This window comes from Pholcus phalangioides, unplaced genomic scaffold, assembly GCF_987345545.1.
Source record: "Pholcus phalangioides strain wild (caught in Gottingen) unplaced genomic scaffold, Ppha-v1.0 ptg000029l_1, whole genome shotgun sequence".
Lineage (NCBI taxonomy): Eukaryota > Metazoa > Arthropoda > Arachnida > Araneae > Pholcidae > Pholcus > Pholcus phalangioides.
In genome coordinates, this window is record NW_028301619.1 from 110,881 (window position 1) to 171,828 (window position 60,948).

The window sequence follows — 60,948 nt, forward strand, 5'->3', positions numbered from 1 at the left end:
CTCCGCAGAGGAATATGGACGAGGTGCATGTATGGTTTAGTAGTAGTAGTAGTGGTTTATAGATGATGCTGTGTTTGACAGAGCTAAAAGTTTCAAATGGATTAGTTAGCTCTGGAAACTCCTTCAAAATTGTATGGTAGCAAGACAAGTCATCAATCACTCGAACTGTTGACTGATAACAAGCTTCAGATATGCTGAGATTGGTGATAGTTGACCAGACTTTTCTTTTTAAGATCAACCAAAAGCCTTAAATGTTGAAGAAAATCTGCACCAATTATGGGAACAGCTGCTAGTGCTATGATGAAGTTCCACTTGAAACATCTCCTGAGCCCCTGGTCTAAGTTAATGAATTCGGTACCATAAGTCTTGATTCTGGATTGATTTGCGGCATACACTTCGAGTGAATCGGGATTGTGATTTGCAACCTACTGGAACACGATACATCACTGCCAGTATTGATCAGATATCAATGTCGTCACTGCCAGTATTTATCGAATATCAACGATTTATGGTTCTGCCTTAAATATCCTATCTAGCCTGTGACTTATAAAGGTAAGCTATCGACCACTGGCTACTGAGTGGCAGCTGCTACTCATTTCCGGACTTTGAAAAAGTGCAAGGATCTCTGCATTTGCCAGCTGAATGTTCTAAATGGGAATGATAATAACAATGTCATTTGGCTCCAGTACAAAGTTTTTATATGGCTGTTGCGATGTGTTGTAGCCTCTAGAAAATGAGTGCTGGTCGCGAGAGGTGGATCATGAGAGATCAAAAATAAAAAATATTTTTGTAGAGGAATAAAATCTTTAAAAAAAAAGAGGAATAAATAAAAAATTTGTATTGGAATAAAATCATTTCTTTTATACTATCTGTGAAGAATTAGATCCTTGTGCCCCTCCAAAAGCCGATTCTGCTTACACACCCATGATTTCTTGGATGCGAAACAATGACTACCGCATAGCAGCTAGATGACAAAACTGGATATTCAAAGTCGAGTTTTTACAGATTTGGTTTTTTCCACGATATCGGGAAGGTTTTAAAATTTGAATGGGCGTTCCAATCCTTTACAATTTTTTAAAAAAACGTGCATTCACAATATTGTAGGAACAAGACGAATTTACGCCGTATAAACGCGGTCTTTGAATGCTGGCCAATAGCCGCAAATGTACCGTAATTTCCTGTATATAGCCGGAAGGGAGAAAATCTGCAGGGTAATAAAAATCCGAAATTTGAAACTTCTGTACACAGCCCCTCATTCAGGGAAGCAACCAAATATCCTTCATCTTATTCTTCAACAACCGGCGTGTATATCAATACAATAGCGTACAAAGTAGTAAAACCAGTTTTTCAAGGTTGCGCAATCATGATACACGGTAAAAAGAAGAAAAAAAAGGGGGGGAAATTAGAGATTTTTCTCTACTTTTTTCTTAGAACTAGGGAAGAATGCGTCCCGGAGGACATGTGAACAAAATTTTTATGCATCCTTTTCCGAAATTCCGGGTATTTCACACGTTATAACGCGTCAATGGCATCTCTGGTCAAGATCAGGGGGTCTATTACGCTCATGTCGTTATGCTCGCGTTTCAAACGTATTTGGGGTTTGCGGTGCATTGTGGGATAGATTTACGTCACCATCATAAAAGGTTGATTTTTCTCACTGCGTTACTAGCGATTTTCGTTATCAACATCGCTACGGCAACCGTTCGCTAACGAGAACCGGAGACCACTCGTTATGTTCGTGTTACGGAAATAAACATGGCCGCTCACGCTTACATTTTTGATGGTCAGAGCAACGGAGACAAATTAGTTAGAATTGGAAATTATTCATTCATTATTAATTTATCAAGTTCATTATAATGAATAATAATTCTCTGAATTACGTTCCTTAATTTAGTAACATGATTCAGAGACAGCATTATCGTTTAAAATGTTATTTGTACCCATACTGATTGGAAAAAATTATTCATAGTGGTAAATCGTTATAAGTTATTATACTCGGTACAAAAATAAATCACTCTACCAAACGCGTTTTTTTTTTTTTTTTTAAATCTTGCATGAAAATGCCTTTATTCTAATCTTAAACTCATCTCAATATAAGAATATTATTTAACTGGTAAATCTCTCTATCGCGATGTTTTCAAGACATTTTGAAATTCGCTCAATATTTTTTTTACATCTCGTTCAAAATCGACGTCAATGTATATTTAAACGTCTCCAGATTTTCCCCTTCTTAATTCGGTTAATAACATTGATATTTTGTAATATCAATGAAGTATTGCTACTTTCTGTGCAGTACCCAGAAGCGTAATGCAGTAAACACCATTACACACACTATACTCTGCGTACCAAGTACACTATAAAAAATCAAAGTAAATTTTATTAATCAACAAATAAATTTTTTCTAATCGAGTGCATTTTCTGATCGGAGTATAAAAAGATGTCAACAACAGTGTAAATTTGGTGGTACTTTATTTTCATGTGTGAAACAAGGAAACCAATTTTCTAATTAATGATGTAAATAAAAGGTTACTTGTTCTTGATTTTGACTTAATATCAAGACGGTAGATAAATGTGTTAAAAACATGGTAATATATGATGATGATATTTTTGTTTTGGTAGTCGTTTTGGAAATTCATATCATTGAACTTCAATAGAAAATCATTTTTTAAATGTAATAATTTAGAAAATTTCCCCGCGCCAGTATCATGTGCGTGCATAGCCTACCTTTTTCTCAAATATTTGATGAAAATAAAAATAATCCGGATGAATTTAAAAAAAAAATGTAGCTTAGAAGATTAGGGACAACCAATGTGCACAAATAAATAAAATAATAATAACGCACGTGCTGCAGCACTCGTTGATAGTGATGATGATTATCAGCAGCGGAGAAAATTATCTGATTGGTCCATCCCTTTCGGAGCTAACGCAACTCTCGGACCAGGGAGTTTTTCGTAAAATAGATAACGACATACCGCGGGTTGCTGAGGAAAATCAAGTTTTTGACGATGGTCGCTGAGATTTGCGTTATGAGGCTTGTTGAGAATTTGCGTTAAGGGCGTGACGTCACTAACGACCTCGTTGTATAACAACGTGAGCATAATAGACCCCCAGGACCGTAACTGGATGATTGGTCAACCAAGGTATGCACACTTTTTTGTGCCCCACCCCCCATAATGTTAGAAAGTGAAATTTGCGTCATCCTGATCTGGCACTCGAGGCACCAAACTCGTCTGCTCCCTAATTGTGGCCCTGGTCCAGAACAAATACAGTAGTTTCGAAAATCAGAGCCCTGAAAGTTCAAGTTTCCAGATAATCAGATGCACTGAAAATTTTAAAATTTCCTTCACAAGAGCCTCTTTTTCCTTTTCATCCAAGAACCCAACTTCATTTTTTTCCAATAATACTACATAATACATATATATTGTACAGTAATTTCAGTTTGAAAGGGACTAGGCAAGCCCCCCCCCCTCTTTCCCAGCTCTATAATAGGTAACTGTTGTAATAAAATATCATTCTCTTAAATAGACGTAGACCATTTCAAGTTTCGGTGTTCACTGAGAAAGAGCAGTAAGTTTGACCACTTTTTTAGTATGCTAGTACAGTACTGTTTTTTTTCAAAGCAACATATGTGTGTGTATATAAAGCATTTTTTTTTTTTTTGATAATTCAAGTTTTTCTATAATTTGAGGAGACTGTCGGATTATGAAGACTCTACTGTAATAAGTTGCTGCTTTTTTCAAAAATACATGGTCCCCATGATGGTAACTAGTGTCTGGTGTATGTTCAGAGTCAACCTACCTTATCTGAGCTGCAACATGCCAACACTGTGAAATCTCAACTATTGACTTCAATATATTGTATGCAAGTGTAAATGTTTTCTCCACATTATAATTGCAATAGGATCTATGCTTTGCAAATCTGGACTCAATGGCAGTATTGTACATATTATACAGTCGAATCCCATTATAACGAACACCAAGAGACCGGAGGAATCACTTCGTTATGAAGGAATTCCAGGTTACCTAGCATTGTTCCTATGTAAACTTATTTGAGAGATTAGAAAAGTGTTTGTTAAAACGAGATTTTCGCTATAACAGTATTTGACTCTATATATCCATTTTTTTCATTGCTTGCTTTTCCATGTTTACCGTAGTAGGTATATTTTTCCATTGTGTGAATTTAATTTTACTAAAGGTTTTTGGATTAATGCAATTAATAAATACCGACTCATCCGATAGAAATTTTATATTAGATATACACATTTTTTTCAACAATTTCTGTTTACTTTTGTATGAAATTGATGTTTAAATTACCTAAATTTTAAGCTGCTTCCTATTGTTCAATGATTATGATCTTTAAAAATAATTGAAAAATTATAATGTATTTAGAACAATCAATGGTGTTGTCAACCTTTGTAACGGTCTATAGCCTATATGCAAATAAATATTAGTTTTAGTATAGGCCTACTTTGCCGAGTATTATTTATATCCACATTAGAATATAATTACAGTTGATGCCGCTTGTTAGAATCATTTAATGTTATAATTTGGATATTGTTATCACTTTTGCAAAAAATGGAACAGACTAATATCATAACATGGGGGGAAATTGTTTATAGTTATCAAGATTTTGGATAATGTTATCAATGTTTTTTTCGCATTCTGAAGCTAAGGTTTAACCAATTTTTTTTTTCCTGTTAGTTAGTCTTTCAGCTTGATAAGAAGAGGAATGGAACTGGGAAATCTCCACAGAATGATGCTTCACATCTACATGATTCATAATTCGTGTTATATTACTTGATGTTGAAGCAATGTGCAAATTTGCCTAAGCTCTTCCCTCTTGGGGCACTAACGGTTGATGATGCATACTTAATATATGATGTTGTAACGGATCAGGATGACGTCCTTCTCCGTTACTGTTGTTAATTTGTTATGTGGGAAATAGTCATGTTTAGGCCCCAGGGACCGCTCAGCTACCGGAAACCATCCAGAAGTTCCGCTGGCATACCGTCACGAGCCAGAAAGTCCGCTTAGTCCTACGGCCGTAGGGGGGGGGGGGTCTTGCAGTCATTTGACAAGGACGGAACCAAGGTCGGGCGGCTGATGTCCCATCAAAATTTATTTCTCATGTAACATATGTCTAATTATTTAGTTTGGGGATTCTCCCGGGGGAGATATCACATCCTCTCGTTATATTGTTATTGTATTTTTACTTACCTGTTTGTTGGCTGTTTACTTACCTGTTACCAGCGGTTGGCTGCAGACTTCCACCGGAATAATTATTTTGTTTTTATGTTTTTCAGTGTTTGATGTAAGAGGCGTGATCGGAGAGCCTGGCCAGCTCGCCCGATTACGTTTAGCGTTGCCACTGAGAAATTTTGAAATATTTTTTGACTTTGTTTTGTATGCAAATTGTTTTTGTGAAATGTTGAATTTTTATCGAGTCACGGAGTGTTGCCGGTGGACGAATGGTCCTAAAGTTAAAGCGGTTTACGATGTATAAAAGCGCGTCTCTTGATCTCACTAATTGCATTCATTCATTCAAGTATTCATCTCTTGCTTTGGCTACTTGAGTAGCTTGTTATTGGCTTCGGTCGTGAAATTTGAAAATAATGTTATGATCTAAATAACTACCATTCTTGTTCCCGGCGGTTCCGGTGAAGATGTTTTTATAAAAGCTAAATAACCAATTAACGAGTATTGCAGTTCAACCCGTGATTAGTTGCCCTCTGGCAGATGAAACCTTGAAAGGTCTGGTTCGTGACAAAACTTCTGGCCTTTCCAGTACCCATATCTTCGACGTTCAACTGGCTGGGCTCCAATGGACTGTCATCAATGATTGCTGGGAGGTCTACCTGGAAACTGGTTGCTGATGACTTGTTCTGAAACTTGGGACACTGTTCTTCGGTTGGTTCCAATGACGTGAATGGATCTACATCGCTATCGGATCTAGTGCACTTGCGTCTCTTGGTCTGCGAGAAGAAAGGTGATGTTCTGCGACATGGACTTCTGCGGTGAGATCCACGCTTTTTAATAATTAAAATTGATGTTTGAATAATTGACTTTAACGCAAAAAAAATTGTTTTAATGAACGAAGTCTAACTTAATGTAAAATAACCGTTAATGTAATAAAGCCTTTTGAAGTGATACAAAATAACTTGTTTGTTTCCTGCTTGTTGTCTGCCTTCAACTGGATAATTCGAACTGGGCACGTAACCCCATTAAGGGATGTTACAATGTACAAGCATGCACATTTTGTTCTGAATTTATTGATTTAAGAGGCTAAAAGGTGTTCTCTTTCTCCCTCCCTTTCTGATAAATATTTCCGTACTTACTGTTGTAATCAGTCTGTAGTACAGTCAAACCTCGTTAATGAGTCACTCTTAAGAGAGCAAAAATGTGACTTAGTAAGCGGAGTGACTCGTTAAACGGAGTAAGCCATATCTGTGCCAATTCCTGCCTGAGGACAATTGGGACTTCCAAAAAGTGACCCGGTAAGCGGAGTGACGTGTTAACCGGATGACGCACTAATGAGGTTTGACTGTATTTGCTGTGATTTTTTTTGTCTTCCGCATGTTCGATATTCAGGAATATTTATACTTTGTAAGATTTCTTCTGTAACGTCCAGCTGAAATTTTGAAAATGAATATTTCCTTCCATATGGCGTTTGTTGTACTTTGCGAAATAAAACAAATACGTTAAAAAATGTCACATCCATCAGATAAAAAATTATTTTTCTGTAGCTTTTATCAAATTTTTTCATCATAGGAAAGGAAGATAAGTAGTTATCCCGTAAATAGACACCACCCATGCCGTTGCTGTAGTCCAAAATGACATTAGGCTTTGTAAAAGTTCAGTTTTGATCTTTATTTCTCCATCTTTTTTTCCTGTCTCAATCATATCCACTTTTGCGTGTTTTGTAGAAAGTAAATATATTTTTGGGCTTTCCATTTTACAGTTAAAATGCCTAGATTTTGAACAAGTTTCAAATCTTTTCAATTTTGTACAAATTTTCTATAATGCTCTTTCAGGCATGTTCTTTCTATTACATTGCACTGTCCCAACCGTATTTATTTTTTTAGCATGTAATTTTAAGAAGAGTTTTGATGAAGAATACCAGTTATCTAAGTAAAGGGTATGTCCATAACAAGCAAATGGTGTGCATAAATTCAGTACGACATTTTCAGATGCATTATTATCTGAATTTATTAGTACATCTTGTCCTGTATATATTTTAAATTTGACACAATATCCGGATTTTAACTCTCTCAACTTATAATATTTTACACAAAAACATGCTCTTTTTTATGGATTGTATTGTTTGTACGATAAGCTACCTTTATATTTCATTAGAGACTCATCCAGTGATAAATCTTGTTCAGGTGTGTACATAAGCTCAAATTTATCATTCAAATAATTGATTATATTCCTTAGCCTATGTAAGCGATCACTTGTATCCGCCACTTCATTATTTGAAAAATGTAAAAATCGAGTCAGTTGCATAAATCTTCACAAAGGCATTGTTTTTTATATATTGGAGTCCCAATTATTGCTCTTTTTGACCAACAGGACTGTACAGATTTTTTGAGTTATGTCATCAAAATGCATAAAGCAAAATATGCTTTCATTTCATCTCATCAATTTTTTTTTCTTTACGTGTTTTATCACCCATTACCTGATTTGCATAACGGTTGGTTTCCGTTATTAAAATTTTCCAGAAGTCTTCCTTCAATATAGCATTCACCATTTGTAAAGGTGTAACATTGTCCTAATACTTCTAATATTGATTTATCTATGCCGGAAATCCTCGAGTATTGCCATACTTTATTGTTTTCTTCATCTTTCCATATCCATTCACAAATAAGTTCGCCTTCCACATATGAAATTACATCTATCTTCAGTATCATCTTCATGTGTTATTCTAGATTCTTTCCGAAATGGCAAAACAATGTTGCTACACCCGCTATCAGTTTCCTCATCCTTGCTATGTATCATTGGCCACTTTCTTTTTGAAAGTGGATGAATAATATCACTACCTTCACTGTCACTTTCCATTTTAGGATCTGAATAAATATATAAAAATAATGCTTAATAAAAAAATAATAAATGTGTACTATTAATGACTTTGTTTCATTGTGGTACAATAAATAACAACCAATAAAAATTTTACAAACGCAGTTCTGTACAATAGCGCTACTGATTGCATGCTAGAATATTGCGTTGCTGTAATACCTACTTATTATAAACAGTAAATTCAGTAGACGTGCATATCACGTCATTGCCACTTTAGAAGCAGATAACAAGCGACATGCATAGCATGTCTTTGCAGCCCAAGGGGTTAAAATATTTTCATGTTATTTTATGAAAAAACAAGATGTATTGGGACAGAATAATATATACAATATATGAAAATATATACAATATAGAAAAAGTAAAATAAAATTCAAACAAATTACGTATAAATTTATCAATCAATAATTTGTACAGCCACCTCTGTTGCTGAACAAAGCAAAAATGCAATTTGACATAAATTCAACCAAATCAATGAGTCACAAGACATCATTCCAAGCCTGTGATATGGTAGCTTTTAAAAGGGTTAATGGAAGAAAATTACCTCCTACCTGCTTATACTGATCTGCAAAGGATGCCCCTCAAGTTTTCCATGCGGTTGAGGTCAAGGTAGTGAGCCGGTCATGAAAGGACATTGATGTTTTCTTGCTTAACCACTGCTTTGTGACCTGGCACATGAATTTGGCACATTATTTTGTTGGAATATGTAATATTCGCCCCAAAGAACTTTATATATACCAAGTTGCTCATGCAAAGGTTCTATGTAGCTTTTTGAATTCATCTGTGAGGGTAGAAAAACTACATCAGTCTTTTCTTGGGCAGAAAATGCTCCCCAAACCATCACTGAACCACCATCCATTTGACAGCTCATTAATTGTAGTATTGCAGACCTCAAAACATTCCAATATGAATGGAAACTATTTAGACCATCAAGATTGATTTTTTTTCCATCGGAGAGAGAACAGAGCAGAATACCATTGGTATACCAAGGCATGGTACGTTTTGCAAAAGTCAAATGATCCTGTTTGTGTTTCAAAGTTAATGGAGGTTTTTTCATGAATTTGATGTTACTTGTAGAAATTGTTTGCTGTGAGCACTGAAGCTGTTAGGCAGATTTTATATTTCTCTGGATGACATTTTGCTCCATAATGCTAGAGCACAAACATTGCGCTTTGTTGGGGCAGACAAGCATGGGGTGTGCACAGATAGTTTTTTTTTTAAATCACATATTCCACTGTTTAAAAAATTTGTGATAGCACATTGACAACATCCAATTTTACTTGCTATATACGTTTTAGAAACACCTGTGCCACGCAATAGCAAAATTTCACAAATTTCTTTTTTTTTTTGCAGCACTGTACCCATGGCATTTTTTTCTGATGGAGGTACTTGTAAAGAGAGAATATTTTTAATTAGTTTGTTATCCAGTGACATAAATGATTTGCATAAAGCAATGCAGTGCTGCTGTAAAATGGTGGAAATGAAAATTTCTTATATTTCTGTCCCACTAATTTTTTACTGCAATTCACAAAAATAGTAAAGGACGTGCAATTCACAAGGACGTTCTTGTAATTTCACTCACAATTGCACACAACATGAATGATATATATATAATTGAGTTCTTTGTTCTTTCCGGGTTTTTTTCGTGAATATTTGTAGTGTCTTATAATTATGTCTCGCACTGTATATCTTAATTTATTATATACATTAGACAGCTTCATTCTAATGCCTCACAATGACTGAATACCAAAAGTGCAATTCGAAGGTAAAGAAAGTCCTGTTTTAAGGGGAGAAAAGGGAACAATTGAACACCTAATTATGCGAGAAAGGGAAAAAATTCCAGTTTTACCAATACTTGTTTACCATGTATCCCATGGAACCAAACAGGATGTATGCTCACCATACTTGTAAAAACAGGACTTTTCTTGGATATAGTTATCATTTGGCTATTGTTATCAGAAACCCATTGTCCAGATGTGATCACATTAAGCTGCGTGGACTGTATTTCCATTTATAATAGTTCGCTCAATTATAAGAATGCATGATGTGTGATGAATTTCCGTTTAATTTCAATAACAAAGTCATTCATTATCTTTTTCAGATTCTTCAAATGATGTTCCTGTGATGCATATGCTTCAGACATTGCAGGCTATGATACAGGAGAGCAACATGTTTATACTCTCAGTAAAAAAAAAAGATGAAGATCCATTGCTCCTTGCTTTTCTTTCCAGTATCTGTTTTTATTTTGCTCTCAACTGTTCATCTCTAGCTTCCTATGATACAAGAAAGCAACATGTTTATACTGTCTGTAAAAAAGAAGATCCATTACTCCTTGCTTTTCTTTCCAGTATCTGTTTTTATTTTGCTCTCAATTGTTCATCTTTAGCTTCCGATACTAGGTACTTCAGTTTTCTTCTACTGGTGGAAATAAATAATTGTTACCTGTCCATTCCTTCTTTCTCCTCTTCATCGTTTTTGTTATTTCTGTTTATGTATCTCTTCTTTAGCTTCTACTTTTCTTATTTCCTTGTTCTCCAAAATTTATTATAGCTATGATTACCCTTTTGTTAATTAATGCCTTCTTTACTTTTTGTATTTTTTTCTTTAACCATTTCCATAAATAACTTTTAATTTTTATTTAATAACTTATTTTTCTTTTCTTTATTCTTGTTTTTCTCTTTTTCATCCTCATTTTTATTTTCTTTATCCTTGTTTTTCTCTTCATCCTTGTTTTTCTCTTTTTCATTGTCATTTTTTCTTCTTTAGATCTTCTTTTATCAGTTTTATTTTTTCTTGTTTTCATTGGATTTTCTTGTCTTTATTAATCAAATTATTCAGCAACAAAAAATTAATGCAAAAGATAAAGAAAGATAAAGATGAAAAAATGAATTCTTTTTCTTCATCATTTTCGTACTTTTCATCATCATTATTCATTTTCATTTTTCTTTAACCTTTAAGTTAATTTTTTTCTTGTAAAATAATTCACTGTTTAAAAATTCCAATGTACAAACACCATATTTCGCATCTTTGTTATTCAATATCTTCATTCTTCTCCTGCTTCTACAAGAAAAAAATTGATTGCAAAAAGTTGTTTTAACAACTTTTATCTCTTTCTTCCATTCCCTTTTACTGACAAACTTCTATCTTTCATAGCCTTCCTTTCGATTTTTGCTTCTTTTTATTTGTAGTTTCTCTGGTTTATTTCTTTTATTTCTTTTTTCTTTTTATTATATATTTTTTTTTAGATTAAATTCGTATGTATTATATGTTGCTCTCCTCATCAGTTTTAATAAATTTTGTCGCAACATGATCTTTTTATGCACAAATACTTTTATGTTCAGTGGTCAAGGACTATATGTCAATACAAGGACACAATATTTTGGACAGACTGGCAAAGATTTGTATCTCAAAAGAAATCCAAATTCCTAACTGTGGGCTTTTATTGTGCTGCCAATCCGTATCATCATGTGTTTATATAATTTTTTTTCTTGTTCTGTTAAACTCTTCAGATGATTTCAAAGTTATTGGTCTAATTTTCAAAAGGAAAGTATCATTTAAGACGGGGGGTCTTTAATACATAGTCTGCTGGTCCCTGTTTTGATCTGCTAACCTAGTGGAGAAAATTTATTGAATCAGATATTTGCATAATTACTGCAGTTGTCAAGTACTATATGATAATTTTATAAAATTATTTTATGATAATTGCTTGAAACCTTGGAGGATAAGAGATATTGTAGTAAAGAAACTTTTCACTATGTTGTCCAAAACAATTGTTTTCAATTGGCTCTGCATGTAATATAATGACTTGTGCCTTATAGCATTCTAAAGCGATAATGATTTGGATAAAGAAATCAATGTTTTTTGTGGTTTTTTATTGTGACTTGCACGAGGCAGAAACTAACAAATTATGAATCTGTTATTGGAAATTGTATCTCATTTTATTTGCAAGAATTTACAATTCAAATGCATCTTGTTTGCATCTTTTATTTGCTAGTATGTTTTGTTTTCCAAAGTTGAGAGAGATGTATAATATGAAATGTTATTTGTGTATATATTTAATGCATTTTGTTAGAGTAAAAATGTTCAAAATAAAGTTATATATTTTTTATGTGATTGTAAGTCATTGTGTGAAAATATATATTCTAATCCAAAGAAATGAAATTAGAATTAGAAGGTTTTAACTATATAATATAACACACCTGTGGAAGATTGCATTAATTTAAACTCTAATCTTGACAAGCTATTCAATGCTGAGTATCTCGTTCAATTGCTTGTCATATTTCTTGTTCCCTTTTTTTTTTAAATTTTATAACTCATTTTTATTACTTATTTAAAGTTATTTTGCCATGTTGCTCCCAAGCAACTTCCCATATTTTTTTAAATATTGGTTTTTTTATTTTTGTCATGTAATAGCATTCATGGTACCTCATTTTCTTAATAAACTGAAGATCCAAAAAAAGTGGTACAGGCATGCGTATGCAAATAAAGAGATATGGAACTAATCAGAGTACGGCGCTGCGGTCGGCAACGCCTATATAACACAAGTGTCTGGCATAGTTGTTAGATCGGTTACTGCAGCTACAATGGCAGGTTATCGAGATTTAAGTGAGTTTGAACGTGGTGTTATAGTCGGCGCACGAGAGATGGGACATAGCATCCCCGAGGTAGCGATGAAATTTGGATTTTCACGTACGACCATTTCACGAGTGTACCGTGAATATCGGGAATCCGGTAAAAAATTAAATCTACGACATCGCTGCAGCCGGGAAAAGATCATGCAAGAACGGGACCGACGAGAATCATTAAACGTGACAGACGTGCAACCCTTCCTCAAATTGCTGCAGATTTCAATGCTGGGCCATCAACAAGTGTCAGCGTGCGAACCATTCAACGAAACATTGATATGAGCTTTCGGAGCTGAAGGCCCACTCGTGTACCCTCGATGACTGCACGGCACAAAGCTTTACGCCTCGCCTGGGCCCGACAACACTGACATTGGACTGTTGAGGACTGGAAACACGTTGCGTGGTCTGACGAGTCTCGGTTCCAATTTCTTCGAGCTGATGGACTTGTACGGGTATGGAGACAACCTCATGAATCCATGGACCCTACATGTCAACAGGGGACTGTTCAAGCTGGTGGAGGCTCTGTGATGGTATGGGGCGTGTGCAGTTAGCGTGATATGGGACCCCTGATACGTCTAGATACGACTCTGACAGGTACGTAAGCATCCTGTCTGATCACCTGCACCCGTTCATGTCCATTGTGCATTCCGACGGACTTGGACAATTTCAGCAGGACAATGCGATACCCCACACGTCCAGAATTGCTACAGAGTGGCTCCAGGAACACTCTTCTGACTTTAGACACTTCCGCTAGCCACCTAAATCCCCAGACATGAACATTATTGAACATATCTGGGATGCCTTGCAACGTGCTGTTCAGAAGAGATCTCCAACCCCTTACTCCTACGGATTTATGGACAGCCCTGTAGGATTCATGGTGTCAATTACCTCCAGCACTACTTCAGACATTAGTTGAGTCCATGCCGCGTCGTGTTGCAGCACTTCTGCGTACTCGCGGGGGCCCTACACCATATTAGGCAGGTGGACCAGTTTTTTTTGGCTCTTCAGTGTATAATCCCTCAAAAAAAATTTCCTGGATATTTCAATGCTTGCCTATTTAAGGGTTAAATAGACAAGTTGGCATTAATCATAGTGTCCGGAATATTCATCGACCAATAATAATGTGACGGAAATTCACCGACAAACAATTTGACAGAAAATTCACAGATCAACAATTCACCTACAACAGTTCGTCATGAAGCTATCGAGTCCGTTAGTGAAGAAGCGAGTGGGCGAGCAAGCCGAGTCCATTAGCGGGTGGTTGGACAAGAGAGCTACCGAGTCCGTGAGCGGGTGAATGAGTGGGAGTGCGAGCAAAATAGTGAGGGAATGAGTGAGCGAGGAACCCTTTAATTATAAAATATGTAAGTAATGAAAATTATTAAGTACTGTATGTTTTGAATGAAAGTTACCAATTAAATAATGAAAAGTTTGTCAAAAATTAAATCTCTGACATTTCCCAAAAAGGAGTGCTATCTTTTTATTTTGTTTTTTGAAGCTTCAGTTTTATGAGCCAGTTTTCGAAAATGTGTTGTCACCCAAGAGGTTTTATGTGCAAGAATTGGATGTTTAAAACAAGATAACTATACAGTTTTTGAACTCAAGCATGAATTTAAACAATAAGCTGCTGAAGCTATCTTTTACCAGTTTTGCTGATGTAGAAAGTTAAACTTATCTTTATATTCCCTTTGTTCCATTTTTTTTCAAGCATCAGTAATAGGACATGGATCTGGGTCATATTCCCGACAGGGTCGCATTGATAATTTTTGGTTTCACTGTATACACCGTACTTCAAAAATCAATTTCAAAATTTATTTCACCGCAATTTATTATCTTTATCGAAGCTTCAACGGCCCTCTCTAGGAGAAATGCAAATCCCGACAGAAAGCACGAAGTGTGGCTTATACGGTGAAATTAAAATTTCAAATTTTACTTGATCGCAGTTTATTGATCCGCGTCCCACAACACCGCGAGAAATGCAAAAGTGTGGCGTATACGGTGAAACTAAAATGATCAATTCAACCCTGTTAGGATTTTGACCTGTCGGGAATATGACCCAGATCTATATCGTCCTACTGATGCTGGAAAAAGGAATAAAGGGAATATAAAGATAAGTTTAATTTCCTACATCAGCAAAACTGGTAAAAGATAGCCTCAGCTTGGGTGTGGGTCATAATCCTGACACGGTCGAATTTAAAAGTTCAATTTCACCGTATAAGCCGCTCTTCGCGATTTCTGTCGGGATTTCAATTTCTCGCGGCGAGGGGCGTTGAGGCGACGATGAGAATGACATAGCTGCCAAGTCTCCCGAATTTTTCGGGAATCTCCCGATTTTTAGCTTCATCGCTCGACCTCCCGAAAAGTTCTTAAATCTCCCGAATTTTTACGAAAATCACAAAAATCCCTAATTGTCCCTAAAAATTTCCTACTTCATTAAAAAAAATCCCCGCTTATGAAAACAATCCCTAAGGAATTTCTTGTGGGGCATGAAGCCTCTTTTTTCCCTTTCGAAATGACGTCACACGTCGTAAATGGGGAAATTACCTTTTTAAAGAAGTTTTACAAACCCTCTGATGGTAACAAGAAAGTTGTTTGTCTTATCGTGCAGGGAAATGGCTTAGCAGCCAATAGTCCTGGATAATAATTGAAGATTATAGTGACGCGCATATGGTCAAAATTTCTTTTGTTGAAGTTACGTACGTGATAAGCAAAAACATATTTAATCAATTTTAAAGATATTTATTCCGATGAATTTCCTTTCATCAAACGTTCCAGAAGAGGGCCGCCTTTTCCTTTTTGTACAAGTTGTGTTACGGACATCATCAGTCGTGAACTGAAAAAAAAACATCAAGCAAGTGTCAGAAAAAGTCAGTGTTCTTCAAAAATTGGCGGTGTTTTCCTTCATCTTCCGATGATTTTGGGGTCATTCGCGCAGAATGTTTGGTCACAGCGTTTCTGATTGAACACAATATTTATTTTTACATCATTGAAGTTTTGGCCTCCGATTTCACTTGTTTTTTGCGTAGGAATTTTATTCCCAAGGGTTTAACTTCCATGTGTGTAAAATCCCTATTTTAATTTGACTTCAGTTTTTGAGTAGGGATTTTATTCCCTACGCTTTAACTTTTATGTTTGGAAAATCCCTATTTTATTTGGAAAAATCCCTATTATATTTATTAGTGAGTGGTTTTAGCATAAAATACGGGTTTGCGCGAAAATCTCCCGAATTTTCATTTTCAAAAGTTGGCAGCTATGGAATGATTAATTGCGATCAAATTTTTCAAATTTTAATTTCACCGTATAAGCCGCACTTCGCGATTTCCGTTTGTCGCCGCAAGTGGTTTGTGGCGCATACCAAGATCAATGGAGATCAATAATTTGGAAATTCATTTAATTTTCCGACTTGGCAAACGATTCAGGGTTAACTTTTTCTGGCATTTATCGCTTTTTCTATCCGCCACAAATACTGCGATTCCTTATTATTTTCTTTGAGAATTTTTCGAAATTCTTTCTCGTTGAAGTTTCAAATAGACTTTAAATGCCAAATGATATTGCACAAAGTTAGACCGTATCATGAATATCTTTAAAATTTTCAAGGTTTTTCGAAAGCAATGTAATAGTAAAGAAATCTTTTTATTCATATGTATAAAATTACATGTCTTGACAGCTTAATTCACTGATTCATCGCCGAGCCGCAACCACTGAAGCTCAGCCCGTAGCCAGAAATTTCATTCGGAGGGGGGACAAAGTGGTTAAATAATATATTTGGCCATGTTTTACCTTATTTCAATCATTTTCTCACATTTCGAAGGGATCGGATCCCCAAATCACCCCTCTCACTACGGCCTTGCTGAAGCTATAAACTTAAAATTCTGTCAGTAGTTTTATTTCATACTGTTGAGACTCCCAAAAAAATTTCTTAAAATTCAACCTCTAAGTTGGTCTTAAGGAAGAATTTGCAGATTACCAAATCCACGCTAGTGAAGACGCGTGTAATAGTTAGTTCCTTATTCATGGATATTCCCCACTTTTCATCATTTTGCCCCCCCCCCCCACAATCATTTTGTACTTCACTATAGACAGAGCCCTTTGAACCCCGTACACACGGCAGTGTTGTTCTTGGGGGTCCAGCTCCCATGGCTCCACAGTGGGAGCTGGGGGGATTTAGCACAGAGAGGAGAATAACGGTTTATATGTTACTGCCAAAGCCCGAAATTGCCCACTTCTCAAACTGACTAGCCCAGTTGACTCTTCCAATGTCCGAAATACGGGCTTTGGCCAGCCTTTTGTGTGTATCCCTATATCGATGCCTATGGTTCGAGATTATTGCCGCATTGGAGTGGAGTATTTTTTGTGACAATCATGGCCATTTATAATTAGCTATAGCTAATCATAATTATTATGGTTAGCTGTGGCAACTCTAACAGTCAAAGGAATCTGAATATCGATATCTTAGTGATCCATATATAGGGATCGACATGTAGGGCCTGGCGAAAGCCCGTAATTCGGACATTGGCCGGGTCCACTGGGCTGGCCATTTTGCGAAGTGGCCAACTTCAGGCTTTGACAGTAATATATATAAATATATATATGTATGTATATGCGGTCATCGCTCGATATAACGACCCCCTCGTCTCTTCAAAATGGACGTTATATTGGGAGGGTCGTTGTATCGAAAGTAAAATATATACGATTGTCGTTCTATGAAAACATTTGGGTCTTATCCCACTGGTCGTTGTAATGGAATGATCGCTATAACATGAGGTACTTATGATGAGCGTAGACTGTGTATGTATGTATATATATACACACATACATACACGGGGTGGTAAAACTATCGACTGGCCGATAATTACACACATGATTCCTTGTGAAAAACTAATGTCAAAAGTGTTTTCCGTTTTAGGATCATCAGAATATTAAATGTATTATAACATTTTAAACTTTTGTGACATCATTTTTATAACGGCCAGTTACGCGCCACACAACCAACGAAAGTTAAATTCCTCCCCAGCGGAGTGTGACGGGCTTTTTGAAAATGAACTGAAATATTCAATCACGTTAAAAGCCAAGTTCGATCGGCACTTTTCCTCTTCGTGAGGATTAATTTTATAACCTTGTTATTACGCAATTACAGTCGGCCTGTATTCAGTATAACCTTCTACAGTATTCGCGGTTTCCGTATTCGCGGTTTTTTTTCCTTCATTAAAAATTTTTTGTTTTGGAAACACTCCGCAATCGTCATTCACGTGTTTTGTTTACAAAATTTGAGTTGTGCGTGTTTAGGATGGCTCATTTTTCTAGTGCTACTGATCTTTTCTAGTGCTATAATGGTTCGGAAAGACAAAAAAAAGTGAAAGGTTTACAAGAAAAATTGGATATATTGACTATGCTTGGCAATGACTATGTAAGTCAATTGCTGCTGTTGTGGCCCGCCATTATGGAATCAACGAATCTACGGTGAGATATATCAAGATGATATATCTCACTAATATTCGATGAATTATTATTATTATCATTTGCTTTTCTATTAATTTTCATTACTTGTATTTTTGTATTGTTATGTCCGTGTGTTTCCCATCTCCGTAATTGGGCTTAGCCTGTTGAGATGTGTAAATAAATAAATAAATAAAAAAGGAATCTGAAATTCGTTCAGCCGTATAGCTGCACCTGTGGCAGCGAAAGTTTTGCATCCGCTACTGGATCCATGTGTTTCTCATACAGAAAATGCTGTTTTTTGTGAGTACAAGACTGCTACAAAAAAGGTTTTCCAATTGATTGTAATATTACAACGGAAAAAGGCGATAACATTTTACGCTTCTATAAAGGGAAGGGCTGGTAAAACGTCTATTTCATCAGAAATTTATGCAAGTAAAGGTTGGTTTCATAGGTTTAAGAACGATAACGTTTAAGAGAGTTACTATGACTTCAAGATAGACTTACCATGTTGTTTTGTGCAAATGCGTATGGGTACATGATAAAACCCAAAGTAATTTTCAAATCTGCGAATCCGCGAGCATTGAAGAGAAAGAATGTCAAAGCTCCCAGTATTTTGGATGAACAATAAAAGGGCTTGGACTATGAGAGCACTTTTCCTGGATTGGTTTAAACGGTGTTTCGTTCCGGAAGTCAGGAGGTACCTTGAGTGTGAAGACATGTCATTCATAATTCTTTTGATACTGGATAATGCTCCTGGACAACAAGATGTCAATGTGTTCAAAACTGATGGTGTGGAAGTCCTTTATATGCCTCCTAATCAGCATCTATCATTCAGCCCCTTGATCAGGGGGTAAAGCGAACATTCAAGGCTCACTATACACGCCACTCAATGGAGATGATTGTGCACGCAATAGAAGATGTCAATGCATAAAATGTCTTGAAGGTATGTAAGAATTACACACTATCACTAATGCCATTACTGTCATAACTAGAGCCGTGTCAGCTCTTAAGTAGAAGACAAGTTCACCGATGCCTTTATGGTACGTCCTTCACATGCAAAAAAAATTAGTAGAGGAAGCCTTATCAACATATTCCAACATACTTGATGATAAGAAGAAGAAGAAACATCAAACAGAAATCACAATGTCCTTTCATAAAGCATCTCCAACAACGGCTACTCTTCTCATGATGTTCAATAAACGAGATGAACAAAAAAACCTTTGGTTTCGGTTATTCGCGGATTTCCGTATTCGCGGTCACCCCAGGAACGTAACCCCCGCGAATACGGGGGGCCGACTGTACGTAATAAATTCGATCACTATATAGGCAAATTGATCACCAGATTTGTAAAGTGTTTTGCCAAATGACTTTTTTTGACCAGTAGTAGAACAAAAGAAGTGTATGTAAAAGAAGTATGCAGAACAAAAATTATGCACAGTCGTCCCGAGCACCAGGGCTGGTACCCTTGTAGGAGCCATGATGGCTCCAAAATACTCGAGGTCGTACGCATTTCCCTAGCAAGTTTATTTGTTGAAGGAAGCCCTGACCAGGACCGTCTCAACAGCATGATACCCCCATCCCGGGACAGGGCCGCAACTAGAATTTTAGCCACCCGGGGCAAACATGATTTTGATGCCCCCCTGAACTTTGAAATTCGATAATTTTGCGAGAGTGTTAATTGTTCTCACCTAAAACTGCTGCCCCCTAAATTTTTCCACCCGGGCAGTTGCCTCCTCCCACTTTGTCAAATCTGGCCCTGCCCGGGCGAAGGGGGTTTCGTGGGGTCTTTTTTGGCCCCCGCTTGATTAGAAACACCCGATTACCAAATTACATTCTGAATTCCGAAAATTTTGACCAGATCTCATTGTGTGTGTGTGTCTCTCTCTCACACGCACACGAGCCCCTTCCGTATATTTTTTTTCATTATAAAATTGGTGAATTACTAATAAATGATGAAAATTGTCTCATTTTCATGATGATTTACGTACCGAAAAAAATCACTTCAAAATTGACTTAAACTGAAAAAAAGAAATAATTTCAAACTAATAAAATGTTTTCAACTATTTTTGCCCTCTGATTAACCGGGTTCCCGTTGGCCCATTGTACACCGAATTGAGCCGTTGTTAATTACCGGAGTTATTCACCCGTGGGCTTCGTGGAGAGTTCTGGTTTTTCTCACAATGTTTGATAGGTTGAATACCCCTGGATTAAAACAGTTGAAATTTCTTTTCACATATAAAACGGTAAAATTAACTTTTACAGTTCAGTTCGAGGATTGAGTCTTCAATGGAATCACAAGAGACCGAGATTTTTTTCCGTTGAGCACAGGTTTTCGCTTAATAAAGGTTCAATTGATATAACGTGTGAAATTATGTAACGATCTCTCAGGTAATTGAAATAACATATAAATGTATATAGGAATAAACTGCGACCCAAACCCAAACGTGCATAATGAATGACTAAATGAGTAAAAGTCGTATAAATGAGAGTCGTATTAACGAGTGTTCTACTGTATTGTGGTTTTATGAGTGTTTCTGTGTATGCTGAACCCCACTATGTGAGTATACATTACTTGAAGAGTGATTCCATCACTATTAAATCTCAAATGTTTGTAAAAATTAGAGAGGTGGGGAGAATGACTTGGCGTCTGTCTTTGGGAGATGTGTTGATGATAGTATCTCTTTGTGATGAAGCTAGCCACTGGCCATTCTCAAGCGGGGCCATACAGCAAGAACAAGCCATAAAAAAATACCAATCAAGACCTGGGGTATCATATGTCAATGCCTTTTTAGCAGGAGTTGTGCTACGTAAGGTGAGATTTGGGATGATTATAATCGAGAATTTAGTGTTGAGAATTTATTGTTCGCAAATGCGGACTTGTGTAAAATTACTTTTTGTTCAGATTTTTTTTAAATTGAATATTTTTTCATCTCTTGTTGTGTTCTTTTTGGATTGTTTTCTTGTTATAATTGAAAAAAAGATAGAAATCAACATCTACATTTTAACATCGGAAAAAATGTAGAATTTTTTTCTTGTTTTTATTTTCCATTCTAAAGTTTGAGTGTTTGCATGTATTTCTTTAGTGCCTGCTCAAGCTAGAACAGTGTTGACAATTTAGTTATTTTCCAACTAGATCAGGCCATTCTCGGCCATTTGGATGGAAAAAATAACCATCTAGTTGCTAGTCATTTGTCTATTTTCAAAACAATTTCCTGTGTACCAGTAGTCTATTATTAAATCACGTGAAAATACAGGAATGTTCCGGGAAATACGAAACGCATGGTCATCCAAATAATGATTAAAATTAATTCTGGTTGTTTAAGTTCGGTTTCAAGTTGTTTTCGATGAAGAGATGAATCTCTTTTTTGAAAAACGTTAATTTTTCTGCATCTGCTGTACAATGTCATCTTGCTTCCTTTTGTACTTGCAATAATTTCCTACCTCGCATGTTTTTTATATTGTTTTTAATCAATGCCAGCACCACGCAACCCTCTCCATTCATACCCACACACTTTTGTTTTTTGCCTATTTAGTGCATTTTTTGCATACCTTCATGTGTAACTATTTTTGCAAATGTTATACACTCCTGTTCTGCATGTGCTATACACTCCTGTTCTGCATGTGCTTTACAATTTCACCTTGCATATTTTTGTTCATGCAATAATTTCCTACCTCACATACGTTTTTATATTGTTTTGAACCAATGCCAACACAATGTGTCATTACCCCCATTGTGCATAATTTTTGATTGCAGCTCGCTCTGTAAACTTTCGATAGATTTCTTGCTATGCTTTTTTTCAAGTTCGTACATCTGCGCACTCCTTGTTTTGCATATGTTATGCATTAACACAGAGAGAGAGTTATAATTAGTTAATGGGTTTAATAATTAATAATTTCATTGGTTAATACTTTCATTAATTAATAATTTTATTAAAATTTGAAATTTTCGCATGCTATGTCATTTGTACGGAACACAGTGGAGCTTACTCCGCTTCGAGTGCCCTTTTTTTTCTAGTGCCCCACCAGTTTAAATTTCTTATAAAATGGCCTGCGATAGGGAGTTGCTTCAGACCTACTTAAACAGGATTGGAACATGGGCAAATGAATGAAGCATGACGTTTAGCTTTGGCAAGTGCGTGGTTGCTCATTTTGGTTCGAACAACCCACGTTTCTGTTACGAGTTGAATGGTGTCACTATCCCGGATGCAACTAGGGTCACCGATTTGGTAATATTTTTCACCAGTGGTAATTCTTATTGACGAGCGGCTTAGATTTTCTGAACATTGTTCAGCGGTAGTCAAAAAAAGCGAATAGAATGCTCGGTTTCATTTTCAAAAAGGTCTCTTCGCGGTCTCCTAAAGTCATTCTTTCGCTTTTTCGAGGCTTAGTTTGTCCTGGAATGGAGTATGCTGTAAGGTTTTGGGGACCATAAGAGCTACGCGTGTCCTTATTGGCACACAGAGCTTGAGTTATGAAGAGAGACTTCATTTTTTGAATATGTTTACATTGGATGGACGCAGGTGTCGAGGAGATATGATCGAAGTCTTCAAAATTTTCAATGGGATGGATAGGATGGACCATGAACTTTTAGTACACCGCCAATCGACTGCTTTTACAAGGGGACACCAGTTTCGATTGGTGAGGGACAATGCAAGGTTATGGTGTCGCAGGGAATTTTTCTCTAATAGTGTTGTTAATAAATGGAATAGCTTACCCCCGGAGGTAGTAAATTGTAACACAATTGACACGTTTAAAAAGAAATGCGATAAACATGGAGTAAATCGAGAAGCTATCCATACTTAGATAAGGCAACCATAAGTACTCTTTATGGGCATTGTATAATATTTTATTATGTATATATATTCAAGGGCGTAGCCAGAAATAAATTTCGGGGGGGGGACCATTTTTTTTAAAACGCACATTTCTGTAAATCTCCCCTCCATGACGATATCCATTTTACCATAGACGTACGCTGGGGGGGGGGGAGAATGGGGCCCGTGCTCCCCTCCCCCCTCCAAGAATTAAAAAAAATGCAATATCTCTGTAAAAAAAATAACATATCGGAAGAAAATATGTTCGTTTTGTATGCTATTTTAACACTTTAAGAGGCATTGACGTGATATCTCGGTTTCTTAAAAGCCTCTTTAGCATTGGCAAGCCCAGATATTTTGTAAAGTTGATTTCTCAGTGAAACACTTTTCCCTATACCCGTTAGTTAGCCCCTACTGAAAATCAGCAGAAAGCTTATTTCATTAAAAAAGATGGCATTTTGAATGGGGTTTAATGATTTCTGCTGTGCTGCCTAAAGGATCAAAGAATTTTTGTAATTTAAATGCTTTTTGAACGTTTGTAATGCTCAAAATTTCTCCATTAGAAAATTTTTGTACCCTCTTTAGAAGTCGATCGCTGATTATTACGAAAATATCTTTTTTTTTTTGTCTAGAAAGTTTCTTGCAAGCTGCGATCAATTATGCGAACCGTATTGTAGTATTTATTTATTTTATTTATTATATACAAACCTGTGCAAGGCCAGTAGGCTCTAACTCCACAGGTGCACTATTCAAACAATCAATAAAATTGGAAAGAGACGGCAGGGAACATCAGTACACATTCATACACACGAATATATACAAAGAGAAAAATGCATAAAAGATGACGCCAATAAAAAAAAAATAAATAAATAAAAAAAAAAAATCCCCGAACACAAAACAACAATAAAATAAACATGTTTACACAATAAAATTCAATATATAAATCAGAATAAAATACATGTATATATATATATATTTAAAAAAACACAAAAACAATAAACAAACAAATAAAAAATCATCACATGTAATTCCAAATTGAAATAATCAATAGAACTGATGGAAAAAAAAAAGTTATATAAATAAAACAAGCATATATGCACCAATAAAACCCGACATGAACTAAAATGCATAGCACATTAAAAATGTTGAAAGATCAGAAGCGTTGAGAGAGTGACAGAATCTGTGATATGTAGATGAACACACGGGATCTGGTGGTAATTTGTTCCATACTCTTCCAACTCGGCATCGGAAGTTATAAAATTTAGCATTGTTCCTGGCAGTTGGAATTTTTATTTGTAATGAATGTCTTCTCAGTGATGGTCTGGGATTGATTTCAAAAAATGGAGTTGACTGACCCGTATATACTAAGTTGTGTACAAGTTTGAAGCACAGCTTTAAGTCGGCTTCAAGGCGACGCCATTCTAAAGAGTGGACGCCGAGACATCTCAGCCTTTCCTCGTATGGGCGATGACGCAGACTGCAAAACTGTTTGGTAAATGACTTCTGGATCTTTTCGATGAATTTTATATCTTTCACTTTGTACGGAGACCATATTTGCGAACAATACTCCAGGATTGGGCGCATAAAAACGGTAAATGCGTGCATGAGTGTAGCGGTATCACATTTTCCATACGCCTTCCGTAGGACATAAGAAGCGCGTCTCGCTTTACACACTATATTCGAATAATGTAAGTCGAAATTTCTGGTATTGCAAATGGTGATCCCCAAGTCAGTGTAGGAAGTGAACCTCTGGAGCTCTTCGCCACCCATCGAGTAGCTTGGACTCATTCTGTATCCCCCTATGTGCATGACACCACTTTTGTTAACGGAAATTGGAAGACGATTGATCACAGTCCAGTTGTGGAAACGTTGGCAGGCAGAATTAAGCTCTGTGTGTTCAGACGTGGGAAAAAACAGTTTAACATCATCAGCAAATTGTACTAGTGGAATTGGATGAGTGTAAAAAGCAATGTCATACGTGAATAGTACAAACAACACTGGACCCAACACAGAGCCCTGAACTACACCGCTAGATACGCATTTTTTCCCAGAGAGGCAATCTTCAACACGAACCTGAAAAGTTCTAGAGCCCAGATATGACTGCAGTATTCGGCACATCTTTTCTGGCACACCCAAGTTCAATAGCTTTGTGATTAGAAGAGAGCGGTCTATTTTATCGAATGCTTTGTGAAAATCAATAAACAATATATCAATTTCGGTTTTTTCTTCAACGGCATTTGTCCAATAGTCGTGGCAAATTAGTTGTTACTAAAGTTGCTAAAGTTACTAAAGTTGTTACTAAAGTACTAAAGTTGTTACTATTAGTAATTACATTAATTTTTTTCTAACTTCAAATACATAACCTTGAGCATTGTTATCTGTCAATAACAAGTTATAAGTGTACACCGGTTATGTACTGTATATTTTTTTCCAATTTTTTGTGGAATAACCTATCGTAATTCAGGTATTGGAAGAAAAATTGCGATTTATCAAGCTGACAGAAACGAAGCTCATGGTGACAAATCTTATTTAAAAAAATCAAGAAGTTCAGTAATTTCTTACCTCAGAAATTTGCGCGTCTTGAGCTTTTGATGAATCTGTCAAGGATTTCATTTGGGTTCAAATCAATGTCACGATGTATGGCTAAAAGGGCTAAGCCGGTAATTCTATTTTCACCAGTGGTATTTCTCAAATAGGTTTTTAGTCGTCTAAGAGTAGAAAATATCCTCTCTGGAGTAGCTGTAGAAATCGGCAGTACAGAAAGAATTTTGCAGCATGGATATTAGTAGGGTGACCATACGTCCCGTATTTCCCGGGACAGTCCCGGTATTTTCTGTTTTTTTGGCCGTCCCGACTTTTTGGCAAAAGTGTCCCGGTTTTTCCCGTATTTCACACGAAGCCTACTTGAATTTTTATTCCTTATTGAAGTCAAAGATTGAAATTATTTTTCAACTCATAAATTATTTTATGATAATTACAACTATATATGGGAATATTAATCTCCCATATTTGCCTTGGTAAACTTTTTTTTTTTTCGTGGAATACATTTTAATCCACTGCAATTTGCAGTAATGCATCATTTCCCGCCATTGTGATTTTTCCGTAATTTCAACAATATTTGGCAACTGTGTTTGGTTTTGGGGTCGGTTTTGGCGATAATTGGCGATGTCCTGTATTTTCCCGTATTTGGAATCCCGGTGTCCCGTATTTCTCTCGAGAAAATATGGTCAGCCTAGATATTAGGATAAAGATTTGCGTCGCATTGTAAAAGGGCTTCCATTGCGTTTCCCGGTCTCAAATTTTCGTCAGTTTTAATCCATTTATTCCGCCATACAGAATACTCGGCATCAAGTGTTCTAGTTTCTGGAAGGACACTATCATAAAATTCTTTGCATGCGGTGAGTTGTTTTCCACAATTTGAATTGATGTGACGAGGGAGAAATATTTGCATTGCGACTACCAATGATTTGTGAGTATTGAATCAATCTGTTATCTGCATTTGTACATGGTCGACAAAAGGTAGGAACAAGTTTATTCGGAAGTATTCTTCCGGAGTACTGCACGCAACATTTCCCCTCTGGGTCATCCTTGATGTTATTCTGGGCACCTTGATTTCTCCGTCCACCTCAGAGATAAGTTTCGAAGCTTCGGTGAAAACTGCACTGAACTTTTCTGCCGCGTTATCCCTTAGTTGGTTCAGTGTGGTCAAAATCAGATCGACATGTTCCAGTGCTGATACCAAATCACAGTTCACAGCCTGCAAAGTTTTAGACAGAGGCAGGGTCCAAGAGAAGATGAGATCAAGTATGCAAAGAGCAATCACAAACTGACCATTGGTGACAGCGCATAACAATTGATGGGCATTTTGGGCAGATTCACGGTTTTTCAATTCTTGCAAACTTTGTAGTGAGAGAACGATTGCAACGTACATCACCCGGAATCGTAATAAAGCGTCATGTTTACAAATCCAACGAGTTTCACACATCGATATCAAAGTTTTTTGTTTCGAAGCAGGAATTAGTTCCTTAATGTTTCCCTTTAAAACTTCGTTGTTTTTTGGAGAAGATCGAAAATATGTTTCAACTGATTGCACTGTGCCTATGCAATTTCGTATCGCTGGAATCGTACAGGAATTGCTTAACGCTAGATTCAGGCAATGTGCTCCACAATGGACATACAATGCTAGGGGATATTCTTTTTTAATGAAGGCTTGGGCTCCATGTAAATATCCGCTCATAGCTGCAGCACCATCGTACCCTTGTCCAACCAGATAATCGCAGTTTATGCCTAGACATTGCAGATTCTGTAGAATCAAACGTGAAAGACCATGGCCCGTAACATCCGTGGCAGGCGCAAAAAGGAGAAAGTCTTCTCGTATTTTTTTTTCCTCTTTAGCAAAATATCGCGCACATAGACTCAGTTGTTCTGTTCCAGAAATGTCAGTGGTTTCATCACACAAAACCGAAAAATACTGCGACGAATTTATTTTCCGTACTATCTCTTCCTGAAGGAATTTGGCACAGAGCTCTATTATCTCGTTCTGGATCATGGGACTGATATACTGGGAATTCCTTGGCCCATGTTCCAGATGTTTCATTAAAACAGTATCACCAGCATCCACACGGAAACGCAAAAGGGATCGAAAATTTCCATCATTCACATCTGTTTCTTGTGTAACGTTTCCAGAGTCACATTTTCCTCGGAGGGCAATTTGTTGACGACCGCATAAGATCACGGTTTTGATGATAGATTTCACTGTTTCTCTTATATTTAAGTTCTGTTTGCTTCTTTTAATGCTGAGTTGATTTGCGACATTGTCTTGTTGGCCTTCAGCGACTCTTAAAAAGTTGTCTGCATATTCGCTAGATGCTTGGTGGTAGCGAGTTTTGGTATGATTTAAAAAATCTTCTCGATCGTCCTTCCACCTCGAATAGGGCTTTTTAACCAGGGCACCAAGTTGCTGATGCCCTCCTTTGCCACAATTTTCATGGGAAAACACAACACACAGTTTACAAAATGCTCCTTGAAGATGTTTCGAATAAGCTAACCACTTGAATTGTTTGAGCCAAGAGTATTGAAACTTTAATTTTCTTTTGCCAACCTGTTGTGGTGGAAATGAGTAATTTTCAGGTGGATTCCAACAATTCAGTAGCAATTTTTCGCGTGAAAAATCATTTAATGATGAATCGATATAGTGTCCAATGTCCTATTCAGCGGAAGCCTCGGCAGCTACACCAGGTGAAATTTCAGGCTGATTTTTCCTTTCGTTTGTAGGAATCGCTTCATTCAAAACCAGCGCATCATTGCTCTGCGCTGATGGACCATCAGAATCAAGCCGTGGTTTTTTAAAATACTTAGTTACAGGGGCGTAGCCAGAAATTTCGTTCGGGGGGGGGGGACCAAACTGACAAAACAATGGATTTGGCCATCTTTTAACCTTTTTTCGGTCATTTTCTCACATTTCGGGGGGGGGGGGGACCAGACCCCCAAGTCCCCCCCCCCTCGCTACGCCCTTGAACTGGACCATTCCCAGAATCGATTGCCTCCTCTGCAACGCAAAACATTTTTCTACTGAAAAGCAATCAAAGATAAATACGCAAATAATTTTCGAAAAAAAAAAACCAGACAGAATTCTAACAAAAAAGCAGAACATGCATAACATTTTACTTTGATAGAAATTGACTGTTGTGACTCATGAAATGAAAAAACCTCTTGAAAACAACTTGGTCCTTCGTGCTCAGGCTCAAAATCTTCACTTTTTCAAGGCACGCAACTATAAAAGGCCATCGTTAGCATAAATTGAATAAAAACAACAACAAAAAAAAAAGAAAACAATTCGTTGATATAAGTAACGTTGTAGGATTACAAAAAGATCCAGAACATATACATAAGACAAAAATTTTAACACCATGTAAAACAAAGACTATCATCAACATTCACTGCAGCACAGAAAAAGAGCGCGCATTCTTTGCGGTTGACGGTTTTCCCAATGGGCACGAAATTCGTGATGTTTATGATTTAAATACATTTACGCTATTTACCGACACGTCATTTCATGACCTCGATTGTTCATGAACGTCATGAAATGACGAGTTATTTAAAGAAGGTCATGAAATATCACGTCATTTCATGACCTTCATTGTTCATGGTCATTAAAAGGCTTTGAAATGACGTGTTTTTTTTTCTCATTGACGTCATTTACAGAAAATGACCAAATTATCACGTCATATTTGACGTCAGGCGACTACTTGGGATATTTGGATTTGGAAACAAAGAATAACAACAAATATATGGACAATGAGACAGACTCAAGACGTTGGCGACGAGGATGGGATGCCGTCATCTCACATATGCTTCCTAATGGATCAGAGTGTCAGTATTTGTCATGTGAAAAAAGGTTCCCTCCCATGAATTACATCTCAATATATTGCATTTTGCTTCTTTTCATTGGGAAATTTTTCAGTGATTCCAGTCATAATTGGCAGTTGTGCTTGGTGGTTTCCCGTATTTGGGATTCCTAAATTCCCGTTTGTTTTCTTGAGAAATATAGTCAGGCAATGCTGCAGGGAACACACACATCCAAAGAAATTTTTGGTGCTAGCGGATATAAAGCCACCCTCATCTTGGTTTTGTTTTTGTTTTTAATTTTTATGGACCACTTGGCATCCTGCGTGTGAATGAATTTTCGGAATCGGATATAGTTTGATTTTTTCCCCTAGATTTTTCCTGTCATGAAAATCAAATTTTTAAGTATGTGTATGTACCGTAAAGATTATTATCTCATGAAATAAATTTATTTTATATTTCACATGTTAAAATTTGATTAAAAGACTAGTTTTTTTATGATTTAACTGATAAAATAAAACTTCAATATCATATAATACAAACAAAATATGTATTATATAATTAAAACAAGTGTATAAAATAAAAGCAATCATGTAAATTGTAAAAATTATTACCGTATATACTCGTGTATAAGCCGACACTTCAGAACCACCAAAACCGCAATAAATTGAAAACCCGTGTATAAGCCGACCCCAAAAAATCCGTGCTTTTCAGAAAAAAAAATTCTTATATTTTCATCCAAAAAGTAATATAATGTAATGTACGGTAATAATTGTAAAAATTATTACCGTATATACTCGTGTATAAGCCGACCCCACCACTTCAGAACCACCAAAACCGCAATAAATTGAAAACCCGTGTATAAGCCGACCCCAAAAAATCCGTGCATTTCAGAAAAGGAACAGGTGCTGTATAATCCAGAGATTGGCGATTTCTGGCGACTTTTTTTTTTCGGCGCCAAACATGTCCGACGACCCGACCAAAAGTCGCCAAGACCGTTAGACACTGCGGACGCCGAAAAAAAAAATCGCCAGCATGGAAAACAATAATAAAAACCCATTCAAATATGAAAAATATCATGAAACACAAATGAAATATAATAGTATATTTAAATAAACAACGGTCATGCATGTTGTAAAAATAAGCATATTCTACGTATAAAAAAATTAAAACCCGGACTATTTCTGGGTATCCAGATTTATTTAAAATAAACAACGGTCATGCATATTTTAGGTTTAAATAAAATTTAAAACCCGGACTATTTCCGGGTATCCAGATTCTTTTAAATAAATAACGGAAATTAAATAAAATAACGAATATTAATAAGAAAAATAAATAAAAAGGATACAGCCCTTCCGGTCGACAAAAATGTAATCCTAACACTCGGAACGAAAAACACTAAATGACTATTCAAACATTTGAAAAGACACACTAAAAACAACTAACGAAAGGTAATCGCATCGGGAATAATCCAAGACAACGACGCTACTGCACAAAGGGAAAAAACGCTGTTATCCGTTTGAATCGCCCGCGCTTTAAGCGCCATCTATAATGGATGGGTAATGGAAGCTACCAAGGAACAATCTAGAACAATGACAACCCGGCAAAGCAATTGAGAGCCCGATCGGCATAACTGAGAGCGCCGGCGTTGGTGATCTGGATTATATTGGATTTGGCGGTCTGGATTATACAGCACCTGTTCCAAACGTTTTAATAAGTTTCTTCTGAGTCTCCAAGCTCATGGTAATCCATCAGATCATCATAGGGGGTGCGGCATCTTCGTTTTTATTCTCATCTGGACTGCCATCACCATTGTCACTTTAAAAGAGGATATCATTTTTAGTTCCGTCCATCGCATTGCTGATGCAACACTTTTTCAAATATCGGATGACAATTTTGGTAGAAACAGAATTCCACGCCTCATGTACCCATTGCCACAAGACCAATGTCAGGTTTCTTCAAGTCACCACTTTTTGTAGTTTCTGCACCGTCGGAACTGATCCACTCGATCTACAAATTCCTCAAATAGTCTTTGAGAGGCTTGTTGATAACGTTGAATGTACAGCCTTTAGGCCCTTTTTTTTTTTTTTTCAAACCGAGCACAACTCAGGTCTATCGCCATAGGCAATTTACTACCTAGTGAGTTGTGCCGGAAGTGTAAGTGTGTGTGTACCTAACAGTCTGAGTGTGTATCTAGTGTTGTGTATGATTTTTCAGTGCTGCCATCTATATCTCAGAAGTGAAGTGAGTGATGTGTAGTGACTGAATATTTGTACTGTTTGTAGGACTGTTGCTCTCTGTGGCGAGACTTTTTAACGGGGAGATCGGCTCGCATTTGCGTCTCAAAGTTGGGAACCACAGAAAACCAACTTCAGCCGACCACCACTGTGCGACGGTGGGGCTCGAACCCGGGTCCCCGCGACGCGAGTCCGTCATTATGACCACTCGACCACCACAGCGGCAGTCTTTAGGCCTCTTGATGTGACATCAACAAGCCTAAAGGCTGTACAATCAACGTTAGCCACCACCAACCAATGATGTTTTTTATTTCTTTGCCTCGGCTTTGACATTGTCGGTTCTGTGGAGTTTGAATATATCCCATACCAATACTGCCTCCAGATCAACCATACCAGTAATGCTGGTTTCTCGAACGCTGCTACAAAAATGACTACTGATTGCGGGGTCGATATTTTCTCATCAAAAACTGACCTGAGTATAAGCCGATCCCCCCCCCCACTTGGAGAACAAATTTTTCCACAAAAAAACTCGGCTTATACACGAGTATATACGGTATTTGTGACAAAAACCGATGGCTTCGATGAATTTAAAAATTAGCAAAGTGCAATAAATTAATTACACGTTGATTGGATGCGAGATCGACTACAGGATTACGAATGTTTTAGGATTGCACCAAATCATTGTAATGAATGCCACATGAGGCAATTAATCTAATTGAACACTGTATTTCAATCTAAAAACTTCTAGTTCCTTCAGCAAACATGAGGCCACCGGCTCGGGTTTTAGCCTTGAGTTCCCGGTCAATATCCAATGGAGAATATTATCATGTGGAAGACCTTTTACATGATCTCTCCAGCTCAATAAATTTAAACCTGCTGGAAAGATTACTAATTCCCCTAAATGTCTGTTTACATGAGTTGATTAAGTAGGTTACTAAATTTTAAGTCGTCAAGTGCTCTAAAATCTGTCCCAACGTAAGTGATTAAGTAGTGCAGTGATTCCCCTTTTTTTTTGTCGCATGGGGCCGTTTTTAGCATGTAATTTCATTAAATTTTCACTTAATTTTCCCATAAGCCTCTTTTTTACTTTATTTATCAAATTTACTGACTAAAAAGTACATGGATCCCCAAGGGCCCCAAAGCAGAATGTTTTGCATTGTTCTGCAACGAACCCTCGGCTGACTGGAAATGTTCTGACAGTAAAAATTCCCATAATGGTGTTTCTACACTAAACTTTTCTTAAATTTCTTCCAGATTGTTCTGCAGTAGCACTGATTGTTTTGTGACGTACGTCACAGATTTTGGCATATTCTGCTTTGGGGCCCAAGGGCTCCACAAAGCACTGGTTGAGAACCACTAAAGTAGTGAATGTTCATTATATAATATGTGTGTAGTTCCTAGTAGGAGCGTGTAGCTCCTACTCAAATAAATAGACCTGATCCTTATTCTTAAATCTTATCCTTTTTGTGCATGCTGTTGTGTAGTTATTATAAAGTATTTTTTAAATTTCATGATGACTATAATATCTAGATGTAGGCATTACATCATATATATCTAATTGCAAAACTTCTTGTATAAATGTTTTTCATGATTATATTATAGTTATCAGCTTCACGTAATTGTTCTCATGATGTTAAGAAGAATTCCACTACTGATTCCGTGGAGTCCAAGCGCTCTGTATCATATGCATTACTCAAAGTATGTATATTAATAGAACTCGTAAAACTTTTAATTTTTTTTACACTTATGCATTAACCGATATGTAGTCATTATTGCAGAAACAAATCTTGTCAGTGACTAAGTTTATGTAATTGAGTAATTTCAAAAAAGATTCTTTCCACTTTAAAATTTTCAAATACAGTGAAACCTCTCGATAATGGATATCCATCAGGCGTCACAAGTGGAGTTCCTCAAGGAAGTGTCCTTGGCCCCATACTTTTTTTCACTTTTTATCGATAAACTCGATCAGGGTATCGATGGGATTACTATCAAATTCGCAGATGATTTGAAACTAATGGGGGTAATCGGGAATCAATGCGATAGGGAGTTGCTCCAGAACAACTTTAGAACAGGATCGCAGAATGGGCAAATGAATGGAGCATGGCGCTTAGCTTTGGCAAGTGCGTGGTTGCTCATTTTGGTTCGAGCAACCCACGTTTCTGGTATGAGTTGAATGGTGTCACTATCCCGAATGCAACTAGGGTCACCGATTTGGGAATTCTTATTGACGAGCGGCTTAGATTTTCTGAACATTGTTCAGCGGTGGTCAAAAAAGCAAATAGAATGCTCGGTTTCATTTTCAAAAAGGTCTCTTCGCGGTCTCCTAAAGTCATTCTTCCGCTTTTTCGAGGCTTACTTTGTCCTGGACTGGAGTATGCTGTAGGGTTTTGGAGACCATACCTACCGAGGGACATAGACTTGGTTGAAGGGGTGCAGAGAAGAGCTATGTGTGTCCTTATTGGCACACAGAGCTTGAGTTATGAAGAGAGACTTCATTTTTTGAATAAGTATAGTATTCTTAAGTATTCTTTATGGGCATTGTATAATATTTTATCATGTGTATACAGTCAGCTCCCCGTATTCGCGGTTTTTTTCTTCCTTTATTGAAATTTTTTTTTCACAACTCAGCAATCGTCATTCACGTGTTTTGTTTACAAAATTTGAGTTGTGCTTGTTTAGGATGGCTCATTCTCTTAGTGCTACTGATAATGCTTTGAAAAGGTAAATAAAAGTGAAAACTTGACAAGAAAAATTGAATATATTGACTATGCTTGGCGAAAGGAAGTCAATACCTGCTGTGGTCTGCTATTACCGAATCAACGAATCTACGGTGGGATATATCAGGAAAAAGGAATCTGAAATTCCTTCAGCGTAGCTGTAGCTGCACCCATGCCAGTCAAAACTTTGCAGCGCCTACAATATCCACATGTTTCTCGTACAGAAAATGCTGTTTTTTGTGGGTACAAGACTGATACAAAAAGATATTCCAATTGATTGTAATATTTTAACACAAAAGGCGAAAAATGTTACTCTTCCGTAAGGAAAGGGCTGGTGAAACGTCCATTTCATCTGAATTTTATGCAAGTAAAGGTTGGTTCCATAGGTTTAAGAAACGATTCGGATCACGCAATGTAAAAATTACCAGCAATCAAGCTTCTGCCGACCAGGAGGCAGCTAGAAAATTTCCAAAGACTTTGTAGAAAATTATTGAAGAGAAGGGTTATGCGCTTTAGCAGGTGTTTAACGTTGACGAAACTACACTATTTTCGAAGAAAATGCCGAAAAGTTAAGCAAGAAAAGAAAAGCGAGCTCCTGGTTTTTTAAGGGAAGTAGAGATAGTTCGGCGCAAATGCATATATAGGTAGCATGATAAAGCCCACCATAATTTTCAAATCTACGAATCCGTGAGAATTGAAGGGAAAGATAAGCCAAAGCTACCAGTATTTTGGACGAACAATAAAAAGACTTGGACTATGAAAACACTTTTCCTGAATTGGTTAAAACAGTGTTTTGTTCTGGAAGTCGGGAGTTACCTTTAGTAAATACATGCTATTGAAATTTCTTTTGATGCTGGATTGACAGAGGAGGAATTAATGCAGCTGACTGGTTCTGAAACTGAAGCGGTACCAGATGAAGAAGATCTGCCCGAGTGGCATGGTGGTAAGATGCTCGTCTACCATCGTGAAGGTTGTTGTCAGGGTCCCGGGTTCGAACCCAAGGGAGGATATAAGATAAGATATTTTCCCTAACGAACTTAAGCCGACCACCGATAGACAGCGCCTTTGCTTCCAACCCATCTCACTAATGGCAGTAAATTGCAATATAGTGATATGGCCAGAGTTGGTGTTTGATGAAGAAGATCAAGATGTAGAAGTCAAGTTTTCACCAAAAGTAACATAGCGGAAAAGTTTCGCAAGCTCATATCAGCAATAGATTATTTTCATAACATAAATCCCTCTATTTTACGTTTTTCACATGCAGAAAAATTAGTAGAAGAAGCCTTGTCAACATACTTGATGATGTGAACAAGAAAAAACGGCAAACATAAATCACAATGTTCTTTCAAAAAACATCGCCATCAATCATTGCACCCTCTTTTACATTCCCTTCTACCTCTGCGTCACTCTGCCCTTTCTCATGATCTTCAATAAACGAGATATACAAGAGAAACTATGGTTTCGGTTATTCGCGGATTTCCGTATTCGCGGTCACCCCCAGAACGTAACCCCCGCGAATATGGGGGCCGACTGTATATTGTTTATAATTTTTGTTAATTGCATTTTTAATTGGGTTACTGTATTTTTACATATATGACATCCATATTTTTATGGGCATCTTTTTCTCAGCCACCTCGTTGGGCATTTTGCCTGTTGTGGCGTTGTATTTGTATTTATCCTTGGGACAGAAAATTTTGTCTGCTAACTGGGAGTGTATTCCTTAATGGTTAGTAAAATACATTGAAGTCTGTGGACATAACTTTAAAAAGTGTTTGTTAATGGGAGGTGTTCGTTATGGATTAAGGTTCCACTCTACAGTAGAACATTGATTATCCAAACAAATATCGTGAATGTCAATTATCCGAACTGACACTCGACAAAGATGAGTATCTAGAGAGAGTATCTAGTGGAGAGTATCTATCACTTGAGTATCTAGTGGTGCGGTGTATGACTCCAATATTGAATATACGAACTTGAAAGTGTTAACAACTATTTATTAAACTATTAATAACACCAGTCTGCATGATATCAGATGATTGAAAACTAATAACTGTCCTTAGCTCACTTTTTTATGCTGATTACAGAACTGTTCTTATTTTTTTTCTATCATGTACAGTTCATTCGCATTCGACCTGAGTTGATTTTGAAGAAGGGCTGTATTCACGGACATGGTTTAAACTGTAGTCACAATTTTTGGATAAGAGATCGACACGGATTGGTTAAATTCAGGTTTTTAACCAATCTATATTGATCTCTTATCCTAAAATTGTGACTACAGTTTAAACCATGTCGGTGAATACGGTCCTCACGCAAGTGTGTGAACAATCCTAATGTTTTCTGTTACATTTGCAGAAATTTTGTAGTGCTTAAGCAAAGAACGCGGATATAACAGACTTTGTGAAGAAAGCCTACTCAGTGCCGTCTTAATGCATGGGCCCACCCAGGCATGGCCCGGGGGCCTCACGAGAAGAGAGGCCTCAGAAAGATGAGTAGTTAAATTTTTCGAGAATTTCTAAGGTGGGGCCTCAGAAAAATCACTTGGCCAGGGGGCCCATAATGTTCTTAAGATAGCCCTGAGCTTACTATGCTTATTTTCAAATCAAACTAGGTGATCAGGATAAGGCATGGGCGCCAAAGAAAGTTTGCCGCTATTGTGTTGAAAAGTTAAGGTTATGGACAAAAGGAAAGAAAACGTGCATGCCGTTTGCAATTCCTATGGTGTGGAGGGAGCCTAAAGACCATTTTAATGACTATTACTTCTGCTTAAGTAATGTACAGGGGTGCAATGTAAAAAATAAGAACAAAATTGTGTATCCAAGCATTCCTTCAGCCATTAGACCAGTTCCAAATGGACAAGAAGTGCTTGCCCCTGTTCCTTCAGCTGCTTTACAAAACGTGGCAGACGATGTTGATTGTGAACATGCTGCAATCTCAAAAAATGATAAGTGATGATGTCTATGAGCCTGAAGATGACTTTAATTCACAACGGTTCTCCCAGAGTGAACTTAATGATCTAGTATGTGCCTAAGGAATCTGTAGAATTACTTGGCTCCCGGCTTAAAAGCAAGAATCTTCTGGCACCAGGAACACATTTTTCTTGGTACACACACAGAGAAAACGAACTACTTCCTTTATTCTCAAAGAAAGATTCATTGGTTTACTGCAACAACATAAACAAGTTGATGCACTTCTATGGCATTGTACATGACTCCTCCGATAGTAGTCTCAAAGGCGTGTTACTGCCTAATGGGAATGTATATGGGTCTATTACTGTGGTCCATTTATTTCAAATGAAAGAAACATTCAAGAACATGAAGGAACTGTTAAGAAATTTTCAGTATGCGTTACACAAATGGCTCGTCTGTGGTAACTTCAAACTTATAGGAATACTATTAGGACAAGCTGGGTACACAAAAATGCCTTGCTTTCTATGTGAATGGAACAGTCGGGCAAAGCAAAAGCATTGGATTGTGAGAGTTTGGCCAGAGCGGAGAAATGTTTGTTCCTGTGACTGAATATATCCTGCACGAATCGCTCGTAGACTCCCAAAAAATCTCGCTTATTGTTGGATGTTGAAGAGGGACAGAATTGACGGAGGATCTGCAAGAAAGTCAAAAAGGAGAAAGTTTGTTAAATGGAACACTGTTTGCTTTTCGTTTTATTAAAGAATAGTCATGAAATTATTAGGACAGTTCTTTACAGTATTTTTAAAGTGTGTAACCAGATACTTTGTATGAAATGGTGATTGATTTTTGATTACATTAGTTAAAATATTGAAAACATGACTTCTTATTTTTTGTAAAAACCTGACGTGATAGACAAAAATGGAAGTCATTTCTGGAATCAGCATCAAAAATTGATTCAGGAACACTGACTTTTAAGAAATCATCTGACGAAAAGTTTAAAAATGCAGACTAGTGTAATTAAACATTGAACAATTAAATATTAGGACATAATTGACATAAAAATTTAAGAATTTAGATCATCAGCACGACCCGCGTGGATGTGATGGCTAGTGACGGAGTAAGGTAAAGAGCAGCTATTTCTCTCCAGGTTGATTCCGGTCTATATGTGTATGGACTGCAGCGCCAGATGTATACGTCACAGCACGGTAATTTGCATATGCCACAGGATACCCCCACCGGTGGACGAGGAAATGTAGTCCTAGACTTTGAATGTCACCTTTTTGCCAGAACGTAAAGTCATTCCGGACGGTTCGTGCTGAACACTTGATTTAGATAGTTCTGGATCTTCGGACGAATGTTCCAAATATGCAGGCTTCAGCCGGTCCAGCGATACTGTAGACTTCCAAGTGCCAATGAGTATCGTGAAGAATTTTGGATGTTGTTTCAGGACAGCATATGGGCCATCATAAGGACACTGTAGCGGCGGTCGAACAGAGTCACGTCTCAGAAAGACGTGACTGCAGGTAGCAAGATCTTTGTGCACGAACACTGTATGGAACCATGACGAGCCACAGGAGCAGGATGGAGTTTACTCATGAACTCCCTCAGGTTCTCTGTGAATGCGGCTGCGGAATTGCAGGTGGGTTGTGAAGGATCGACGAACTCGCCGGGCAGCTTCAAAGTTGTTCTGTACAGCATCTCCGCTGAACTGAGTCTGATATCCTCTTTTATGGCAGCTCGAATACCTAGGAGGACAAATGGCAAGCACTGTGTTCAAGACGACGAGGGATGGCATCGTATTGCAGACTTTAGTTTTTGGTGATACCGCTCGACCATCCCATTTGACTGAGGGTGGTATGCTGTAGTATGAATCCGCTCAACGCCAAGGAAATAGGCGAGGGATCGAAAGAGACATCTTTCAAACTGAGCACCTTGATCGGTGGTTATGCGAGACGGCACACCAAACCTGGATATCCATCTGGATATGAATACTTTTGCCACTGTCGACGCTTCAATGTCAGGCAACGGAATAGCCTCAGGCCATCGAGAGAATCTGTTGATCAGAGTCAAGCAGTATCGGTATCCCTGTGAGAAAGGTAATGGACTAACAAAATTTGCATGCACATGGGAAAAACGCGCACTGGGTACTGAAAAATCACTTAATGCACTGGACGAATGATGGTGTATCTTAGACTTTTGACAGGAAAGACAACTTTTACACCACTGAGCACAATCTCGAGCAAGGGAAGGCCAGATAAATCTGTCCTTGATCAGACGCACTGTTGACCGAATTCCTGGATGGGATAATCCATGTATTAGCAGGAACACATTCTTGCGAAATGCAGGTGGTATATATGGTCGTATTCTTCCTGTGGATACATCACAGTATACAGAAACTTTCGAATCAGGAAGACACAATTTCTGCACTGCAAGTCCAGTGGTATTAGACTAAATCAAGTGAGATAACTCTTGGTCATCTCGCTGAGCTACAGCCAATTGAGAATAATCGATAGAATTAGGACATTCAATAGTCTCGATGCAAGACAGTGCATCGGCAACTATATTTTTCAGTCCTGAAACATGATGTATATCAGTCGTCAATTAGCTGATGAAGTCAAGCTGATGGGATTGTCTTTGAGAACATTTCTCCAGCTTCTGACGGAATGCATGAGTAAGAGGGTGATGGTCAGTCAGAATTGAGAATGACCCGGCCTTCAAGCATGTACTGAAAATATCGAACTGAAGCATAGGCAGCAAGGAGTTCCCTGTCATAAGCGCTATAACGACACACTGTTGGTGTGAGTTTCCATGAAAAGAAACCGAGGGGTTGCCAAGAATTTTCGACAAATTGGTGCAAAGCACCACCCAATGCAATAGAGGAAGCGTCAACGTTAAGTGTTAACGGAGCTGAAGGTACAGGGTGAGCCAACAATGCTGCCCGTGCAATTTCAGTTATACATATCTCAAAAGCTTCGGAAGTTTCAGTTGTCCAGTGTATTGGAATTTTGTCACCTTTTTTTACACCTTTTAAATAATTATTCGAAAGAGCTTGAGATGAAGCAGCATTCGGAATGAATCTGCGATAAAAATTGACAGTTGCCAAAAAAGTCTTAGCTCTAAAATAGTGCAAGGCTTAGGAAAATTTTGTATAATTAAAACCTTTCCCCCCCCCCCCCCCCGGAAGTGGTTTAATTCCATCTGCTGATACCAAATATTCAAGAAACTGGACTTCTAATTTTCTGAAAACACACTTATTAGCATTTATGACAACATCATAATCAGATAAACGCTGAAATAATATTTTTAGGTGTTCAATATATTCATCCTCATCTTTAGAAGAAACTAAAATATCATTGATATAACTATGGCAAAAATCAAGACCTCTCAAAACCTGATGAATAAATCTTTGAAGCGTTTGACCAGCATTACGCAGTCTAAATGTCATAGTTGCCCCAAAGCAGAATGTGCTGAAATCTGCGACATACGTCGCAGAACAATTACCACTACTGCAGAACAATTTGGAAGAATTTTAAGAAAAAGTGCAAAAAACACTATTACATGTATGGGGATTTTTACCGCAGAACATTTCCAGTCAGCCGAGGGCTCGTCGCAGAACAGTACTAAACATTCTGCTTTGGGTCATAGTTGTAAATTCAAAAAGACCAAATGGCGTGATGATTGCAGTTTTTGGTACATCATCAGGATGAATAGGAATTTGATTGTAAGCCCTGACCAGATCGATGGTAGAAAATTTTTTTTTGCCATGAAGATCATACGTGAAGTCCTGAATGTGTGGGACCGGATAACGATCAGGCAAAGTGACACTATTCAACCTGTGATAATCCCCACATGGCCGCCAATCACCAGAGCGTTTGGAAACCATGTGTAATGGACTAGCCCACGGGCTCTTAGAAGGGCGACATATGCCTTCTGCAATCATTAGGTCAAATTGTTTTTGAGCGATTTTTAATTTCTCAGGCGAGAGACGTCTTGGTTTACAATAAGTAGGAGGACCGTGAGTTTTAATATGATGAACTACATCATGAGAAACAGTTCCATACTTAAGTGATGGTTGAATGATATCGGGAAATTTTGACTAAAGTCCATGAAAATCAACATCATTAGACACTGTTGTTATTCCAATTGTAGAACAAAATGAAATCCCCCCAGCCACGCTACATGTCGTAGTGCTGTCAATTAAACGGGTTTTATTTAAATCAACAAGAATTTTGAAATTTTTTAGAAAATCTGCGCCTAAAATTGCTCGATTTATGGAAGCCAAAACAAAAGGCCAAGAAAATTTACGTCGCAAGCCAATGTCAGCAGTCATGATTTTTATCCCAAACGTTGAAATTTTGCTGCCATTTGCAGCAAAAAGTGCAAAATCATGAGCTGGCTTTTCAAGACCAAAATAGGGCAAAACTGATATTACAGCACCAGTATCAACAAGAAAACTAGTCCCTGTAATGCGATCACGAACAAAAACAGAACTCGCAGCGCTACTATTTTTCCTACTTTTCCTATTTTTTAGAAATGTCCTCCTATTTTCCTACTTTCGCCGCAGTCGTCCTTTTTTACCCCCAGTTCTCTCCTACTATTCCTATTTTATCCCTCCCTTCTTTTGCTTACAGCCAATATCTCACTACGAAATTTCTGGAAACCGCAAAATGTCACTGCTTTCCCTCCCTTTTTGATGTGTTTTATTCACATCACTCGCTACTGAAAAAGAAGAGAAAAAAAAAATTCAGTTCCACTGAAGTAGGGGGACAACGACAAGCGTATCTTTTTGCCCCTGCGCCCAGGCCCGTCATTTGGGGGGGGGGCGACTTTTGAAAATACACTACAAATGGTATATATATATATATATATATATACATACAAATATGTATATATATATATATGCGTACCTTTAGTACATGCTCTTTGCCCCCCCCCCCCCCACCGAAAAAGTTGAAATGACGGCCCTGCCCTCGCCTTAGTCAAAGTGCGTCCAGTGGGGAAAGCGAATCCGTTTCGGAGTTTGGTTGCCGTAAAATTTAAAGTCCCCGCTTTTTTTTTTTAAGAAGGCAAAAAAAAAAGTGGGGAGGGGGCAGGTTCTGTACACACACAAGAGGTATTCCATGAGAGAGAAAAAAAAGGTTAGGTTTTTAAGTATAGGTTTCTCTCTCCCGGGATCCCGTAACAAGCGTTCATCCCAAAAGCCGGGTTTTCCTAGGAGTAGGCTTTTTGCGGTGCGCAAACCAAACTGGATCTAGCCCCGCACTCTTCAAAAGGTTGAGTTAAGTTGAAATGTACCGCGAGTCGTTCAGGTGGTCTGAAAGTGTGCCGCAAGCCATTTGAGTCATCTGGAAATGTGCCGCAAGTCACTTGGAGATGACCTGAAAGTGCGCAGCGGACCACTTGAGTGGCCTGGAAAAGTGTCAAGAGCGCCACTAAAATAATCTATAAAAAATGCATTGAGCCGCTTAAAGTAGTAATGTATCGCAGACCATTAAGTGATCTGTGTGCTGCGAGCCACTCAAGTGATCTTGAAGTGTGCCACTCAAATTATCTGTAAATGTGCCTCCAGTCACTTACAGTAATTTGCAACTGAACTACATGCCACTTAAGTGAACTGGGGGTTTGCTGCAGGTCGCTCAAGCATAGGCGGAGATTGACTTGGAAGTCTGGGGGGGGGGGGCAAGGTGATTATTGCCCAATGTACAGCAAGCCACTGAAGTAATCTGGAAATGATGTGTCCCACTTAAATGATTTGATGATCGTTCATGGGCCACTTGTGTGGTTTTGTTATTCGTCCTGGGCCACGTGAGATGACTCCGAGGGTCATGGGTTAGCATGCTTAACCCGTTTTATCCCAATTTATTTATTTTGCTCAAATTTGAGAATAATTGTATTTTCTGAGGTATATCAAACCTAAATAGACTAAATATACAAAATTTGAATTTTTTTTAATTTTTTATACATGAAATCTGACCCGTCCTCTAAATAGGACACTGGGATAAAGGGGATAAAATTTGCACTTACAGGTTTTAGTGCTCTCTTCATTGGGGAAAGCAATTTCCGACTAAAAATTTTCACGGTATCCGAATAATACTTCATTATTTACATTAGAGTTCAATTTTCAGTTGAATATGACACTAAACTTGGTGGAAAGGCCCAAAGCAAGCCTGACAAATGGTTTTATCACATTTCCCACAGTAAGTTTTGGGTTTTGCTTTGCAGCCCTCTCTTTGACAACGGCGCTGTTTTTCCCTCTTCAGTAGAAAATGGCCTACACCATCTTTGTAGATGTCTTCTTTTGCACTTGGAGGTACAGAAGAGATCCTGGGTCTACCTCTTGTTCTGCTTACAGACTTTTTTAGATATACCATTGTTATTGCTCGTCGGAACTCCTTCAAGTTTAGGGCGTCGCTTTTGTTGAGAGCTTTGTGGATTATCCATGCATTTACCACTGCCATGTCCAGTGTACGAATGTTAACGGCATATATTCCAGCCAACCAGTCGTGGTGATCCACCCCACCCATATTTTTGTTGTAAGAATTTATCAAATTAGGCATCTTCACGTTAACTTTATCTTTGTGTCCCTTTACTCGTCTTTTCACATCAATACATGGTTCTAAAGTGCTGCAATTTGTAGCAACAGTGACAGTACTATTGTCATTCCATCGCACCAGGAAAATCTCGGAATTCTTGTCAAATGCAAAATCATACGTGCCTCTTTCCTTCTTCCGCATAGACTTAGATCCTTCTAAGGGACACTCATGGTTTATCCGATTTTCTCTTACGGTTCCTGTAGCTCGATAACCTTGTTCACCAAGACTTTTCAAAAGATCAATGCTGGTAAAAAAATTATCAAAATATAAAGTGTAGCTTGAAGGATTCAGAATGTTCTCTGTCAGTTTCATCACAACACGTGTACCAAGTGGAGTATCCTTTCCTGCACCAGATTCTTTACCGCAGTAGAGGAAAAAGTTGTAACAATATCCTTCACTTCCACAGAGAGCCCAGAATTTATAGCCAAAACGTATTGGCTTGCCTCGGATGAATTGTTTCAGACTATTCCTACCATAGTACATGATTATCATTTCATCAATGCTTAGATTAGCTGAGAAGTGTCCAAACTTCATAAAATTATTATTGAGCATGTCAAACAAAGGTTTTACCTTGAAAGATCTATCCTCGAGATACTGATTCACTGTTCCATTATCCACAAAGTGTAAATAAGATTTCAACTTTTGGAAACGGTTTCGTGGCATGGCATTTTTCACCAGGGTAATGCCAAGGTCTTCAGCATCTGACCAGTAGTCACGTTCACAGGTATTTGAATGATAACCAGTTAGAAGCAAAATTCCAAGAAAAACACGTATTTCATCAGCTGTGGTCAAGAAATCGTGTTCGTTTTTTACATCTGTTGCATATCACACAGTTTCTTTAACTATATGATCGTAAACTTCGTTGGAATAAAACTGTTCAAATAGCTCTGATGGAGTTTTTCCTCCCAATGTAGTTTCCATCTTCTCGAGCAAGTCATTTGCAATTGAATCATCCTGTGTTTTCCATTTTGTATATTGTGGTGATTTCATCTTTACCCAAGAAGACTGATGCTTCTTAGCTTTTCGTCTGCGCTTTGTTGTCGAAACACCAGAGCTTCTGGAAGCTTCGGGCTCAAAACTGTCTCCAATTCTAACCTCCAGAGTTCCAGGAACGTCGTTTACAATAATCTCACCAGCATTTACTTCATTGTCATCCCCTTCATCTTCATCAGTTAGTTCACTGGCATCTGGCGGTACAACATCAATTTCAAAATCACTCTCATCTGAATCTAAACGATTTAGTAGTTCCAATGCTTCCTCCAACTTCAGGAACCTCTGCCTAGACATGACTATGCAGGGGGGAAAAGCTAGGGAGAAAAAAAAGTTTTTTTCACTCTTAGCTATAAGGGGAGAAATAAGCGACAATTGCAAGCTCATCGTCCCACTGTCCTATTTAGAGGACAGTTATAAAATAATGTGCTACAACTTACCTAATAACAATAAAGCTTTAATTAACCATCAGGATGATAAGGAAAGAGTACTTTTACATAAAAAATGCCTAGCCACGTATCCAAACTACACTGAGAAGGAATTCTGCAACTGCAAAGAGAAGATACAAACAGCGCCCCTTAAAGCGGGGGATAACCAAAGTTTCCAGATGGAGGAGGGGGGGGGGGAACAGACACATAACGCACGCTGGCAGAAGCTTATACATACCCCTACATGTTCCAACTGAAAAAATATTCGCAACAAAAAAATACTGATTTACACATGTTATTTTTTAGCTGTCCTCTAAATAGGACAGTGGGATAAAATGGGTTAAGGCATACTAGGTTCATGCGTATGCTATTGACAACCTGGATGTCTATTTTTTTTTTTTTTAAAAAGCATTCATGAGCATATGCGGGCCATTCTAATCATTGTATCCTTCGGATGTAATGTAACTGCAAAAGGTGTTACATCAAGGGTGTTCAACTTTGAGTAGAGTGTGGGCCATTTCATTGATTTTGAATGTGTCGCTGGTCACTTAAGCTGACCTGGGTCAGTTGAGTACTCTGGAACTGTGCCGCAGTGATCAGTAAATTTTCTGCGGGTCACCTAAATGATCTGGGAATGTGCCGCAGCACACTTAAAGAATGTGGAACTGTCGCACAGGTTATTGAGTGATCTTTAAAAGTTTCATGGGTCAATTGAGTGCTCTGGAATTGTGCCACTGTGATTTTAAATATACTGCGAAATATTTAATGATCAGGGAATGTGCCATGGGACACTTGAATGACGTGTAAATGTGCTGTGGGTTACTTGAATGACATGTAAATGTACTTTGGGTCACTTAGGGGGAGTGGTCTAGAACTCTGCCGTGAGTCACTTAAGTGTTGGTGAACAGTGTCGCAGGTCACTCGAGTGATCTAGGAATGTGTCACAGCTCACTTAAGTGAAGTGGAACAGCAGCTCGGGTAACTTGAGTAATCTGGAACTGTGCCGTGGTGATCTGTAAATGTGATGCCACTTGAATGACTTAAAACTGTGCCGCAGGGCCTCTTGAACGATCTGGAAGTGTATCGCTTAGTTCATTTTTACAAAATTAGGTTTGAAAATGTGGGCTTCAACAGATGACTCTGGGGCCACATTCGGCCTGTGGGCAATGGTTTAAGCATGCATGCGTTACATTTCTATGACACCTAGACAATTTTTTTTTCTTTCTTTGAAAAGCATGGGGGGGGGGATCAAAATCATTAAGTGGACTTTTCAAGTAACAGTAGAAGTTTGATTAATTTCTGTTCAGTTTGCCATTTGCATTGTTTTTGATCCCACATTCTGATTTTTTTAAATTCGTTAGAGAGAGAACTTGAGTTTCTTGAAATATCAATAGATAATACTATAATTGAAATATATAAGGTGTGAATCTCAATGACACAACATTTTTAAATGCCATGATAATTTGGGAATTACAATTTTTCCCTCCTATTTTTTTCCTATTTTTTGTCGGTGGTGTTCCTATTTTTCCTCATTTTTTTTTCAAATTTTCACTTCTAGGCCTGCAAAAAGGCGACTTTGTTCGGGGCTAACATCGTGTGTCGCCGCTAACTATGAGCCACTCAGTTTTCCAAGTTTTGTTTATCCGAATTCTGGAGATTGTTAAACTGGCACAAGCCAGCACATTTTTTAGCTTTTACGGCAAAATTCAAATGATACCAACACAATTGTTTTCCTGAAAATGACAGATTTCTATAATGCTCTCCTGGACGAGATCGTGATCGAGAGCGTTGTAATCTTGATAACTTATTTTCAAGGACTTCAATCCTGGCGATTAGGGCCCCAATATCTGAATTGGACGAGACACTAGCACACGTGACTGGGGATACCTCATTTATTCTATCAGCCATAATAGCTAATTTAGATAAATCTTGATCACTTATAGACAAAATCTGTTGCGTATTGTGGGGTAATCTTTGCAACCACAAATTTTTTAAAACTTCGTCGCTGAAGTTTTTTCCAGCAAGATTTTAATTAATAATATAGAAGGTTTTTTATCACCAAGATTTAATTCTTGAAGCAATTTACGTAAACGACGAGTTTCAGAATCGGTAAACTGGGTGATGATTCTATTTTTTAGACTGTCGTACATGTGTTCGACAGGTGAGTTTTGCAACAAATCGCTAACCAGGTCAAGAAGTTCTGGCTCAAGAGTGGAGACAAGACATTGAAATTTAGTCGAGTCTTTGGTTATACCAGAAACTTCGAACGAAGATTCCAACCGGTAAAAATACAGGCTTGGATTCGCACACCAAAAGGGCGGTGGTCTAAAAGCCAGTTTTGCCAATTCGGAAGTCTCGTCATTTCCTTTTGCCATCACGGTGCAAGAAACAAATATTTATACTATTTTAGAGGGCAGAACTATGCAGTAATAGTAACAAAATGAAAATGCACACATGCACTTACGATCGTCTCAATCGACTGTAGCATGGCGGGGCGGAAGCACACGGTTGTTGACGACACGATTAATGTGACAGAACACAACCAATTTTTAGCACGATTAAACTTTGGCGATTCTCAAGAACGAGCGAACGCATCGGAAAACTAATGCAGCAAAGCAACGGCGATGAAGACGTGCACCAACCTACCGGAATTAAAATTTTTCCCGGGTCACCATCTCTAGTGCCGTGGTGTATGACTCCAATATTGAATATACAAACTTGAAAGGGTTAACAACTATTTATTAAACTGTTAATAATTAAACATTCAACAATTAAACAATTAAATATTAGGACATAATTGACATAAAAATTTAAGAATTTAGATCATCAGCACGACCTGCGTGGATGTGATGGCTAGTGACGGAGTAAGGTAAAGAGCATCTATTTCTCTCTCTCCAGGTTGATTCCGGTCTATATGTGTATGGACTGCAGCGCCAGATGTATACGTCACATCATGGTAATTTGCATACGCCACAAGTATAATAACACTAATGTTGTGTTTTGATACCTTAATATAGGTTGTGATTGTAATTTTTTCAGCTCTTGTGCTCTTGTAACCCATTACTTAATTTTTTATTGATAATGATTTTCAATATTTAATGAATGAGAAACATTATTTCTAGCATGGCAACAATTGTCAATGATTTTGGATGTTTTTATGAGTTGAAGAATAAACCAAAATTTTTTGTAAAAGGGAAAAAAAGGGGGGTTGTAGCTCGGGTGTGAGGACAAATATATTATTTGGTGGTTCAAAAGCATGATAGGTGGTAAAATTATGGCTCCCTGCATCATCCGGCAGTGCCCCCTTAATACATTTAATTTTTTTCTCTCCAGTATGTAACATATACCTAGTTGAACATACACATATTGAGCTGATGTCAATTATCTCCAATGTTTAGATTATCCAAACCAAATCCTGTCAGAATTATTTCAGATAATCAACATTCTACTGTATTAATTATAAATCACCAAAAAAAAATTATAGTAATTCATTCATCAATTCATTATTATATACTTATTTTCAAGTTAATGTTGTCAGGGGTGCTAAAAAGTAAATGAAAGTAAACTAAAAAAGTAAACTAAAAGTGACAGAAGTTGTGGACTTCAAAAAAAGAAATTGATGAAGTGCGAATTTTTCGAAATTATTTTGGAAAAAAGATTACGCTTGTTACATGTTATTCTTTAAAAAGAAGGGAGGAAAAAAAACCACTTATTTTTCATTTATGCACAGTGTGTAGGCCTATTTTATAAAATATGGTGAACATATAGGCAAGAGGTAGAATGACAACCAAATCAAAGTCATTAATTAAAGAACTATTTATGTGGGAGGGCTGGTTTAAATTGTAATTCTTATCTGTGCAAGACACATTTTTTCAGTGTTGCTTCAGCGTATAACCTCCATCAATGACCCGATAAACATGCATATTTGTATATATCATGCATAATTATGTGAAAAATAACATAGGCAATTTAGTCACTAAAACTCTTACCCCAACTTATATTCCCCTACTTTGTCATAAACTGATGCGTATTGGGTTGTCTGTGTTGCCAGCTGGATGTCATGCATCAAAAGTAAGTTTTCTGTGCAAATTACAGTGAATCCTGCTTAATTTTTCAAAAAACGTAAGCGGAAAAGTGCTATAAACAGGAAATGAAATGTCTATGAAAATTAGTAAGAGTTGAGACCATGAAAATAGGTCGTACTAAGCAGGAAAATATAGTAGCCCTCCTATAGTGGCAATTAATGTGGATGCATAGGTTGTACAGTCTTAGAGCATCACAATCTTTTTCTCCTCTGAATTTTTAAAATCCAAAGTTGTTTTTTCTGTTTGGAAACAGGTGTATGCAATTTTTAAATATCTTTGTAAAATAACTAAAATTTTAAAAGAAAATACCTTTATATGCTATCTTAATCAGTTTCTGTTAATTTAAAATGTTTTTTGAAGGTTAGTAACTGAAAATTCTCAGTAAGAAATTCCTTGTGCCCGCCCTTTCCCAAACATGATGTGTCCCTGCAAAGGTCAATCTTGCACATGCCCTTATTTGTAATCACATTATATACAGACAAGAATTTGCAGAGATTCCAGATGCCTTTAAGGGTGGGTTGGGATAATGTACTGCATTATTTACAGGCAAAGTATTTTGCTGATTTTCAGGAGTGTTAAAACTGGTGTTTTGATGATGAACATGGGTGGCCCTAGTAAACTGGATGAAGTGGAAGAATTTCTGACCCGATTGTTTTTGGATGAAGACATCATTCAACTACCAATGCAAAAGTAATTTTTTTTAAATTTACCTAGCTTTTCAACTTTTTACCTAGCTTTTCCACTTTTCATGTTGCTTCAACTCTGTTGTCTATATAAAGGGTGTCCACTCTTATGAGTGGATGAGGAATCAGTCAGTTAGTCTATGTTATTTCATATACAGAGTATTCACTCTTTTCTTTGTCCTATGGCTATTTCCAAAACCGTTGGTTTTAGAGACAACTTTTAAAATTATAAAAAATGTTTCAAGTGATGTCGCTCATCATCATCTTAAATGCCCTTCAAATGAAAAAAATTATTAATAAAAAAGTTACAAAATTTAAATTTTCTCCAACTTCCAATTATAAAGTTGTTGCCCTTTATCTCTTGAGGCCAACTAAACAGTTCCATGTTTCTTGGTGCACTGAGATATTTGGATTCAGAAATTTTTGAAAAACATATTTCATTGTTTAGTGAAAAAACAGTCAAGTTTTGTAATTAAGAATTCAAAGAAGCAAACCTTTTCTTAAGAGAAGGTAAAAATTGGTAAAAATCATCATGAACCAAATCCTTCTTCAGTAATTTTATGGTGTAAAAAATCACAAGATAATTAGATTCATTCCAGGCTAGAACCCTATCAGCCATTTATTTAACATTTTTACTGCAATTTACAGTAACCCCCCTCTATTTCCTGCCTATTGGAAATTTTTCAGCTATTTTACTTACAATTGGCGATTGTTTCCTATAGAGATGTAAAATTCTCGAGAATATTCTCATCGAGGAGAATATTCAAAAATATTCTTGATGAGAATATTATCCTCTTATTTATAATATAGTTACATATAATATCCTTGAAAATATTCTCTGGAGGGATTACTTTCATAAATTACTGGGGAATATTCTTATAGAAAATAATAAGAATTATTCTGAAGTCATTAATAATCGTCCTTCCAGAAAATATTCTCCTTGATGAGAATATTCTTCAGTTACCAAAATCTTTCTAGATAGTATTATCAAGAATATATGTAATAACATGTATTATAATAAATAATCTCGATAAATAACTTGAGAATAATACTTATTATTTTTGATAAGAATATTCTCTAGTAATTTATAATAGTAGTCCTTTGAGAGAATATTCTCTGTCCCTGTCTCTCTTCCAGTCAAGAAGATGGGTATATTGAAGTTTGTAGACCACAATATTAAAGTTTAAAAGCAAGAAAATTAAACCAACAGGGCTGAATTACGCAACTTTAAAAAAAAGCGAGTGATACAGAATTTAAGTGTACTGTGCATTGAAAGAACAACAGTTCTGTATCTTCTTAGAATGAAGGTGATTGTATAGTAATTGCTTCCTTTATCAATCAACTTTGAGTTAATTTCTTTTGTGTTGTGAACTTATTTCTGAAAATTTATCTAATTTTAAAATAATTTCTTGATGTTTTAATTGCCGCTGTGGTGGTCGAGTGGTTATAGTGACGGACTCTTGATTCGAGGATCCGGGTTTCGAACCCCACAGTGGTGGTTGGCTGAAGTTGGTTTTCTGTGGTTCCCAACTTCAAGGCGCGAATGCGAGCCGATCTCCCCGTTAAAAAGTCTCGCCATAGAGAGCAACAGGCCTACAACGTTACAAATATTCAATCATTACACTTCACTCACAATTTAAAGTATAGATGGCAGCACTGAAATATCATACACAACACTAGCTACTCACTCAGACTGTTAGGTGCACACACTCACTTTGTTCCAGACTCTGCCACGAAGCTGGGCTGGAAGAGATCTCGGCAACGGGATAAGTCCGGTGGCAGAGACCCTGGCGTTCATTCATTCATGATGTTTTAATTTAATGGTTTCTAAAATCTTTATAACCAAACTTTTAAAACCTCTCATAAGTTGTCATTGGGGGTGATTACACCAAAAATTGTTTTTGTTGTAAATGTTTCAGGTAATGAAAACTGATTTATATTTCACAATATAAACAAAATTAGTAAAAAAATTTAAATTATTTAAAAGAAAAATTAATATTCTCGATTATTCTCCAATTTTTACATCCAGGAGAATATTCTCACCTCACATCTCTAGTTTCCTACTTTTGACAACTTTTTGATGAATTGGAACTCTACAATTTCTCAAATTGAGATCCTTATTTCCTGAATTTTTCTCAAAGAAAAATCCTTCTGAATTGTTCAGCCAATTCACTAGGCAGTGTTTTTCAACCTTTCTTATTCCATGGCACACTTGAACTCCTACGGCACATTTAAATTGGAATTTTAGAAAAACACCATTTTGATGATTCAATTACTAACCCAGGCAAAACAATTTACTGCCATCGTCATAAAAAGAAGCAGCATTCCTGGAACAAAAACCGTATTGAGATAATGAAATAATGTTTGGATTTCTTTAGAAATAATTTAGTCAATTTCCTTTAAAATTTTCCATAGCATACCTATGATACCCTCACGGCATAAACCCTGTATTAATAGATGAAATATATTTATTAAAAAAATTGTGCTATCTTTTTCTTTATGTAATTTTAGAATTGTTATTTGCTTTATGACCTAATTTTCAACATGAGAACTTTATGCAAGCTATGAGTCTTTTTATTTTATTATTACAGCAAAAAATAACAGTGTGGTCATGTCATTGTGGACACAATGTATAGAATTTGTGTAAATTCCTATTCTCACTGCTGTAAACAATATTTCATTTGCATTAGTAAGTCTATTAAAATTAAAAGAAATATCATGTAAATTTAATTCAATACAGAAAATTAGGTCCTTTCATTGCAAAGAGACGTACTCCAAAAGTTGCAGAAAAGTATAAAGAAATTGGTGGTGGATCTCCAATATTATCATGGACAAACAACCAGGGTCATAAAATGGTCAAATTACTAGATAAAATTAATCCTCATACAGGTAATAATTATGCTTTTTTTTCTTGTATACTACTGTATTTCAAAGCCCTACAGTTTGTTGTTACTACAGTACTATTGTTTTCTAATATTGTTTGAAAGGTAAATACCTTTCTAAGGCAATAACAAAAGTTGTTGGATTTGATATCTATATTCTGTGATTCAATTCATTTAGCATTCAATGTCTATGGGTAAAAAACACCTGTAAAAAAATTTAAAAATTGTTTGCTTGTAAAGTAATCTAGATTTTTGTAATCCAATCCCAAGCTCAAGAATGATAAATGAAGGTGGTGGATAATTAAATAAATTAAAATTTGTTTTATTGTCTATATTGTAGCACCCCATAAACACTATGTTGGTTTCCGTTATGCCAAGCCTTTGCTGGAAGACACCCTGGAAGAAATGAAAAAGTAAATCTAATTTCTATGCTGTAAAAATCTTGTTTTATGTGCTACTTTTAATACAAAATTTTTCAATTCTCAATTAGGTACAGGATTATGTTATAGCAAGTAGAAAACATTGATATATCTTGAATTTTAGCTTTTGATAATTTTTATTCAGGTTTTTATTGATTGATTTTGTCTGTTGAGAGATGTTTGGTACGAGCAGCCTCAATATCAGTTGATTGAGAGAGCACGGGTCGGGTCACATTTTTTATTCTATTGTATATGTACATAAATTTTTAAAAATAAAATATGAGTGTAAAGAATATACAGTAGAACCTCCCAACCGCCACTAACAGGACTGTGAAAATGTGGCCGCTATTGGGAATGGCCGTTTTATTTCTGAAAAAAAATAACTAAAATTTGTTATCTATATAACATGTAAAATGATAGTCCGTTCTGTAATTGATTACAATAATTATATTGATTATATTATATTATACATTATATACAACATATTATCATTGACTAACTGAAGGGTCCCAAGTAGAGGGGGGAATCAGGCAGGTCTGATGCTGGACCAGAGGGAGCACAAATTTCACCCTTTAAACTCTCCTTCAACATTACAAGGAAACGTCTAAATGTATGCTTGGTCAGCCAGGGGCAAGCATACATTTTGGTCCCCAGCTGACCAAGCATCTAGTTGCAGCACCCAAAGCAGAATGTGTCAAAATCTGTGACGTACGTCGCAGAACAATTGGCGCTACTGCAGAACAATTTGGAAGAAAAAGTGCAAAAAACCACTATTACATATATGGGGATTTTTACCGCAGAACATTTCCGGTCAGGAAGGCTCGTCACAGAACAGTGCTAAACATTTTGCTTTGGGGGTTGCAACCCTGTTAATAAATCTACAGCGCTATTTTGGCATCCTAAAATTTAGGCTTGCAGTGCTGAGATAGAACACAACAGAAATGAATTGGTGAGAAAAATTTACATGGTCCAAGACGATGCACCAGCAATCCTCAAATAGTTCTTTATTCCCACCATGATCAACTAGATCATAGATGCTCAACCCAAATGTTTCCCTCTGAGTCATCTGATGTCGCCTGTGATCTCCAACCTAATTTTGTAAGAATTAACTTAAGCAGCACATTCTCAGATCACTTCAGTGACCTGCAGCACATTTACAGATCACTCAAGTGACCTGGGATGCTGTTCCATATCACTTAAGTGACCCATGGCACAACTATAGACCACGTAATTGGCCCTTTCCCTCTCTCCACTGCTGTCAATATACCCATGTAGCATTTGTAACCAGGGAAAGAAAGCATACATAATCCCCCCCCCCCCATAGAGTTCGGAGAAAAGTTCCCCCCAAAAAATCCCTTGAAAATTATTTTTCTCATAGCAATATACTTTTTTTTTTCTAACTCCATGTCCAAAGTGACTTTTTTGGAGGTCACCTGTAATGTTAAGTCTATGGGACATGTTTGGTTCCAACAAAATGTGACCATTGTTCACAGATTACCATTGTTCGAAGGTGGCTGATAGAGGATGTTTTACTGTATAAGTAGCCTTACATTAGTTACAAAACACCCCTAATTGATGTTCTAGACCAGGGGTTTTCAACATTTCAGGCCAAATTAAAACTTTCAATGAAGCTCACAGGCTGCTGGCTCACACTGTGGTATTTGCAAGACTTTCTTTCCTGATGAAAGAAAAGGAATTTTCTCTTTGAAAATTCTGACAACAAAAATTTATTGACCACATAAATTGGGAAAGTAGAGTAATGCTCAAAAGTGCTTATCTACACTGTGTAGGAAAAAAATTAATCACTTTTATGGTAGGTCAAAAGTCTTTCGACGCAAACAAACAGTAAAGCAAACAACTAATAAATGGTCAAATCCAGTCATGTCATGGGCATTATACAACTCTGATTCAAAAAATTAGAATAACACAAAAATTCGTCCTTTTCTCCAACAGAAGATCACCGGAAAAATAAACAACAGAAGTGAATAAAAAAAATAGGAGCCGTTTGAAATAAATTGAAGTTACATGTGATATTTATTATATGTTCAGAATTGCAATAACCTATTTTTAAAAAAATATTCAAGACATTAAAAAAAATTAGTATATATATAATCAGAAGAGATAATTCAAAATATTAAAATAATTGAGAAGTTTCTGATTGGATAAGCATTAGTGCCAAAATTTGCATAAATAATCCTATCTCGAAGTCAGTAGAAAAATAAAAGCAGGCTTGCAAACTGGTTTTATTCAGTTGTGTGTTGAAAATGGGTTGAAAGAAAGATTGCATAGGTGGTCTAAAATCTCTGGTAGTGAATTTCTGCAAAGAAGGATTTACTCAACAGATGATCGCTCAGAAAGCAAAGTGCTCTTGAGCAAGTGTGACTAAACTTGTAGAAAATCATTCAAATGATAGTAATTTTCAGAAAAAATGCACAAATAGTTGTCGTAAGCCAATTATTCCTACAAGACAAGACTCTTAAAAAACATTGTGAGACAAAACTGCTTTCGTAGCGTCAGGTTCATACATAAAAAGTAGAAAGGACTTGATGTCAATACTTCATCTGTCACCACACTGAGATGACTCAGTCATTATGGATATAAATCCTGCGTGCCCAAAAGAAAGTTGTTCCTTACATGCAAATAAATGAATGCTAGAGTATGATAGTGCAAAGAAAGACTGTTATGGGGTGACCAGAACTGGAATAGGGTACTTTTTAATGATGAATCATTATTTTGTGTGTCCCACGATGATCAAGGTATCCGTGTTTGGCATTTCAACCATGAAGCATTCACTAAGCAATGCATGAAGCGGTCAGTGAAATTTGCTACTTCCGTATGGGGTTGTATGAGAATGCTGGAACAAGGAAGCCTTGTATTTTGACTGGAAGAGTGAATTCCGATATATATCGAGAAAATCTAGAATACTATATGATACTATTAGCTGAAGATTTATTGGATGATGATTTCACCTTCCAACAAGATTATGCATCTTTTCACACTTTGAAATCGACCGCTGCTTAGCTTCAAGAAAAAAGAATTAAGTTGCTTCCTTGGTCTTCAAATTCACCAAAATGCTGATTTTTTTTTTCTAAATTTGTAAAGTTTCAATTTTTATTTATGTTATATTTTTCTGCCAAGTATGTAGAATCAGTCGATGTAGTTTGAAAATTGTGGACATTTTCATTCCAGTGAAATAAAATCAATTTGAAAATCATGTAATGCATTTTTCACGTTATTCTAGTTTTTTGAATCAGATCTGTAATAAATCAACTGTTCATTGGAAAATCTTTGGCATGGACCCAATGTTCTTGTCCCATGGTCAGAGAATATTTTTTCCCTTTCTTTTTCAACACAATTGAGAAAACCATTGAATTCAGATAATTCGTGGTTTTGACTCATCTATTGAACTCAATCCATAAATGCTTGGTGGTATTGAAGTTATGGCTCTGACTTCACCACCCATAAAACTCTCATTGTGTTACCTTTCAAGTAATGTCTAACAAATTTTGAGCAATATTTACGGTTATTGTTTGGCTGGAATATCAGTAGTAACACCATGTTTCATGTTGTTAAGGATGACGTGGCTATGAAATACATTTTGTAATGGAGCCTGTCCCTAATGTTTTTTTCATGTTAAAGACGACTGACACCTTTAGTCGAAAAGCGTCCCGACTTTCACCTTTGTGTTTAACAGTAAGAACCTATAATACCTTAATAATTTCCTTATAAGTACCTATAAGAACCTGCAACACCTCATATGTTTATTATATATCGCCTATTTGTATCTTGGATTTTTTTCTCTCTTGTCAATAGGAATATTGGCATAATTCTCCATTGCCTTTCTGTAATTAAGTAATAACAATTTTTTTTCACTTGAAAGACAAGCAAATAAGCCCATGATGTTTTACATTCACATTCAGTCCATGTTTCGAATTAAATTCATCAGGTTTTTTGCTTAGTGGACATTTCAAGTATCTCTCTTAGCTGGCATTTGATTGTTCTTTCTAATGAGATGCAGATGGTTTTGAGTTGTGTCAGTTTAATTATGACCATGCTGTAATTTATATACATTCAAACCTCTCTTTCTTGAAAAACTCTATATCTCAAAAAATTAAAAAAAATCCTTGTATTTGCTGTACTAAATTAATGCATTTTGACCTCTGTCTCGAAGTAATTTACATAAAATTCTCTATCTCGAAGGCAAGCCCAATGATAATAAAATGAAAACAGAAGTTTCTTTTCTTTCACGTAAATCTGGCTTTTCTCCTGAGGTCTCCAAAGCAGAATGTTTAGCACTGTTCTGCGACGAGCCTCGAGCCCTCAGCTGACTGGAAATGTTCTGCAGTAAAAATCCCCATACATGTAATAATGTTTTTTTGCACTTTTTCTTAAAATTCTTCCAAATTGTTTTGCAGTAGCGTTAATTGTTCTGCGACATACGTCACAGATTTTGGCACATTCTGTTTTGGGGCCTGAGGTGAAAGAAACCCAAAAGAAAGGATTATTTGTATTACAGCTCATTGTGTTCATGGATCTTGTCAATCATAAGCGGTTATGGCAGATTCTTCACATGGGGTGGATGCCATGTTCAAGCATGGCAAAAGTCAGCCAACAGACAATTCGAAAATTGTTTCATGAAAGCTGCAGGTTTTGAATTAATCATCTCAGTGATAAAGCATCAGTTCTGGGGTTCAATTGAATTTCAACAATTCTCAGAACAATGTTGAACATGAAATTTTAAAACATTGGGAAAAATGTTAAAAAACATTAAAAAACACTTAAAGCTAGAAATTTCATTTTCCGATTTTGTGAAAAAATGGACAGTTCACTACAAACTTGCAGCACCTTGACTGAAACTGAAATTATTGGTGAATGCATGGTCGACACAGGTAATGAATATATAGCAGAAGATGATTCAGACACTGCACCATTTTCTGGAGCAAACTGAGAAGATAGTGCACTAAATATTTGCAGCTCTTGCTAGTATGGATGAAAAACTGTGAATTCACAAAGAGCAAAAAATATGCATCAATCTAAGCTTATGGATTGGTTTAAATAAAGTATGTAAATAAAATTGAACATATTTTAGTGCATTTGCATATAGTGTGATTGAATATTAATTTGTAACTTAGCAAATAACTTCATCAGTATGTAGTAAAATATAGTGTGTATATTTCAGTTTTTATCAATAGAATTTTTCATCATTTTTGGCGTGTTTTTCTTTTCTTTCTGAAAAATCTCCATTTCTCGAAAACTCTCTATCTCAAAAATTTTTCGGTCCCGTCAGTTTCGAGATAGAGAGATTTGACTGTATATGGAATATTTTTCAGAGATGGTGTTGAGCTAGCTGTTGCTTTTTCTCAGTATCCACAATACAGTTGTAGTACATCAGGTAGTAGTTTCAACTCACTATATCAATGTCTTCAAAGAGATGAAAGCTTGGCTTCGATGAAATGGTGCTTTATTGACAGATGGTCTAAGCATCCAAAGTTGATAGAGGTATTAAATGAAATTATGTTCTAATAATATAAGTTAATGTAATGTAAAATTTTCTGAATGATAGTGTAGTAATACATTATTTTAACTTTATTTAACTTTCAGTGTTTTGCAGACTTGATTTTGAAAGAACTCCAAACTCTTCCAGCAAAGGATAGAGAAGATACTGTCATCTTATTTTCGGCTCATGCATTACCAATGAAAGCTGTCAATAAAGGAGATACATATCCAGCAGAAGTGGCTTCAACTGTTTCAGATGTTATGCATCTACTTCAGTTTCAAAATCCATACAGACTTGTGTGGCAATCAAAGGAAAGTATTTAATCAAACCATTTACAGCCAAGTCTGACCACATCTATGAAATTAACCAATTATTGAAAAAAATCTGAAGTCTTTAACAGGCTTCGTAAATATGTGACAGCTACACATAATATGTTATGTATTCTATTTTTGCTGAGTGCACATGCATTTTTATGATTATCAATTTTTCTTAGGTAGGCCCAGTGCAATGGTTGAGTCCACAAACAGACGATGCAATTAAAGGTCTTGTTGAGAAGGGCAAAGACAATATTTTAATCGTGCCAATTTCTTTTGTGAACGACCATATTGAGACCTTACATGAACTGGATATTGAATATGGCAAAGAATTATGTGAGAAGGTTGGTTTTATGGTCATATGCAGTTGATCAAAAAATATATAAATTATTCAAGCTACATGTTTGTCAAGTCTATTAATTTGAATCTCATTACTTTAGCTCAGAGTTAAGAGTTTTCGAAGAGTTCCAGCTCCAAATGATCACCCAGCTTTCATAGAGGTTGGTTCATAAAATAATTTTGCGTTTTTTCTTCTTGCAATTAGATTCCAATTAACTGAGTAAAAAGGCCTTTAAAAACTTTTTTAAGGCAATTGAAAATGAAATTATAATTTTCAATTTGTATTTTCATTTAATCTTGATGTTTAATTTATCCCAGAAGCTTATCTTTTTGTATGATTCATGTTAATTTTAATTACTATTGTTCTGTCTTTAGTCACTAATATATTAATGGTGTAACATAGCAATTCATGCATTCCCCACATGATCAAATATTATATGCTCATTCATGCTATTTATTTAAGCAAGGTTGACGGTACTAGTAAGTGGGACACATTTCATGCTGAAATTAATGAATAAAATTAATTATGGGATTGCAAACAAGTAATTTAAAGAACTGTATAAATGAAAATTTTTTAACACAGTGGAACAATCATAATTGCTCAATATCTTAACATCAGAGACCTTTTTGTTTCATTATTTCATCAAGTACAAATTTGTGAACAATGCTATTATATAACCTCCTTTTCATTATAAAAAAAAATTATTAAACTTTGATCAGTATTGGTTAATTACAACAGAAAATAGTAGTAGTAGTCATATGTCATTATGAAAAGGGATGATAAAGTGATAAATATGTAGTTGTTTAAAAAATTCTAAATCATTTTCAATGTACTGTATTCCATAAAATGTATTAAATGTTGTTTTCTCACAAAAATTTTTCATCTAGGCTCTGGCAGATATAGTAAAAGTGTATTTGAATTCAGGAGAAATATGCAATCCTCAGTTGTTACTAAGGTGTCCATTATGTAAGAACGAAAGTTGCAGGCAAACTAAAGAATGGATCTCGTCCTACAAGGAGAAACTAAAAACAAGAAATTCACACTGAAGAATAATATATTTTCCTCTTTTTGACCGATCTTATTCCAACATATGTAGTTTCTATATTTTCTTATAAATAAGAACTAGCAAATAAGATTTGCTCATTTAGCATACAGTGTGTTAAGTTACATGTTTGAATCTTGGTTCAGAAACCTCACAGTGATCAAATTGCAAATTTTGTGTTTCTTCTATTTGTGTTATATATGTTAAGGTAGATGTGATAAATCAACAATTATGCTTAATTGTCTGATTTATATCAGTGATTATGCATAATTGCTTGATTTATCTCAGTGATTATACATAATTGCATGATTTATATTGGTGATTATGCATAATTACTGACTGTTTTTTCTGCGATTGTGCATAACAACCAGCAAATATGCATAACATCCGGTGAATGTACATAATCATTGGATTTATCATATTCACCGTAACATATACACTAGGCTTCACAAATCTGAAAAAAATTTAGGCCAATCGCGTAGTAATCACGTACATTGGCATATGCAAAGGGGGTGTTCTAACTCCT

The 60,948-nt window shown here is 36.6% G+C and overlaps 1 protein-coding gene across 3 annotated transcripts; it reads left to right on the forward strand.

The window, feature by feature from the left end:
• The first annotated feature begins 29,563 nt into the window (after positions 1–29,563).
• On the forward strand, positions 29,564–60,530 carry FeCH (ferrochelatase, mitochondrial). Of its 3 annotated transcripts, none has more exons than XM_089252559.1 (10): positions 29,564–29,700; positions 33,129–33,224; positions 49,816–49,935; positions 52,669–52,817; positions 53,151–53,223; positions 58,560–58,728; positions 58,831–59,041; positions 59,224–59,384; positions 59,481–59,540; positions 60,268–60,530. In XM_089252559.1, exons 2-10 carry the CDS (start codon positions 33,154–33,156, stop codon positions 60,424–60,426), a joined length of 1,173 nt encoding a protein of 390 aa, XP_089108685.1. In that variant the 5' UTR covers positions 29,564–29,700; positions 33,129–33,153; the 3' UTR covers positions 60,427–60,530. The 3 variants fall into 3 exon arrangements, with proteins under 3 accessions (XP_089108685.1, XP_089108683.1, XP_089108686.1); XM_089252557.1 differs by having other exon boundaries at positions 29,582–29,694; XM_089252560.1 differs by lacking the exon at positions 49,816–49,935 and having other exon boundaries at positions 29,582–29,694.
• The last annotated feature ends 418 nt before the right edge of the window (positions 60,531–60,948 follow it).

Excerpts from the sequence above, each read along its gene's own strand:
- FeCH (XM_089252559.1), top strand. The coding sequence starts at position 33,154 with ATGATGTTAAGAAGAATTCCACTACTGATTCCGTGGAGTCCAAGCGCT. Across the intron at positions 58,729-58,830 it reads AGCATCCAAAGTTGATAGAG|TGTTTTGCAGACTTGATTTT; the intron begins GTATTAAATGAA and ends TTTAACTTTCAG. Across the intron at positions 59,042-59,223 it reads TGTGTGGCAATCAAAGGAAA|GCCCAGTGCAATGGTTGAGT; the intron begins GTATTTAATCAA and ends TTTCTTAGGTAG.